Below are 56,137 nucleotides of genomic sequence, written 5' to 3' on the forward strand. Positions count from 1 at the left end.
ACCGGATCCTTAAGCAAGTGAGCGAGGCCAGTGGAACCCGCAACCTCATGGTTCCTAGTCAGATTCATTTCCGCTGAGCCACGACGGGAACTCTGGTTGGTACCCTTTCAATTGCTATTATCTCACTGAACATCTTTTCTCTTACAGGTGTGCTCCACCTGTACCACCCCAACACTCACTCTGCACCAGAGGCACCAACCTGCTCGCTATCCCTTGAACACGTTAGACACACTCCTGCCTTGGGGTTTTTGCTGTTTCCTCTGCTTGTCATTCCTTCGTGTTCTTGAGGTCTTTGCTCAAATGTCACTTGCCCAGATAGGCCTTCTCTGACTAACCTACTTCAAATTATACGCTCCCTCCCCTCCACCACCATCCTGGCACATTTTCCCACTGGCTTGCCTGATTTTTCTCTACTTATCACCACTTGATATATTATACAATCTCTTCATTGACATGTTTATTGTTTGAGAATGTAAATTCTATAAGAGCAGGCGTTTCTGATTGTTTACTGCTATATTCTCAGTGCCCAGAGAAGGGCCTGGAACATTAAAAGTATTCAATAAATATTTCAATACATATTGTATGAACAGATTCCTTGGAGGCGAATCCTTTCTAGTCCCCTCAATGCCTAGTGTACTGCCTGGTATGCAATGAAACACTCAGTAAATATTTGATGAATGAAATGCGATGGAAGTCTACTAATATTCTGCCTCGTAGTCTACATCCTTCTTCAAGCATTCCTATACACCGGGGCCTATATTAAATTCCTGAACGTGTAAAATTATGACAAAAGGTCAAAAGGAGAAGTCCTCCATGGGCATTGCTGAAAATGGCAGGAAGGGAGAGCTGGGATGATGTTTTACATGTTTTTTCTGCCTTTGCCACTTGGACAAATTCCTTCCCATCTCTGGTCTCAGTTTCACCGTATGTAAAATAAAGCTAGTAGACTAGATGCTTTCTGAAGTCCCTTCTATTTTTACAGCTTGTAGTTAGGAGCATTATGGCACTCATAACTAAAATTGTATGATTCTAAAATTGTATGATTTTTCTCTTCTAACCCATGATTTGGTATGTTTAATGAAAATGTGGTGGGAGAATAAAGGCCCTCTTTGGTCTAATGAGCAGATACCATTATAAAAATAATAAAACAGGAGTTCCCGTCGTGACTCAGCAGTAACAAACCAGACTAGTATCCATGAGGATGTGGGTTCAGTCCCTGGCCTCACTCAGTGGGTTAAGGATGGAACGTTGCTCCTAGCTCTGGTGTAGGTGGCAGACGCGAATGGGATCAGATTTGCTGTGGCTGTGGTGTAGGTTAGCAGCTACAGCCCCGATTCGACCCCTAGCCTGGGAACCTCCATGTGCCACAGTGCAGCTCTAAAAAAATAAGTAAAAATAATAAAACAGTGGTGTAAAAGGACACATTAGCAACACATAGAATATGATGCCGAGGATAATGGGGCAGGACCAAAAAACAGGTTTTCTGATTCCTTCGAGGCTCTTTATCTGAAGTCCTGTAAGCATATTTTCTCTCCTTTCCCTGGGTCAGGTAAGTCAGACCTTTATTGTTCAGACGTTTCGAAAAATTCATAATTTTCTACTCCTCTGCTTGTCTGAACATGCTTGGTCCCAATGCTAAAAACAAAATGCATCCATCTCTTGCAGTGCCTCTGGATGATTCACAGTCACTTTCCCCTTGGTATTTGTCTTCCAGGCAAAGGCGACACTGAAATTGCTTGTTTGCCCTTTGGATGAGCCTGTGCTATGGGCGTCTGTCAGTGATGCAAACGTGCTTTAATTCAGCCTCTTCCTCACAAAAAGATAAAAATCACGTTCAGAAACATGCAAACTCATGTTCAGAAATCTTTCCTTCATTCTAACGAACCGGGGCTGCCCTCCTAATAAATAGATATTCTTAAGAGAAACTGTAAACCAAAGCCAAACTTACTTTCATGTGCTGAAAGAAAAATTAAAAAAAAAAAAAAAAAAAGCGTGGCTGATTTCCCGCTTGCGGGAGAAGTCTGGCCTTATGCGTCACCAGCATCCCTCCACCCCCAGCCAAGCGCGGGTGTCTCGGCTCTCTTCGGAATTGACAGAATTGCTACAGGGGGCGGGGCTATTCCTTAGCCTCGCCCCCTTCATTGGCTTCCAGTCAGTACCTGAGACAGCCGGAGGCAGGCGGAACTACGGCAAGGATCCGCCCCCTCGCTCGCGCTCAGCTAATCGGGGTGGGCGGGGTGTAAACTTCCCTGCTGACCCCGCCTCCCCGGCTCCGGGCAATTTAGAGTCGCGCGCCGGGCGGGAATGTAAGATGGCGGAGTAGCGACGCGAAGTGCTTAGTACTGAGTCTCCGGGCCGACTCAATTCGGATCTAGGCGGCAGCAGCAGGGATCGCTCAACAAAGAGAGCCTAGGGTAGTTGGCCAAGATGCCGAATATCAAAATCTTCAGCGGCAGCTCCCACCAGGACCTATCCCAGAAAATTGCCGACCGCCTCGGCCTGGAACTGGGCAAGGTGGTGACTAAGAAATTCAGCAACCAGGAGACTTGGTGAGGATGAAGTTGGGACCCGACCGGCCTCACCTGCCGGGGCGGACAGGGTCACACTTGGGCAGCAGAGGGTAGGGGGATGGGGCCACCGCGTGAGTTCCGCAGGGCCGAGGTGGTGGGGGGGAAGGGGCAGATCGGTAGCGAGCGTGCCCCACGGGCTGTTTCCGTTATTTTACCTCTCGCGGGAGGGTCACGCTAGTTCTCACCGTGCGGTGGGGTGGAGTCAAGATGGAGCAGGAGGCGAAGCTGCTGGGTTTAGACGGCAGGGGCTGGAGGACCCAACGCGGGGATGGAGGCTGCCCTAGAGCGACGAGAGGGGAAACACGTCTAGGCTCGGCAGTGGGGACACGTGGCTTTGTCGCTTCGCTGTTGAGCCATCCAGACCGGACTGGGTTCTCTTCAGAGCTTAGGCCGGCTTGCATGGGAGATCCTACTGCGTACTGAGTCCTCCTAGGCTTTCTCCTAGAGTCTAAGAAGCAGCTTTTCAATTCGAAACGGTGTCGGTCGGATTTTGTGTTGAGGGAGATTGATATTGTGTACTGAGGGCGCCAAAATTACTACCAAGGACTTCCCTCAGATTGGCAGGCGTTGGCTCTTCACATCTTTAGAATCGGAGCCATACTTAACTCAAATCTAGTCGAACGGATAAAATGATGCATTAACTGCATCCTGATTGCCAGCATCTCAGTTGGAGCGATCCAGAAAATCTTAGGGAACCTTAATTCTGAAATCCTCGACTTTTCCAAGTGTAGCTATTGATACAGACAATGCAGAAGCCTATTTTCAGTACCAGAGGCTATCCTGAACTTGCCCACTTCTTTTGACGCTGTGTGGGGAATTTAGGAAACAGTTTTATCCCTGAATGTTATTAAGATAATCAAGGAAAGATGGAGAGGAAGGCCAGGAAGGCATAGTGCATTGCAATGAATTTTTTTCATTGCTAATTAAATTTGCTCCCTCCGAGTTCCACCCTGCTCCCCCATCTTGGGGCCCTCTTATAAGATAACTTGGTCACCTGATCCTTTATACTCTTTCCCTCTAACCAGAGCATCTTCTGGTTCTGATAGGTGTTTTGTGTTTTGTTGTTACCCCATTGATCGAATCAGAGCAGTGCCCACTGTCTTATAGATTCAGCCAGTCATCTGTTAAGGGGGAAGTTCACCCCAGACCCAATGATCAGTTAAATTAGTGAAGATTGCTTTGAACATTTTTCCCTCTATGCTTTTGTTTCCTTTTTTCTTTCTTTAAACTCATTACCAAATTGTAGCTCCCCCCATCCTTTTTAGACCCTGCAGATAAAAGCATTCATCTGTAGTGGACAGCTTCCTGCTGGATGCTTGATCATCCGTGCCATTGGTTGTGATGCAAATGATAGTGCAAACACTGATGCCATCTGTAACCAGGCAATACCTTAGTCGAAAGAAACTAGCCAAACTGCCGCCTTTAACTTTAACCACACCATTATGACTCATGGGCTGTAATAAAGACAAAACAGGACCAGCCTTTGCAAGTGGCCGTATAGCTAGGGGACAAAAATGATTTTCACTCAGAGGTGTTTTTTGGTCCCCTTAGAGAACTGTGGTGATTAAGTCCTTTTCCTGGGTTTCTAAGAAAACTACAAAGACTTTATTTTTCCTTGTGCACCCTTTGCCTGGTGCAACACATCAGAACCCGAGGCGGTATTGGGAGAGCAGAGGGGGAGAACAATTTAGTGTTCTACTGATTGATTTATTGAAATTAGCAGCAGTCCCAATCTACTTCTCTGAGATAAAGGGCTGATTTCATTTTTAAACAACCAGACATGCTTAGAAACAGCCCAGTGTGGAAAATTGCTGACTGGTTAGGTTGCCTTGTTTCTGGCTTAATGATTAGCTTTTTAGTTCCATAGATGTTCTGAAATCTTCATTGAACATAATCGAATATGTTGCCTATGGAGCTCCCCCCACCCCCCAACCTTTGGCTTTTCTGCACTGTAGAAGTGGTAACTGCTGCCCTGTCTGACTCTTTGGGCTCTAAAGGTCATGGACAGGGCAGCTCAGTGGGTGCTGTGGGTCACCAGATGCGGAACTGCAGAGCCCATCCTCAGATGAGACTGTTTTGCTCTTTTGCTACAATTTGGCAGAAGCTCAGGGGTTGATGCTCTCTTGAGTAGAGTGGCTTCTCTTCTGAAGTCAGGCTCACTCTTTTGCTGTCCAGCGTTGGAGGAAACACACGTGTATGTGTGTGTGTGTGGATGTGGATGTATGACACACAACAGATAGAGGTTAAAAGCTCAGGCTCTGGAATTGGAGAAGGTGGATTTGAATCCCTAGTCTTTCTTTGTCTCAGTAATCTCATCTGTAAAGTAGTACCTACCCAGAGTTAGTGTGAGGATTAGATGAAGTAGAAGTAACGTTCTTATAATATTGTCCAACACAGTAAATGCACACTGTTGGTAAGGGGTGGTGGTGGTATTGCAGAAAATGTGGAAAATGTAGACAGGACAAGGGGGAAGAAAGACAGCCCAAGCAATTCCACCACCCAAGATAAGTTGTTCATATTTTGATTTATGACCTTCTAGATGGTTGTGTGTTTATGTGCTTTGTTAAACAATGTAAAACAGGCTGTAGCTTTCTTCACTTAGCAATATATATTTTGAATAGTTTCTCCCCTTAATTTTTAGTCTACCTTGTTTTAAATGGTTCTATAGTCTTGTCATGGTTTTGCTATAATTTTAGATAATCAAGTCCCTGTTTATGGCCACACCTCTGGCATATAGAAGTCCTCAGGCCACGAAATGAATCTGAGCTGCAGCTGCAGCCTATGCAGCAGCTGTGCAATACCGGATCCTTTAACCCACTGCACTGGGCTGGGGGTGGAACCTGCACCTCCTCAGCGACCCGAGCCAATGCAGTCGGATTCTTCACACACTGCACCATAGCAGAAACTCCAGATAGTTACAATTTTTGTTCTAATTCTTTTATATAAAACGCTTGAATATCAATCTTTTGACCATTTCTGATTATTTCCTTAGGGTAAATCTTTAGAAGGGGAATTACTAGGTATGCACCACTTTTCAGGCTTTTTGATACCCATTGCCCAATTCCTTTCCAAAAAAGTTGAACAAGTCTCTCCATATCAGCAATAACAGTAATATTAATATTCATTAATATATGGTAAATGCTTAAAATGTGCTAATTCCTGTGCTAAGCACTTTATACATATCTTTTATTTAATCCCCTCAGTACTACTGTGAGGGATTACTTTCACTATCCCTATTTTATGGTCGAAGGAACTAAGATTCAGTGGTTAAGTAACTTCCCCAGCTCTGGGTATTGTTCTTTAATTTTTTTGCTGATAGAGTATTTCATCTGGCTTTTGAAACTTTTGGGGTTTTTTGGGCCACACGCACGGCATATGGAAGTCCCCAGGCCAGGAATCAAATCTGAGCAGGAGCTGCAACCTACGCCACAACTGTGGCAATGCCGGATCCGTTACCCACTGCGCTGGGCTGAGGATTGAACCTGTCCCTCAGCAGCGACCCAAGCCAGATCCTTAAGCTGCTGTGCCACAGCAGAAACTCTGGCCTTTGAAACCTTTGAATGTACTAAATTTTTAAATTGAGGTATGGTTGATGTACAATATTATATATACGTTTCAGATATACAATATAGTGATTCACAATTTTTAAAGATTATATTCCATTTGTAGTTATTATAAAATATTGTCTGTATTCCCTGTGTGTTGTATAATATAGCCGTGTCATTTATTTATTTCATACGTAGAAGTTGGTGTATCTTTTGTTTTTGTTTTTTGTCTTTTTAGGGCTATACCCACAGAATATAGAGGTTCCCAGGCTAGGGGTCTAATCGGCGCTATAGCCGCTGGCCTACACCACAGCCACAGCCACAGCAGATCCGAGCCACATCTGCGACCTACACCACAGCTCACAGCAATGCCAGATCCTTGACCCACTGAGCGAGGCCAGGGCTCGAACCCGCAACCTCATGGTTCCTAGTTGAATTCATTTCTGCTTCGCCACGACGGGAAGTCCTAAGTTTGTATATCTTAATCCCCTACTCCTGCTTTGCCTCTCCCCTCTTCTTTTCCCCCACTGGTAACCACTAGTTTGTTCTCTATATCTGTGCATCTGTTTCCTTTTTTTTGTTATATTCACTAGTTTGTTATATTTTTTAGTAATATATAATACCATATATTACTTTTTATGTGTAAGTAATATATAGTATTTGTCTTTCTCTGACTTATTTTACTTAGCATAATACCCTCCAAGTCCATCCATGTTGTTGCAAATGGCATGATTTCATTCTTTTCTATGGCTGAGTAGTATTCCATTGCATATATATATACCATTATCTTCTTTATGGTATATATTTGTCTGTGTCGATGGACATATAGGCTGCTTCCATATCTTGGCCATTGTAAATAATGCTGCTGTCAACATTGGGGCGCGTATATCTTTTTGAATTGATATCTTCATTTCCTTCAGATATATACCCAGGAATAGAATTGCTGGATCATGTGGTAGTTCTATTTTTAGTTTTTAGAGGAACCTCCATACTGTTTTCCACAATGGTTGCACCAGTTTACATTCATACCCACAGTGTACAAGGGAACAGTGTACAAGCATTCCCTAAAAAAAGGGCTAGTAGTTGTAGTTTCTTTAATTTTCTTTTTTTTTTTTGCTTTTTTTTTTTGCTTTTTAGGGCCGCACACGTGGCATATGGAAGTTCCCAGGAGGCTAGGGGTCGAATCAGAGCTATAGCTCCTCATGAACCCACATCCTTATGGATCCTGGTCCAGTTCGTTAGCTGTGGAGCCACAAAGGGAATTCCTGGTGTAGTAGTTTCTTAAACAACTAACATACACCTCTCTTATGACCCAACAATTCTCTTGGTATTTACTCAAGCAAAACGAAAACACATGTCTATTTGAAAAATGAAAACACATATCCACTTGAAAAAACTTATAAAAGAATGTTCTTAACAGCTTCACTCAATAGCCAAAAACTTGACACAGTCCAGGTGTCTTTTTTGTTAATATATACTAAATGTTTTGCTATATGTACTAATTCTTCAATTCTCTTCAGTATTGTTAAATAACTTTAATTGGTTACTCTGGATAGGTTGAGAGGGGGATGACTTTAACCGTGGTTGTCTTGGATTTTCCTAGGAACTATATCCTTTATTAGTTAATCCCATGTATTTTGCATGTGCCAATATCTCCCTCTAAATTCTTGAGATTTTTCTTAAGAATACTTCCAATCAAAAGGCGCTTTTATTCTTTTCAAAAGTACCAGTGATATGAAACACCAAGTTAAGAACTTTTTTTTTTTTTGGAATGAAAGATTCTTTAGATTTTGTAGTGCTTTACAATTTTGAAACGCTCCATACATGTGATTTCATATAATCCCATAATAACCCCCCTCTTCTTTTTTCTTTTTTTGTCTTTTTGCCTCTTCTAGGGCCGCTCCCACGGCACATGGAGGTTCCCAGGCTAGGAGTCTAATCAGAGCTGTAGCCGCTGGCCTACACCACAGCTCACGGCCACGCCGGATCCTGAACCCACTGAGCAAGGCCAGGGATCGAACCTGAAACCTCATGGTTCCTAGTCGGAATCGTTAACCACTGAGCCGCAACGGGAACTCCAGAACTTTTTTTTTTTAAGGCACTTTTTTTTGGTCATTTTAGGGCCTCACCTGTGGCATATGGACGTTCCTAGGCTAGGGATCGGAGCTGTAGCCACTGGCCTATGCCACAGCCACAGTCACGCAGGATCCAAGCCATGTCTGCGACCTGCACCACAGCTCACAGCAATGCCAGATCCTTAACCCACTGAGCGAGGCCAGGGATCAAACCTACGTCTTCGTGGATGCTAGTCAGATTCGTTTCTGCTGAGCCACGATGGGAACTCCTCCTTAAGACACTTTTAAATTCACTTTATTTTCTTTCTGTGTTAAACATCCCATGCTAGTCAGTTGCACTTATGTCTGATGCTAAAGGTAAAGGAGAAACTGGTTTTTCTCACTGAATGGACGTAGCCAGTTGTCTGGCCTCCCCAGAACATCTGGGAGAATCAATGGCCCAGAACCACGTGGAGAACATGCCATTAGCTAGAGGGAAAGAACTAGGAGTATTACCCTTTAAATTGCTAAGCCAGATCTTTCCACCTGGTAGATTATATTAAGAGCAGACAGGTTTTAGGCACACCATCAATTGTTCTGCCATCCATCACTGCTAACTTATCTCTTAGACTTAGAGGAAACCATAGGAGTAACATTAAGGTTTTTTTGAGGATTTCATTGAATAGTCTATTGACCAAGCTATGTAGTCTGAGTGTAGTTGATGGGCTTTTTGCCGGCGGGGGGGGGGGGGGTGGGGTGCCAGTAGGCTTTATGAAACTCCACACATTATAGTACTAACTGGAGGGAAGCATGGGTCTTCATTTGTGAGACTAGAATTACATACAGTAAAATAAGAAGTTTCCGGGTCAGGGATTGAACCCGTACCACAGCATGACAACACTGGATCCATAATCTACTAATCCGGTGAGAACTCCTTTTTCTTCTTCCTTTTTTTTTTCTTTTTCAGCTGTACCTGTGGCATATGGAAGTTCCTGGGCCCGGGATCAAATCTGAGCTGCAACTGTGACCTACGCTACAGCTGCAGTAATGCCAGATCTTTAGCCCACTGCGCCAGGCTGGGGACCAAACCCCGAGCTGCCATGGAGACAGTGCCAGATCATTAACACACATTGCCACAGCGGGAACTCCCTTTTCTTTTCTTTTTAAAAGTATTTACTTATTTATTTATTTAGGCCAGGCCTGCAGCATGTGGAAGTTCTTAGCCTAGGGATTGAACCTGAGCCGCAGTAGCCCAAGCCACAGCAGTGACGGTTCTAGGCCACTAGGGAACTCATAGAATATGTGTGTGTGTGTGTGTGTGTGTGACTTCTACTAAAGCTATGTGTTTAGCAAATGCTCTCTGATGTTTAAGTTGGCAGTGAAAATTTAGTTTTATAAAATTTAATTTCCTGCTTTCAAGAAAGGATTTAAAAGTGTTTTTTATGGTAGTCACAGGTACAGAAAGTTTAAGTATATAGATCAGAAAGAAGCCTATTAGAACAAAGGACTATAGTAATTGTGCCAAGAATTTGGCATAAAGTGATTACTGAAGTTTATTTAGTGTTACTTTAAACTGTATCCCTTGGCTTCCTGGCAGCCAAAGGGATAAAGGGATAAAGGCATATGCAATGGATTATGTGGTTTTCATTTTCATAACTCTTGAGATACTTCCAGGCACAAAATTCTATGAATTTGATGGATGGGATCCGTAAATAAAGTGATAATGAGTAACGTAATGAACAATTAGGCAATTCTGTGGATTTTTTTTAATATTGACTTTGATAGTTGAGGCATTGGTAAAGGGAGATAAGCCACTCTGGTCTAAGTTTGTTGTTTTCTCGTCTAATTTGATAATAAGCCAGCTTTAGAAGAGATAATTAACCCGTCCCTCATACTGTCTTGGATCAGTTGTCAGACTGCAATTCCCTTGCTCCTAATCAAACAGCCTGAATGTTGAATGAATGTCTGGAGCACAGATGATAGTCTGTGTTCTTGACTGCAACAAGAGCCATAGGCTTCGGAGGCCCAATGGAAAGGACACGATTGGCTTTTTATTGGCAATCAGCGTGCCTAACTTCCATCCTCCAAAGAAGTGGAGGTCTTCGTTGAGGAGGTGAGGTGGAGGGGGTGACTGTGGGCAGGGCTTAAATTCTCTTGGGTTTTGAAGTCACTCAGATATTTGACGTCCTCGGTCAGGACCCTAGAGTTGTGCACCATTAAAACACAGAAGGGCCTCGTAGCCTGGAACCTCTCGGAGGGCAGGCAGTGTCAGTAAAGGAGATCTGGAAGCCCCTCTAAACTCCCTTGGCCTTTGACTTGGGCCTATCGCAATGAGGAACTTGCAGAATAGGTTCGCCTCCACAAGGTGCCATTCAGTCCTGTCCACTTGAGTAAATTTAACATGTTGTCAGTATAAACATATTTTTTTTTATTTATACTGCCTTCACAATAAGGTATGTATTTCACACTTACTGTGCCTCTCAGTTCAGTTACTCAGTCATGTTAGCCACATTGCAGGTGCTCGGTAACCACCCCCGGCCAGTGACTCCCATATTGGACAGTGATGTTATTTGGGGGGGGGGGGCAGTGGCATGCCTTGGGAAGTTCAGGCCTGTGGAAGTTCCTGAGCCAGGGATCGAACCCTCCCCACAGGATAACACTGGATCCTTAACCCACTGAGCCACCAGGAAACTCCACCTAGGCCTACACTTTGGAAAACATCAGATTGCTCTTCCAGGAAGCCCTCCCTGGCTCCCTCCTGCCTGTGCATTTGAACTTTGAAGAATATCTCCAGAAAGCAGTTTTGGCATTAGCGTAGTTGACATTGCCGACAGATTTAGTTGTTTCTGAAGGCCGATCTTGCCGATTAATAGATGTCTGTTCAGCTGTGTCCACAGAATTGCTGTATGGCTCATTATGTTGCTTGGCATCACTGCTTCAGGATCCCGCCAGAAAATTCTTTGTGGGCCCATCAGGTTGTAGTTCCACTCAAAATTAAATCTCTGTCCGCTGGGTATCTGTAAAAGGGCATGAGCAGATTTGTCAAAACATTTTGAAGAGGAGTTTCCATCGTGGCTCAGTGGTTAACAAATCTGACTAGGAACCATGAGGTTGTGGGTTCAATCCCTCGCCTTGCTCAGTGGGTTGAGGATCCGGCGTTGCCGTGAGCTGTAGTGTAGGTTGCAGACGCGGCTCGGATTCTGCGTTGCTGTGGCTCTGGCGTAGGCCGGTGGCCACAGCTCCAATTCGACCCCTAGCTTGGGAACCTCCATATGCCGCAGGAGCGGCCCAAGAAATGGCAAAAAGACAAAAAAAGAAAAAAAAAACCATTTTGAAGAAACACACTAGACCTACTTACCTCTAGTGTAAGGTGAGTTACCTTGTGGAGGATGAGAAACAGTCTTTGAAATTTTCACAATAGCAGGCCCACAGGAGGATCATACTCTAAGGTGAGCAGATGCATGAGGCAGTCTAATCTGCACTCATTCATTCATTTGTCGTGTCATTGGCACTGGCTGGCTGTGGTGCTTGACAGACTTGTCCCTGCTTTCATGGAGCTTGCATTCTAGTGGAGGAGACAAACGAGTGCATAAAAAATAAGATGATGAGAAGTTGCTGTTGTGGCTCAGTGGTGACAAACCTGGCTAGTATCCATGAGGACGCAGGTTTGATCCCTGGCCTCGCTCAGTGGGTTAGGGATCTGGCATTACCCTGAGCTGTGGTGTAGGTCGAAGATGTGGCTCGGATCTGGGGTGGCTGTGGCTGTGGTGTAGGTCAGCAACTGTAGCTCCGATTTGATCCCTAGCCTGGGGCAGGTGCACCCGCCCAAAAAAAAAAAAGGTGATGAGAAATCGTAATAAGTGTTCCGAAGGGAATAACTGGGATCAAGAAAGAATAACTGGAGAGGTCGTTTTATTTATTTGATTTAGTTATGAAACATTTAAACATATACAGAAGTAGACTAGTACAATGATCTCCCTGCCATGGCACCCATCACCCAGTTTAGCAGGTCTAATCTTGTTTCATCTTTTATTCCCCCTCCCCCCATCCCCCACAATTAGATTATTTTGAAGCCAACTGATATTATATCACCCTTATATATTTCATTAGTCACAATGGCATTTTCTTGCCTAAAAAAACTAACCGTAATCTCATAAAAATCAAATAATTAGCCAGTATTCAAATTTACTTGCCTCACAAAAGTGCTTTTTTTTTTTTAACAATTTGCTTGAATCGTTATGCAAATAAGGTTCCTACAGTGCAATTAGTTGATACTTTTCGGTTTTTGGGTTTTTTTTTTTTTTTTTGGCTTTTTAGGGCTGCACCCTCAGCATATGGAAGTTCTCAAGCTAGGGGTTGAATCAGAGCTACAGCTGCTGGCCTACACCAGAGCTAACAGCAATGCTGGATTCTTAGCCCACTGAGTGAGGCCAGGGATCGAATCCACATCCTCATGGATACTAGTCGGATTCTTTTCATAACAGGAACTCCCCTGGTTGATATTTTTCAAGTCATTTTTGATTTTACAGGTTCTTAATGAATGGAGGTTTTTTTTAACCCATTGCACCAGGCTGGGGATGGAACATGCACCTGCGGTTGGATTCTTAACCCACTGCAGTTGGATTCTTAATCCACTGCACCACAGTGGGAACTCTGTGACTTTTTTCTTCTTTTTTTGCCCAATCTGCGGCATACGGAATTTCCCTGGCCAGGGATCAAACCTGTGCCACAGCAGTAACCTGGGCAGCTATAATGACAATGCCAGATCCTTAACCTACTGCACCGCAAGAGAACTATTTTGATTGGAGACCTGAGAAATGAACGAGTTACTTGTAGGAAGAACATTCCAGGCAGTGGGAAGATGGTGCAAAGGCTTGGAGGTGGGAAAAGGTGTATTCAAGGGCTGGAAAGGAAGACAGTTTGACAGATGCCTGGTAAAAACTAGAGAGAACATATTTTGAGATGAGCCATTTCTCAAATTAACTTAAAACCAGAGTTCTCCAGATTCCCTTACAGCATTACTCAGTTTCTCATAAAATAGGCCTGGACTAGTTTCTTTTGACTTACTACAGAAGTGCCTTTGTTTTTAGTTATACTTTTATGACCTCAGCTTTTACCGAGGGCTGTACTAATGGTGTACTCAGTATACACAGGTATAATGATACACTTTTTGTTAAAATTGAATTTTGAAGTAATTGTAGATGAGCATGCAATTGTAAGAAAGAAGACGGAGGAGTTCCCGTTGTGGTTCAGCAGTTAACAAACCCAACTAGGATCCATGAGGATGCAGGTTTGATCCCTGCGTCACTCAGTGGATTAAGGATCCAGTGTTGCTGTGGCTCTGGTGTAGGCCAGCGGCTATAGTTCTTATTTGACCCCTAGCTTGGGAACCTCCATATATCTCGGGTGTGGCCCTAAAAAGACAAAAAAAGATAATTTCTAAAAAAAAAAAGAAAGAAACACGATGGAGAGAGCCTGTGTACCCACTATCCTGTCCTCCCAAGGTTCCCAGCCATAATTTTTCCAAGTACAGTTTTCTCGTAAAGCTGTAGTATAATGCAACAACGAAGTGACTGACATTGCTGGAGTCAAGATACAAAACCATTCTATCACCACAAGCACACCCAGGTTTTTCTTCCTCCTCCTCTGTAGTTTTTTTTTTTTTTTTTTAATATTGCCTTTGTCTGGCTTTGGTGTCTGGGTAGTACTGGCCTCACAAAATGAGTTGGAAAGTTTTCTCTCATCTATTTTCTGGAAAAGATTATGCAAAATTCATGTTAATTCTTTAAACGTTTGGTGGACTTCTCAGGCTAGGTTAGTAGTTTAGTTAGTTTGGTAGACATTTCTGTTTTAGGTTAATCTTCCAAGTGGTTTATCCATTTTATTGATTCCCCTCCCCCCACGAGCTAGCTTTTTGATTTCAGTGTTTTTTCTCTATTGTTTCATCTTTTTATTTATCTATTTTTTTTTCTTTTTAGGGCCGCATCTGAGGCATATGGAAGTTCCTAGGCTAGGGGTTGAATCAGAGCCACAGCTGCCAGCCTATGCCATAGCCACAGCTACGCCAGATTCGAGCTGTGTCTGTGACCTATGCCATAGCTTGTGGCAACACTGGATCCTTGACCCACTGATTGAGGCCAGGGATTGAACCCACTTCCTCATGGATACTAGTTGGGTTCTTAACCTACTGAGCCACAATGGGAACTCCTCTCTAATGTTTTACTGTTTTTAACCTCACTGGTTTCTGCTCTTATGTTTATTTCCTTCCTTCTGTTTATTTATTTACTTTTTTGCCCATTTTTCAGTGCCTGAAAGTTTATCTCCAGATAGCCCAAACTAATGTGTTTTCTTCTTTGTTCTGGCCACAAGGAATCTCAACTTCCCTGTTCTAATTGGTTTCTGGTTTGACTTTTACCATTTGCTTTTATTTTTCTTGCTTTACAATAGAAGCTGGCTCCCCCCCCCCTTTTTTTTTTACTCTTTTGGCCACCCTGTGGCATATGGAGTTCCTGGGCCAGGGATCAGATCCAAGCCACAGTTTCTGCCTATGCCACAGCTCTGGCAACACTGGATCCTTTAACACACAGTCCTGCGTCCAGGTGCTACTGAGATGCTGCTGATCCCATTGCACCACAGTGAGAACTCCGCTAGCCCCATTTTAAAAAATTCTTTTCTTTTTCTCTTTTTAGGGCCGCACCTGCAGCATATGGAAGTTCCTGGGGCTAGGGGTTGAATTGGAGCTGCTGCTGCTGGCCCACGCCACAGCCACAACCACACTAGATCTGAGCCACATCTGTGACCTGCACTGTCCCTTGTGGCAACACCAGATCCTTAACCCACTCTCAGTGGGCCAGGGATCAAACCACATCCTCACAGACACCACGTCAGGCTCTTCACCTGCTGAGCCACAAGGGGAACTCCTAATTCTTTTCTTAAAATTGTAGTTGACTTATAATGTTGTGTTATAACCCTATTTTTTTTTAAGTAGGATCCTTTCAGTTATTACTTGGATTGGAAAGGAATAAATATTAAATAACAATTATCTCTTATATCAGCTTCTGGCAATGGAATTATCTCGTTGAAGATTTTCCCTTCATCCACATTTCTTTTCATCTACACACTCTACATACACATGTGCCCACACACATTGCCACCTCACCTAGAGAATTAATTGGGGAAGTGGTGTTGCTTTGAGGTGTCACTGAGGTTATTATTTTTTTATTATTTTTAATAAGTTATTCTTGGTAAGGATCCAAGTATGAATCGTAAAACTTTCATTTTATCGTAAAATATAGCCTTACTCCATAATTAGAGTAACTTGCTATGGACTTTTTTTAAAAGAAGAGTTGCTAATTGGACCAGACTACAGTTAGCACAGAATGAGGGCAAGGACCACATCTGTTATCCACCATGTCCCTGGCACCTAGTACAGCGACGGGCATATAAACATTTAATATTTGTTCAGTTGGGAGTTCCCATTGTGGCACAGTGGAAACGAATCTGACTAGTATCCGTCAGGATGGCAGCTTCGATCCCTGGCCTCGTTCAGTAGGTTAAGGATCTGGCATTGCCCCAAGCTTTGGCATGCAGCCAAGTTGCTGTGGCCGTGGCATAGGCCAGCAGCTGCAGCTCCAGTTCGACCCCTAGCCTGGGAACTCCCATGTGCTACAGATGCGGCCCTAAAAAAAAACAACAACAACAACAGCAACCAAATTTGTTCAGTGAACTGCCAGTATGGCAGATGTGGTACCGTCTGCTGTAGAAAGCATCATTATGGAACGGTAGTGATTCACTCCATAATATGAGCTCTACTTCTTTGGTTATATATGGATTGTGACAGTCCTAGATACCATACCAAATTTGCTTTCACACATAGGAAATGAGATAGCCTGCCTGCTGAAATTAGAGTCCACTTACTTCTAAGTACCTTAGCCAGTCTTTTTCATGTCATGTCACTTATAAAGATAGGTGATAGGTGTATAGTACACTGAAGTGAACTGAGGCAGTAAACTGGTTCTGGTATAGGGGCTGTTCCAGGGGAATCTGCTGGAGTCTCAGGGGATCAAGTTCACATGCACCTGTAACCCCTTCATAGCATACTAGTGGGGAAGCCGTGTTTTTTTAGACCTGCCTGTCTACAGTGCTTTAAAATCTATTGTTGTGATGCTTTCCTGTAGTGTGGAAATCGGCGAAAGTGTGCGTGGAGAGGATGTCTACATTGTTCAGAGTGGCTGTGGCGAAATCAATGACAATCTCATGGAACTTTTGATCATGATTAATGCCTGCAAGATTGCTTCAGCCAGTCGGGTTACTGCAGTCATCCCGTGCTTCCCTTATGCCCGGCAAGATAAGAAGGATAAGGTAGGATCGGAATCTCCTTTTTGTCAATTCTTTTCTTTTTTTTTTTTTAATCAGGGGAAGCAGGGGTACTTGCCCAAAGTCAAAAAAAAAAAAAAAAACTTCCTTAATTATCAAATGTATATTTAGAGGCTCTTATTTTTTATTTTTTATTTTTATTTATTTGTTTATTTTTTGTCTTTTTGCTATTTCTTGGGCCGCTCCCGCGGCATATGGAGGTTCCCAGGCTAGGGGTCGAATAGGAGCTGTAGCCACCGGCCAACGCCAGAGCCACAGCAACGCGGGATCCGAGCCGCGTCTGCAACCTACACCACAGCTCACGGCAACGCCGGATCGTTAACCCACTGAGCAAGGGCAGGGACTGAACCCGCAACCTCATGGTTCCTAGTCGGATTAGTTAACCACTGCTCCACGACGGGAACTCCTTATTTTTTATTTTTTGCTTTTTAGGGCCACACCCGAGGCATACGGAGGTTCCCAGGCTAGGGGTCGAATCAGAGCTACAGCTGCCGGCCTACACCACAGCCACAGCAACTTGGGATCCAAGCCACATCTTCGACCTGCACCACAGCTCACGGCCACGCAGGATCCTTAACCCACTTAGCAAGGCCAGGGATCAGACCTGTGTCCTCACGGATACTAGTCAGATTGGTTTCTGCTGAGCCACGATGAGAACTCCCTTAAAAGAGATTTTAATAAAATTCTTTCAAAAATGACTTTTAGAGTCTGCCTAATTTAAGTGATTGAGCATTGGAAACACTTGAATATTCAAGGCTGAAAATATGTATATGAAGAAAATGGAAGGTAGGAAGGTATTTTCTGAAATATGTGTCCTGATTTGGAAAAACGATATTCCACTTCATATTTGTGCTAGGCTGTGATCTATTCAGAGTCAGTGGCCGTGTCACGTTCTGTGAGTTTCCCGGCAGCGCAGTGCCTTAAACACAGTAGGTGCATAATAAATAGCTGCTTCTTGAGCAAAATGAATTGCTTCTCATATTGGCTTTTTCTTTCTTTCTGTCCTCCCCTGCATTTAGAGCCGGGCTCCAATCTCAGCCAAACTTGTTGCAAATATGCTCTCAGTAGCAGGCGCAGATCACATTATCACGATGGACCTGCATGCTTCTCAAATTCAGGTATCGGTGGAAGCTAAATGTTGGCTTAGGAATTATTAGGGATTAGGAAAAGGGGGGAGAAGAGGATTGATAATGCTGAAGAGCACAGCAAAGCAAAAACTGCCCAAGTATAGCTCAAATAAACTAGACATTTTCAACATCCTCACCTTAAGCATGGTTCATGATCTTAGGCATGAACTGAGGTGGTTGGATAGGAAGGCAGTCTGTGACTCTGGGAAGAGGGTAGGCTTTGGCATCAGACTTAGTTTGAATGCTGGCTCTAACACTTAACTAGCTTTGTAAGCTTGGGCAGGTTATTCAACTTCTCTGAACATATACTGCTTTGTTATTGAAGTATCAAGTAAGATATTAAATACTTGGTAAAATGCCTGGCTGATTAAAGGTACCAAATAAGTGGGAACGGTTATTGTCATCGTTAAATATATTTTTTGTTTATTTAATTTATTTTCTTCTTTCTACGGCCCCACCTGCAGCATATGGAAACTCCCAGGCTAGGGACCGAATCGGAGCTGTAGCTGCCAGCCAGCCGACACCACAGCTATAGCAACGCGGGATCTGAGCCGAGTCTGAGACCTACACCACAGCTCGTGGCAATGCTGGATCCCCCACCCACTGCGCAAGGCCAGGGATCAAACCCGAATCCTCACGAACACTATGTCAGGTTCTTAACCTGCTGAGCCACAGTGGGAACGCCATCATCATTAAATTTAGAGCCATAGACAATGGAACCTACTTTCTAGGATAAACACAGAGTTAGGGGAGCAGAATACCACCTTATATTTCATACTTTATACAGACTTTGAAATCATTATCATTGGAGGTTTTTGGGAATCCACTGAGATATAGGACAGGTGATTATACTCATTTTATAGAAGAGGAACCAATGAGTTGTAAAATACAACTAATCTCTAGCAACTAGTGTTAGAACACAGCTCCCCTGACTTCTAGTTACTCTGGTTACTCTCTCTCTGTGACCATTTATGATAGATGCCTTCCACTAAGTTTATATACCATAGCATCTCTAACTGGCTTACCAGTTCGCTTTTGCTCCTTAACAAACCAGCCCAACATTTAATGGCATAAGGTAGTAAATATTTATTTCCTCATGGGTCTGCCTGTTGGCTGGGTACTTCTGGTCTTGGCTGGACTTGGCCATTTTCCCGAGAGCTCGCTCATGTGCCTATGGTTCATTGTAGGATAGCCCAGGGCTGGCTTTGCCCGTCATGGCCAGGCTCTCTTGCACAGCCCAGATTCCAGGAGCCTCTTTTCACAGTCGGCCCCACTGGGCATGCCTTCTGGTCTGTTTGTTACAGGAAAGTATCCTTTGGGCAAGTTGCTGTTCTCTTTGTGTTCAACATTTATAAAAGGAAGAGAAGGAAAAACGAGGCAAAACTGACCCAGCTTCTTTCAACAGGGCTTTTTTGATATCCCAGTGGACAATTTGTATGCAGAGCCAGCTGTCCTCAAGTGGATAAGAGAGAACATCTCTGAGTGGAGGAACTGCACCATTGTCTCACCCGATGCTGGAGGAGCTAAGAGGTATGGTTGCAAGTTGTATTATTCTCAACTTTGAATTGGAAAAAGCTTTCAGTTGTGTCAGAAAGTAATTTTTTTTTCTGTCAAAGTGACAGTCTTTTTTCATGCAAATTTAAAAAAATTTTTTTATTTTTATTTATTTACTTTCTATTTTTCTTTTTTGCTTTTTAGGGCCACACCCTCGACATATAGAAGTTCCCAGGCTAGGGGTTGAATTGGAGCTGCAGCTGCCGGCCTATGCCACAGCCACAGCCACACGGAATCTGAGCCCCATCTGTGACCTGCACCACAGCTCACGGCAACGCCAGATCCTTAACCCACTGAGCGAGGCCAGGGATCGAACCTGCATCCTCGTGGATCCTAGCTGGGATCGTTAGCCACTGAGCCACGAAGGGATCTCCCTATTTTTATTTTTTTTGTTATAGTTGATTTATAGTATTTTGTCAATTTCTGCCGTACAGTAAAGTGACCCAGTTTTACATATATATACATTCTTTTTCTCACATTATTCTCTGTCATGTTCCATCACAATTTTTTTTTTCTTTTCTTAAAGTTGATTTACAATGTTGTGTTAGTTTCAGGTGCACAGCAGAGTAATTCAGTTATTTATACATAGGTATTCTTTTTCAGACTCTTTTCCATTATAGGTTATTACAAGATATTGAGAAGTGATAGCCTTGTACTTCAGAGTCGATGTGCTGATAACCGGACATGGGCTGGATATGGGTTTTTTTTGTTTTGCTTTTGGGTTTTTTTGTTTGCTTTGCCACACCCAGGGCATGCAAAAGTTCCCGGCCCGCTGCAGCGACCTGAGCCATGGCAGTGGCCACACCAGATCCTTAACCCACTGAGCTACCGGGGAGGTCCTAGATATGGTTTTCCCCACTCCTGTTTGACTTGCCTGAGTTACTACCGAAAAGCTAAGATAGCAGCGGGGGCGGGGGGCACTGAATAGTCTGCTGTCAGGGGCTTGACCATAACCCATCAGTGCAGGGTCAGCAACGCTGTTGACCAGCAGGAGGGGTTTCCTAATGCATGGCACCTGCAATCAAAGCCCATGGTAATTGCGAACAAGTTAAGCTTTCACGTACCTCTTCATGCATCAGATCGTTTTGATCCTTTGGATTAAAATATTAAGCAGGAAGGCAAAGAAAGTGTGGTGATTATATTTAAAGGCAAGCTCTGAACATTCTAAACAAACTGATTGCCAGGGCCTGCCAGTCTCGGTGCTTCAGCTCACGTGGCGCAGACTAAGTGCTTTTCATTTCCTCGGCGGCTCACTCGTTAGTAAGGCATTCAAGAGCGCGCCACGTGTCCTTCTTGTTGTGGAAATAGAATGAAGAGCTGCAGAACACAGACGATTAGGAAACTCGAATGCAGATCTTCCCAAAAGCCATTCAGATCTTGAATAACGGTTTCTCAACAACCTCTTTATTTCAGGAACTTCAACAGAACTGATAAGCTGAGAGCCTTCGTTCTGTTCCTTCTCCAGCCAGATGTATGGCTGTGTGAGTCCCATGTCACCGTACCATCTGTAATACTAGAGACAGAGCCTAGAAAACCTCCCCCGCCCCCATGGTGGTTGTCATCCTTGTCTTGGGCATTCTTTTCACGTCTTCCACGGGGGCTTAGAAAACAGTCACATTCGAAATAAGTAATCCAGCAGGATTTTCCTTCCAAAATTGGGTACAGAAAAACTTTCAGTGGATGATTTATTGCTACATGATTTTGTTTCTTTGTTGACAGTTTTCTTTTAGCGATGCAATATTCTCAGTGAGTGGCTATCATTTCTGTCTTGGCAGGGTTTGGAGACTAGACAGAGAGAGATTCTGGTGTGATTGTGACTTGCACTGTAGTTCTCCTCTCGAGGATATAGGGACTTTTTTTACTTTTTTTTTTTTTTTTTGCTTTTTAGGGCCATGCCCGTGGCATATGGAAGTTCCCAGGCTAGGAGTCAAATCGGAGCTACAGTTGCCAGCCTACACCACGGCCACAGCAATGCCAGATCCAAGCTGCGTCTATGACCCACACCACAGCTCACGGCCATCCGGGATCCTTAACCCACTGAGTGAGGCCAGAGATCGAACCCTCATCCACATGGCCACTAGCAAGATTCATTTCCGCTGAGCCACAATGGGGATTCCCAGAATATAGTGACTTTTTCTAGCTCTTTATCAGTCACTGAGCTTGTCAGCCATTGAGTTGATGGTTTGGGATGCTTGTGATCATGGCATCTGTTTCATCTGAGTAATCATTCCAAGCAGATTGGTAATTCTGAGCCCACACAGGAGGAATGGAGAGCACAGGATATGTATGGGTCCTTTAGATCAGGGTACAAATGTTGCCTAGTTGTAGTTCAAATCTTGTTTGTTCTCTCTTACAAGGGCACAGGTTCTCCCTTATTTAGCACAAACTCAGATAGGTGACCATCGTCAGAAGGGAAACAGGACATAATGCTCTGGCTGGATCAGTACTACATTAAAAAACAAAACCAAAGCACAGGCCTCTTCACACATCATAAGAATGGCACAGTGGAGCGTGACCGTGCATGTCACAGGGGCAGCCCAGTCATATACACCGAATGCACTGCCATTAGAGTGAATTACATGGTATTTTGTCTCCAGATTTGTCTTCTTTCCCACCTTTTAGTCTGGTTTGTGTTACCTTGAAATTAAAAAAAAAAAGAATTCTGTTTTGATTTGAAGATACTTGTGGGCCATACAGCAAGATGCTCGGTTTGCCCAGTTCATTGGTCTGACTCTCTTTCTAGCAGTCATTAAAGGAACTCCCAGGCTTGGTGTCCAGGTACAGTTGACATGGACAGTGGGTGGGTCACTGAGGGGACTGTGATGAGGGCACAGGCATTGGAGCAGGCTGGGTACTACTCCTCTTCCCACCAAGGTCAGGTTCACCTTGGCACGTCAGACTGGGATGATCTGTACTCCTGGCATTAACCAAGTCTCCTCTCTCCCCTTCTGCTGCCAGTCCAGGACACAAACACACCCTAGCATTAGACCGCTTCCTGGGATGGCTGAGCGTGTCTGTCTATCCCCTACTGTGACTCAGAACGAATTATAATCTAAGCTTGACTAATACATTCATAAACTGTTCTCAGGAAATGGATGCATTTTTAGTCTATAAACCCCGGTTTGTGATGCCAATCAATCATGGTTGCTTTCCTCCAACCCCAGGAACTGTTGGGTTTCCAGGAGTATTCTCCCCCAGAAAATAAGCCCATTCTTCAGTTCCTTTCTTTTGTCTTAAGATACACACACACACACACACACACACACACAGGTTTTAACCGTGCACACTCTGTTTTGCAGAGTGACTTCCATCGCAGACCGGCTGAATGTGGACTTCGCCTTGATTCACAAAGAACGGAAGAAGGCCAATGAAGTTGACCGCATGGTGCTGGTGGGGGATGTGAAGGACCGGGTGGCCATCCTTGTGGATGACATGGCTGACACTTGTGGGACAATCTGCCATGCAGCTGACAAGTGAGTGCCTAGTGGTGAGGCTGAGCGTTAGAAGTTGAAAAGCTGCTATCTGGAGTTCCATTGTGGCTTAGCGGGTTAAGAACCCGACACAGGGTCCATGAGGATGCAGGTTCTGTCCTTGGCCTCGCTCAGTGGGATAAGGATCCAGCATTGCCGTGAGCTGTGGTGTAGGTTGGAGACACAGCTCGGATCCCGTGTTGCTATGGCTGTGGCATCAGCCAGCAGCTGCAGCTGCAATTCAACCCCTAGCCCGGAAACATCCATATTCTGCAGGTGAGACCATAAAAAGAAAAAAAAAAAGCTGTCATCTGAATGCCTTAAGCTTGCTGATTCTTTTTGGAATTGAGTTGAAGGGATGTTAACTAGCTCTCTTTTGTCACCCTAGACGCAAATCACAATGCATGTAAATTGATGAGTTTTCCAGATTTCTTTGTTATTGTGCTAAACTATGAAATTTGCCACTTCGAAGTGTACAATTCAGTAGCTTTAGTTGCATTCACCATGTTGTGCAATTCTCACCACTTTACTTCCAAAATTGTCTCATCACTCTGAGTACTCTATTTTTTTTTTTTTCGTCTTTTTTGGGCCACACCCACAGCATATGGAGGTTCCCAGGCTAGGGGTGTCATTGGAGCTGTAACCACTTGCCTACACCACAGCATACCAACTCGGGATCTGAGCCGCATCTGCAACCTACATCACAACTCACCGCAGTGCCAGATCCTTAACCAAGGGATCGAACCAGCAACCTCATGGTTCCTAGTTGGATTCGTTTCTGCCGCACCATGACAGGAACTCCTGAGTACTCTATCTTTGATAGTTTTTTCAAAACAAGTTAAAATGAAAAATCCATAGGTAGACAGAAATATATTCCCATATTTATATTTTACCTAAGCTGGAAACCCTGGCCTTACCTCTTGACTATCCATTTGTTTTTCAGGGTTTTTTTTTTTTGTCTTTTGTCTTTGTCTTTTCAGGGCCGCACCTGCGGCATATGGAGGTTCCCAGGCTAGGGGTATAATTGGAGCTACAGCTGCCAGCCTACGCCACAGCTACAGCAACGCCAGATCTGAGCGGCATCTGTGACCTACGCCACAGCTCCTGGCAACGCTGGATCCTTAACCCACTGAGCAAGGCCAGGGATCGATCCTGCAACCTCATAGTTCCTGTCGGATTTGTTTCCACTGCGCCATGATGGGAACTCCTTGACTATCCATCTTAGCTGCTGCTGCCTTCATTCGTATTCCTTCTCATCGCTTGCCTGCACTGTTTCGAATTGCTTTCCCTCTGTTCTCTGCAGCCAGTCACGCATCACACTCCATCTTTCACATGGCTGCCCTGCTTATCTTCCTAAAAAACTAAGGCTAGATCCCCTGACTCCTCCTTTAAAACCTTAAGGGGCTCCCTGTTGCTTACAATTCAAGCCACGATAGACAGCATTGTTTCATAATTTCTTATTTTGGCCATGCTGGTGGTATGTGGAAATTCCTGGCCCAGGGATTGAACCTGTGCCACAGCAGTGACCCAAGCCACAGCTTGACAATGCCGGATCCTTAACCCACTAAGCCACCAGGGAATTCCTGTCATAATTTTTTTAAACTTTCAAGTGTCCAGACTTTGCACAGCACCTAGTGTATAGATGTAAACAATTGCTGAATGATTTCCTGGTTTGGATCCTGGAGTTTATATCCTTATAAACCCCCTTTTATCCTCTTAGTAAGGTAATGTTAATTGCTCTCTGAACATGATAGTGTTTCTTTCTTGTTCATGGTGTGCTCCAATGCCAGTCCCCTTTCGTGTCGGAGGCCAGCTCCGGTGGCCAGGGAGCATGCACTTCCCGATCGGAGAGGGACGCGCGTCGGCGAATGTACATATGGAGACAGCCTCTTTGTCCCTTCTTTCAGGGCGCTGGACTGCTCAAGCTTTATTGGCAACAGTGGTTGACTCTATAGACAGTTTTTCACTACAGATTACATTACAGTGTTGAAAGTACACTGGTTAACTCTTAGATGGTATAGCAGCTATGCATCCTGTTTTAAGATCTCTATCTTAACTAAACTTAGTGAGTACTTTGAAGAGGCCATAAAACACAAGAATTTAGCATTCACAAACCTTGTTTGTAGACTGGTGCTTATCTTCAAAGTGTTATGGCAGGGAGATAGTGTAAGTAAATATAAACCAACTTAATTAAACTGGCTACCACTAAAAAGCTTTTAAAATCAAAGACAAAACTCACAGCTAGGTTTTTTTGGATAAGATATGGCTAACTTCTATGGACCTCATTAAGATCCTAACTCTAAAGTTTACTATATAACTAGTTAATAGATAAACACTATGTTTTAACTAAGTTGGATTTAAATAGGGGAAAAGTCCTTCAGGATGAAATTTTTATTATACTATTGTTGTAATTTTGTTAAGTCACAAATCACCACAGGACAATAAGAATGGGAAATAAGAATAATAAGTAAATAATCAGGAAAGACTGAGAAAAACTGAATAACAAATAAAACAGCAGGAAAGACTAGGTCACCCGAGAAACAATCCATGTTCTCCAGTGCAAACACGGAAATTGCTTTCCCAGGAAAGCCCCAATTCTTCCCCATCAACATCAAAATGAGAGCTGTGTAACCTGAGGCCTACCCTCAGCTTGCACCGTGCAGGCAGGCTTTCATCCTGACCAGAGGCCCACCTTCGGCATGGCACTGTTCAGGTGAGCTTTTATCCTGACCAGAAGCCCACCTTCGGCTTGTACCGTTCAGGTGAGCTCCCTTTCTTGGTTAGGAACCTGCCTTCAGGTTTTTCTGCCATCAGGCAAGGTCTTTTTTTTGAGTCCCTGCATCTTCTCGGCTCCCCGCACTTTCGGTCCTGTAGCGCTGCATCTTTGACTATGGCTTCCAAGATTACCTTGGAAGACATTTCCGTTTTGGCCAGCCAGAAAGGGAAGAGAGCATGGAGGACCCCCCAGTATCTGTCCACATTTAGTTAGCCAGAATTAAGTCACATGGCCACACCTAACTGCAAGGGAGGCTGGGAAATGCAGTCCAGCTGTGTGCTAGGACAAAGAAGAGACAGATTTTATTGCGCATAGCAGTCTGCCACAGCCCTTTGATACCAACCCAAACCTGTTCATATCAACTCTTGGTCCATTTCTCTCTCCTTGCTATCTGAAGACTGAATTGCATCCCCCTAAAATTCAGCCCTAATGGAATTTTGGTGTTTGGAGATGGCACCTTTGGGAGGTAATTAGGTTTAGGTGGGGTCATGAGGGTGCAGCCCTCATGATGATATTGGTCCTCCTTATAAGATGAGACACCAGGAGTTCCCGTCGTGGCGCAGTGGAAACGAATCTGACTAGGAACCATGAGGTTGCCGGTTCTATCCCTGGCCTCACTCAGTGGGTGGTATTGCCGTGAGCTGTGGTGTAGGTTGCAGACATGGCTCGGATCCTGTGTTGCCGTGGCTGTGGTGTACGCCAGCGGCTGTAGCTCCGATTAGACCCCTAGCCTGGGAATCTCCATGTGCCGTGGGCGCGGCCCTAAAAAAGAAAAAAAAGAGGAATGAAGAGACATCAGAATCTCCCTCCCAACCTCTATCCCCACCTTGCGGTGTATGCACACAAAGAGGTCATACGAGCACACAGCAAGATGATGGCCCCCATAAACCAACAGAAGAGGTCTGAAAACAAAACCTACCTTGCTGACACCTTGATCCTAGACTCTCCGACCTCCAGAAACAAGTGAGAAAGAAATTCTGTTTAAAACCATCCTGTCTGTGGCATGTTGTTATGGCAGCCCAATCTAAGACGCTCCTCTTCCCTAACTCGGATTTTATAGTGACAAGGAAGATTACTCCTAATCAGCTCTTGCTTTTTCCTGTAGACTCCTCTCAGCTGGAGCCACCAGAGTTTACGCAATCCTGACTCACGGAATCTTTTCGGGCCCAGCCATTTCTCGCATTAACAATGCGTGTTTTGAAGCCGTAGTCGTCACCAATACCATACCTCAGGAGGATAAGATGAAGCATTGCTCCAAAATACAGGTGAGGATGACATCGTTAGAAAACAAGATTCCCCTGAGTCTTTAGGAGGTGGTTCCATGTGTTGAATTAGGTGTTTGGATTCTGGAGATTTTCCCCTTTGCTCTCAAGCTTTGGTCATCTGGATCTGGGACCCAAAAGGAAAAAAAGAGATCATGTGTCTAAAAAATTCAAACAGGAGTTCCCATCGTGGCTCGGTGGAAACGAATCTGACTAGCATCCATGAGGATGCAGGTTCGATCCCTGGCCTCGCTCAGTGGGTTAAGGATCTGGCATTGCCATGAGCTGTGGTGTAGGTTGCAGACGCGGCTCTCGGATCCCATGTTGCTGTGGCTGTGGTGCAGGCCAGCAGCTATAGCTCCGATTCAACCCCTAGCCTGGGAACTTCCATATGCTGCGGGTACGACCCTAAAAAATAAAAAAAGACGAAAAAAAATTTAAACAGCTGGACCTCAGAATCTCTGGAGGATGGAGCCCAAGATTCTACATTTGAACAGGCTCTCCCAGTGATTGTGATATACATTCAAGTTTTCAGGTCCATGCTTTGCATTGTGTGTGTGTCACTCGTAACTCTTGGCCCCTGCAAACATAATATGAAACCTTTAAACTGATGGTATGCTCCTTAGAACCTCGGTGTTTCTCCAAGTGTGCTCTGGAAACCACCTAATTATCCTGGGTTCTTGTTAAAATAGAGATGGCTTTGCTCCATCCAGGGCCTGCAAAACCAGAGGTCATGGGACCGGTATTTTAATTTTCTCAGGTCATTGTTAGACAATAAGGTTTGCTATTGCACTAAGAGAACAAGGCCTTGCTTAATTTAAAAAATATGTACAGTAATCCATTAGCTTTCTGAAATATGTGGAAATCAAGGGTTGCTGTCTTTTTTTTTTTTGTCTTTTAAGGGCCGCACCCACAGCATGTGGAAGTTCCCAGGCTAAGGGTCCAATCGGAGCTGTAGCTGCTGGTCTACACCACAGCCACAGCAATGCCAGATCCGAGCCGCGTCTGTGGCCTACACCACAGCTCATGGCAATGCCGGATCCTTAACCCACTGAGCAAGGGCAGGGATCAAACCCACATCCTCATAGATACTAGTCGGGTTCGTTACTGCTGAGTCACAACAGGAACTCCAGTGTCATTCTTAAGGATTTTTTTTTTCCACTTAAATATTCATTCTTTCATTCCTAAGAATTTTAAAATGCCAACCCACCACCATCTCGGTGAGCCTGAGTCAGAGTTTTTCCTCCATTAGCATTTTGACTCTCTCCCAAGTGGTTGGTTCTATTTAAAATGTGCTTACGAAGAACAGCTGGGTGTGGGCTCACTTGGGGAAACAGCACAGTGCAGCAGGCTTAAGGAGAAGGACCCTCTTTTGGCTGCTCAGCAGTGTCTGCAAACTGGCCAGTCCCCTGGGTCTATAGGAGGCTAACCTGATGCTTTTCTCGGCTTCCTAGGTGATCGACATCTCCATGATCCTTGCAGAAGCCATCAGGAGAACTCACAATGGGGAATCTGTCTCCTACCTGTTCAGCCATGTCCCTTTATAATAGAATAACTTCTGAGGCATGGAAAAAATAAAGTGAGCCCCGCCCGTTATCTTCCCTTGGTATTTGATGAAAACCCCAGCAGAAGACCCAGCTTGTTGCAGTGTAGCTTTCTACATCCCATGTTGGGTATAGGAGCGTTTCTCCTAAATTACAGAATGTTTGAGATTAACTGCTGGGATCTCCTACCTGTATTGTCTTGTCCCAGCTTCTCTGCTCTTGTGAGCCTCCTAGCTTTAACTGCAGACAGCTCAGCTGCAGACACAAGTGCAGACTTTGGAAAGCGTTGTGTAGGGTGTCTGAATGTCTCTGGGGAAGCTCAGACTACTTTGCATGTGAAGGCTTCAGTCCCCACCCCACCCCCACCCCCGCCAGACCCCTCCACACACAACGTGTGACAAGTTCTCTAAAGTCTCTACTAAATTACAGCAAGAGCCAGGCAGCCCCAACCCAGCTCTGGTCCCCTGAGGCCCTGTAGGTAAGGCTGGAGCAGCTCTAGGGCGGGAGCCTGAAGGAAGGCCACCCACCGTGCAGCAAATGCTTCTTGGGAGGAAAAAGCCTGATGCTTCACCCTGTGCTTGGATTCTGTCGCTTGGATCCTGCTTTGTCCCCATTCCTTTCCATTCGGCCTGACCTTCTTTTCCTGACCAAATGTCCTCTTGGTCCCAAATGATCGTTGTGCCATAGTCTTCTGGAAGGCTTTCCTGCTCTAGAACCTGTAGCATTTCCATGAGATTATTTCGCTGTAGCTTAATCTTCCTTTGCCCACGGCCACCGTGGTAGTGGGGGTTAGGTGGTGGTGTAGTGCCTTTTGATTAATTTAACTATTTAACGATCATCTTCCTTCTCTTGGATCTGTTTGGCCTCTCTAATGACCTGAGATTTCTGTTAAAAGGTTGATGTTACTGTCTCCTGTAGAAGAAACTAATAAAGTGTCCGTGTGAACGCGGGTCTGTATCTGTACTGGTCTCTCTGCCAAAGCTTTGGTTTAGGTGCCTGGCCGCCCAATGACACCGCTTCGCTTCTTTTTTTCTGAGCTATTAACTGCACTGTTAAGCCTCGAGTAGACACAGCAGCAGTTTTCTTCAGCTTGTAAGACCTTACAATGCCTGGGGTTAACTGCGAACCAGATATGGTGTAATTTTGGGCATTACACTTGAATGACAGGCTGAATAATGCTAATGCCCCCGGGATCTCTGGTTCTTAACTGCTGGATGAGACTTAGGTGTTTTCTTAGGGGAAGAGAGTAGTTTCTATAACGTATTCACTTTGAGCCAGTTTTGCCCAACTCCATCCGTAGTTGACACACATTTAGCATTTACTTTCAGCCCTTCTAATTATAGTGCATTCCAAAATGTTAAGTGAGTTTCTTTGTGCATCATCAAGTAAGGGCACCCTGACTTTTGGGGACGTTAAATGCTTCTGGAGCTCTGTGAAGGGCGTTCCCTGGTTTTTGAAGCCTGATCCTGCTTTTGTTTTCACCTTATGTTGAATATTGGGGTATTTACTTTACTTTTGACAAAAGTGATTTCAAAAGGGACCGAAGTGACGGAAGTTCCCATTGTGGCCCAGTGGTAACGAGCCGGACTAGTATCCACGAGGATGTGGGTTCGATCCCTGGGCTCGCTTAATGGGTTAAGGATCCCGAGTTGCTGTGACTGTGGCATAGGCCAGCAGCTGTAGCTCCAGTTTGACCCCCTAGCCGGAGAACTGCCATACGCCAAGGATGAGGCCTAAAAAGCAAAAGGCCAAAAAAAAGGGGGGGAGGACCAAAGTGAGCTGTGAAATGTGTTCCTCTGACCCTCTAGCCCGCTTTCACTTCAAGTCTTTGCTCTGGGAGAAGCTGACATGGAGCACTGATGCCATAACTTGCTGTTGCTGCTGCTGCTATTATTTCTTGAAGTATTGGGTCAGTTGATCAGAGCTTGCCGAGTCAGAGTATTCTGATGTCTGACTTACACTGTGGGCCCCCTTGGATAATCCAGGGTGAGGTTTTGAGGCCCTCGAGAAAGGCCTGCCGTCCCCGACTTTGTTCCCTATGCCTGGAGGAGGGTCAGGATTCAGTGTCCCGTGACACTCAGCAAAGTGCCTGAAGTACCACCAAGGCCATTCTTCTTTCCTCCAGTGGGAGACACCCAAGTGTCCTGAATGGCAAGCGATTCTTGCCTGGGGAGCAGTATGGGAAAGAGCCCTGGAGGGGCAGGAGGAGGAGGAGGCACAAAAGCCGAATGGAGTTGCAGTGAGACCCAGCTGGGAAGAAGCCGCCCCCCTAATATCTACGTGAGTGCTTCTGAGCCAGAGGCATCACCAGGTTCCATTTCCCCTCTTCTCCCCTCCCCTCACCCTCAACCAGAGTAAATGAGCACCTCCCAAATCTAATGCCTTTATCAAAGATTTATTTCATCTCAGGTTGGGGCTTTCCAGATGTGGAATAAAGTGTTTTCTGTTCAAGAGTTTATTTAACTGGGAGTTCCCGTCGTGGCTCAGTGGTTTACGAACCTGACCAGTATCCGTGAGGATTGGGTTCGATCCTTGGCCTTGCTCAGTGGGTTGGGGATCCAGTGTTGCTGTGAGTTGTGGTGCAGGTCACAGATGTGGCTCAGATCTGGCGTTGCTGATGCTGTGGCCGTGGGCCGGCAGCTGTAGCTCCGATTTGACCCCTACCATGGGAACCTCCATATGCCTCGGGTGTGGCCCTAAAAAGACCAAAAAGTTTATTTAACTTGCTCACTTATAGTATGTAGCCCTTAACCTGAAGGTTATTAGAATCATGTAAAACTTGAAATTTTAAAGAAAAACTCTCTCCTATTGACTTGCCCTCCTGCCTAGGTTGTGGAGGAGGGAAAGAGGCCTTCAGAAAAGGGTCCTATGGAGTTCCCGTCGTGGCACAGCGGAAACGAATCGGACTAGGAGCCATGAGGTTGTGGGTTCGATCCCTGGCCTTGCTTGGTGGGTTAGGGATCCGGCGTTGCCGTGCACTGTGGTGCAGGTCACAGACAAGGCTCGGATCTGGCATGGCTGTGGCTGTGGTGCAGGCCGGCAGCTGTAGCTCTAATGTGACCCCTAGCCTGGGAACCTCCATAAGCCATGGGTATGGCCCTAAAAAGACCAAAAGAGAAAAAGAAAGGAGTCATGTTATTGGTGACATCTCCCTAGTAACTTTGCAAGTTTCGACTGGAGACCACTGAGAGTAAACATCTTATTTGCAAAAGTAGCCATTACCGTAGTTGCCATTGTGGCTCAGTGGTAATGAACCCCACTAGTATCCAGGAGGACCTGGGTTTGACCCCTGGCCCTGCTCGGTGGGTTAAGGATTCGGCGTTGCCGTGAGCTGTGGTGTAGGTCACAGACACAGTTTGGATCTGGCCTTGCTGTGGCTGTGACGTAGGCCGGTAGCAGCAGCTCTGATTTGACCCCTAGCCTGGGAACTTCCGTATGCTGAGGGTGCGGCCCTAAAAAGACAGAAAAAAAAAGCAGCCATTACCTTTGGTCAGGAATGGAGCCAACCTCCTGCCCTTGCTTTAGTCTGCACCTCCAGTCTTTAGAGGTAGGGATACCAAGCCCCACTTCACCCCCATCATGGGGTAACTGGGGTCACCAGGGCCCTCTGTGCTGCCTCCTCTCAGAGCTGCAAATGGGAGAGGAATGCATACAGCCGTGGGGGTGGGAACACACCTCGTTTCCAGGCTGCAGCTTGACCAATCGTGTGCCTATTAGTCATTTGCTGCCTTTTGCCACAGCTGGCAACAATAAGGCTCTTCTAAAAGGCTTAGCCTTTTCTTTTCACAGGCATACCTGTGGCATATGGAGGTTCCCAGGCTAGGGGGCAGATCAGAGCTTCAGCTGGGACCTAGACCACAGCTCACGGCAACACCAGATCCTTAACCCACTGAGCGAGGCCAGGGATGGAACCCGCATTCTCATGGATACTAGTCAGATTCTTAACCCACTGAGCCACAACGGGAACTCCAAGGCTCAGCCTTTTGCACGTGATTATTCAAAAGCACACTCAGCCTTTTGCACACATTATTCAAAAGCAGTGGTGTCCCTGCCCTCAGAACCAGGCATTGGCACCTGGACACCACTGCTTGAAAGAGGTCTTGACGGTAATGATTGAAAGGCAAATGGTGCTGCAGCTGAAGACTCCCCTTCCTGCTTTATTCTTTCACCCGGCTTTTTGTTGACTTTTTAGGGCCACACCTGCGGCATATGGAGGGTCCCAGGCTAAGGATCCAATCAGAGCTGTAGCCAATGGCCTATGCCACAGCCACAGCAACACCAGATCTGAGCTGCATCTGCAACCTACACCACAGCTCACAGCAACGCTGGATCCTTAACCCAGTGAGCGAGGCCAGGGATCGAACCTGCATCCTCATGGATGCCAGTCGGGTTCGTTAACCTCTGAGCCATGATGGGAATTCCTTTCACTAGGTTTTGAGGCCCGTTTTCTCTTGTAGATCTCTTTCTGCAAGTCTCAGACTCCTTGTTTAAGAATAAAGCAAATTCTCCAAATTTTATGATGGATAAGTCTTGATGTTCTGTAGAATATTTTTTCTTTCTTTCTTTCTTTCTCTCGCTTTGCTTTTTAGGGCTGCATGTGTGTGGCATGTGGAGGTTCCCAGGTCAGGGGCCTAACTGGAGCTGTAGCTGCTGGCCTATGTCAGAGCCATAACAACGCAGGATCCGAGCCACGTCTGCGACCTATATACCACAGCTCATGGCAATGCTGGATCCTTAACCCACTGAGCGAGGCCAGGGATTGAACCCACGTCCTCATGGATCTAGTCGGGTTCTTAAACCACTGAGCCACGACCAGAACTCCCTCTGTAGAATCTTGGTTCAAGCATTTCTTCTCGATCACCTATTCCAAAGTCTAGGTCTTAGCAGAACAACTGCAGAGGAGCTAAGATGTTAACGGGCATATTCAGATCCCTTGTACTAAAGGCACGTGCAGGTTAGGATCCATCAGGCTACTCTTCTGGGATGTTTCTACCAGGGCTGGTGATGTTAGCTGCCTCAGAAGACCCTTATGCTGTTAAGAAAAAACCTGCGTCATTATGACACGGCGAAGATTGAATGTTCAGGAGCTCTCTGGTGGCTCAGCAGGTTAAGGATCTGGCATTGTCACTGCAGTTGGCTCAGGTCACTGCTGTGGCGCAAGTTTGATCCCTTGGCCCAGGAACTTCCACATGCTGTGGGGAAAAAAAAAAAAAGAAAGAGAAAGATTGAACGTATGGTCAGATGTTAAATCTGAAGTAAGGCCAGATGTTAGTTGTCAAATCTGAAGGAAATTCCAGTGTAAAATCTCTTTCGGAGAGTTTCCCTTAAATCTGATTACCGGGAAGCTGACTTGATGTCACCTTTGGCGCACTTGGATGGGGAGGGAGGGGGTCACTGTTTCTTTTGAGTGTTTGTTCATGAGAAATGGAGGGCGAGGGATGTAGAGGGTAATATTGAAGAAGCGACGGATCTTTTCCTTAAAGCTTTCAGGAAGCTCAAGTGGCCCCAGAAGATCTGTGCTAATGATTGCTGCTCGGCCTGTAAGATTGCAAAGATCCAAGGCCTTGCAGGGGGCTGGACAGGCTGGACAGGCCTGGCCACCACTGCCCATTCCCCCAGCGCCCATTCTCGTGCCTGGATGCCCTTGGCCTGTGATATTCCTAAGGACATCGATCTTGCTAGGAAGCACCTTAGGCCCCCTCTTCTGGAGCATGTTCCCTTGGTTTTCAGCTTGCAGAGTGAAAGGGAAGGAGACACAGAAGGGCAGGGTAACCTTTTCCATCCCAGCCTTTGGTAACCTTACCCACCCCCGAGCCTCAGAAACCCAGCTGGCTCCTTGCTCCGGCTGAGTCCATGGGGCATGGTCCTCTTTGCTGCTGGCCTATGGCATGCCCCTGGGGACAGCCTGCTGTCCCCCCCGCCCCATGATTCCAGGGAGACCAAAGGCAGCCACCAGAGTTGAACTCTTCTCCAGCTCTCCTTTCCTGCGCCCTTTGCCCCAGTTTTCCCAATAGCTCAGCGGCCAACTGTAAAATTAAAAACAGAAGGAGGAAAAGTATTTGAAGCCCTGCAGAGTGACGAGAGGCCTCTCTTCCATTCTCTGTCACGCTTTATTTTTCCAACTGGCTCAATTCTATATTCTTCAAGTTCAACTCAGCGTATCCACTTGCCACAGCAGTCGTATTGCTTCACCCATACAGTTGCCATGAGCTCATGCAGGTCTTGAGTTTTTTTTTCCCCCACATCTTGGGGTTTTGATTCAGGGTTTGAAGAGAAAACAAAACAGGACAGCCAGGCTTGACCAATCCATTTCACCCGGACAATACATGGAACAGAGGTTTTCTACCTCCAACACGTAAGTCAGCCTGGAGCCACTCTGCCCAACTGTAGTCCCTGTCCTCTAAGTTCTTGGGGTAGAGCCGCCGATGACACAGTGGGTGGGGACTTAGTGGTGCCCAAGGGGCTGCGGCGAGGGCAGGGGAGAAGCACGATGAGGGCAGGGCTGCCCAGCGCCTGAAGCCTGGCTGACCACCCTTCCCCCTCCCAACCTTTTTCTGCACCACCCCCAGCCCCCCTGGGTCCTGTCAATACTGCCGAGCTGCCACCAGGGGGAGCCAAGCAGAGGCTGGAGGGAAGGGACCCCTGGGGAAACCAGCTGGAGGCTCTAAGCGCCTGTCGGTCCTCCGGGTGCCCTCTTCCCCTTTAGGCTCCCAGCCGCCAGGGTGACCACACGGTGCCCAATTCCCATTCATTCAGCAGCCAGGAAAGTGCACGCAGTAGGAGCGCGCTCTAAGCGCTGTGCTAGATGCCGGCAACACAGAAACAATCCCACTAGGTTCTCCACCCCAGGCGCTCTCTCCCGCCTAGAGGGCCAAACAGGACATTACAACTTTGTGGGATGGGAAGCAAGATAAGGGAAGAGCAAAGTGTTGTGGAAGTAGACTAAGATGGCTATTGTCCCAGGGTAGTTATTAATAGCACCCAAGTTACACATTGCCCTGGTTTGGATAATTGAGGACCCTATCATATGTTACCCTACATGTAACATATACTAAGGAGTGTGAATTTATCCTAGCAGCAGAGAGGAGCAACCGAAGGCTTTAAGCAAGGTACTGACAGGATCAGATCCACACAATTAAAATAGACTGGTAGTATGTGAAGAGTGGACCTGGGCTGGGGGATCAATTTCGGAGCCATGCAGTTGTCCAATGGAAAGATGAGGGCAGCCCAGGTGAGAGAAGAGCTGGTAGAGAGAACCCCAATTTGCAAAATTTGGCCAGGAAATATATTCTGCAATGTATTTGCAGAACTTAGTGATATTTTTATTTTTTATTTTTTGCTTTTTTTTGGGGGGGGAAGGCACCCGTGGCATATGGAAGTTCCCAGACTAGGGGTTGAATTGGAGCTGCAGCTGCCAGCCTACACCACAGCCAGAGCAACTCAGGATCTGAGCCACGGCTGCAAGCTACACCACAGCTCACGGCAACACCAGATCCTAACCCACTGAGCGAGGCCAGGGATTGAATCCGAATACGCATGGATACTAGTTGGGTTCTTAACCCACTGAGCCACAGCGGGAACTCCCATGAACTTGATGATGTTTTGATGCATGGATTGAGGGAGAAGGAGGGTGTCCAGGACAACTTACATTTTTTTGGCCTGAGTGCCTGTGGATGCTGGTACTGAGGAGGATAGGGCATGCCACTGAATTTCAGCTGAGGAACTGCCAAGTTTAAGGTGCCCGGAGGACCTCACCAGGAGGACCCAACAGGCAGCCAGTGCTGCCAGCAGAGAGGTTGCGGTCACCAATACATTTTTGCCCAAATGCCCTCCGCAGACAGTCATGAATCCACGGGACTGTAAACCAGGCCAGCCTTAAGCATCCTAGGTGTTTGAATCCAAAGAATAAGGAAAAGTGTGTGTGTAGGGGTTATGGGATGGGAGGAAAGCTAGGGAACAATGAAGGTAAAGAGTTTTAAATGCACAAGATAAAAATCTGGATTATAGGTTATCTAAAGGAAAATTATAAATAGAAGCCAACAAAGAAGGCTCTAAAAGAAAGACCTACGGATATTTGAAAAATTATAGGAGTTCCCTGATGGTGCAGCAGGTTAAGGACCCAGCGTTGTCACTGCTGTGGCTTGGGTCACAGCTGTGGCACAATTTTGATCTCTGGCCCTGGAAGTTCCCCATGCTGTGGGCACGGCCAAAAAGAAAAAAAAAAGAGAAAAATTATAGGCAGTTTACATCAGCATTATAGATACTTAGGGAGACGTGTGTAAAAAGCCTGACCTTGTAAGCTGCCGCCCCATGACAATGATTATTTGGGTTTATTGGGGAGGTCTACTTGAGTGAAGCAAGAGCAGAAGCAAGAGCAGCAACAGCAGGTTAAGAAAATCTATGGTAACAGTTTAACAGGGTCCAAGGCCAGCTTTAGAAGGCTACATCAGCAAACCCGCTAGGGAATGGTGATCAGAGATTCATTGAAAAGGCGGGCAAGGTCTTCAGAGCCTTTGCTTCACGTGGAACAGAATCCTTATGTTTTTCGTCTTAATTAAAATGTCTGAGATAATTATAGCTTCACAGGCAGTTGTGAAAAAATAATTCAGAGATTCCCATATACCCTTTATGTATACGCGTTCTCCCAACTGTCACATCTTGCAGAACTATAGTGTAATATACAACCAGAATCAATATATTGATGCAGACAAGATACAGACAGTGCCATCACCACAAGGAGCCCTTCCTTGCCCTAAAAGGAAACACTCACTAAAAACAGCCACACCCACTTCCCTCCCACCTCTGCCCCCTCCTTAATCCCTGACAACTACTAATCTGTTCATCATTTCCATAACTTTGTCATTTCAAGAATGTTGTATAAACAGAATCATATAGCATGTAACCTTTTGGGATTGGCTTTTTTTGGGGGGGGGACTGTGCCTGTGGCATGAGGAAATTCTGGGGCCAGGGATTGAACCCACGCCATAGCAGTGACAGTGCTGGATCCTTAACCTGCTGAGCCACCAGCAAACTCCTGGCTTTTTTTTTTCTTAGGGCCACACCCGTGGCATATGGAGGTTCCCAGGCTAGGGGTCCAATCGGAGCTATAGCTGCCAGCCTATGCCAGAGCCACAGCAACGCCAGATCTGAGCCACGTCTGGTCTGCAACCTACACCACAGCTCACGGCAACGCCAGATCCCTAACCCACTGAGCAACGCCAAGGATAGAACCAGGAACCTCATGGTTCCTAGTCAGATTCATTTCCGCTACACCACGACGGGAGTGCCCTTCTTTTTTTTTAACTCAGCCTAATTCTTTGAGGATTCACCCAAGTCACATGTATCATTAATTTGTTCCATGATATATTCCACTGTTTAACCATTCACCCATTGAAAGATATACTCTCCAGTTTGGGACTATTCAGACTAAAACTGTTAGGAACAGTCACGTACAGGTTTTTTTTGCACGACTGTAAGTTTTTAGTTCTCTGGGATAAATGCCCAGAAACACACTTGCTGAGTCATATGGTGGTTGCCTGTTTTTTGTTTTGTTTTGTTTTGTTCTTCGAAACTGCCAAACGGGTTGCCACAGTGGCTACATCATTTTGCATTCCCAGCAGCAGTGTGCAAATGATCCAGTTTCTCTGCATCCTCACCAGCATTTGGTGGCGTCACTTTTGGGTTTGCAGCTTTTGCTCAGCTGTTCCAAGAGGTACATAGTAAGGTCCCATTGTGGCTTTCATTTGCATTTCCCTAATGGCTGATGGCGGGGAACATCCTTTCGTGTGCTTTTTTGCCATCCTCATAGCCTCTTTGCTGTAGTGTCTGATCAACTCTTTCTGGATCTTTTCTTTTTCTTTTTCTTTTTTTTTTTTTTTTTTTTTTTTTTTTTTGTCTTTTTGCCTTTTCTAGGGCCGCTCCGCGGCATATGGAGGTTCCCAGGCTAGGGGTTGAATTGGAGCTGTAGCCACCAGCCTACGCCAGAGCCACAGCAACGCGGGATCCGAGCCGCGTCTGCAACCTACACCACAGCTCACGGCAACGCCGGATCATTAACCCACTGAGCAAGGCCAGGGACCGAACCCGCAACCTCATGGTTCCTAGTTGGATTCGTTAGCCACTGCGCCACGATGGGAACTCCCTCTGGATCTTTTCTGAGCCTTCTCTTTCAACCGGCTCCCTCTGACACTGCTCCGGCTCAGGAAGGGGGCATGGGGCACCATTGCAGGACTGCCAGCTGGGGGTCCAGTACAGTCCCCACTCAGCCTCCACTGACAACCGAATTGGGACCCCCCCCCCCGTTACTGGTGGGCAGGATTAGGAGTTCTGGCCTCCACCAGGCCTCCATGGATACATCCTGGCTGGGAAGGCTGTGGTCCCCGTTACTTCTGGGCAACACGGAAAGTCTTAGGTCTTCACTAGAGCTTCTGACACCACCCGGCCAGGAATGGAAGGGTAGTCTCCTTACCACGTTTGTGGGCGTGGAAGTCCTGGCTCCTCACGGGGTCTCCTCATTACCAACCAGTGAGGATGAAAGACCCAGCTCCCTCCTCTGCCTCCTCAGGTGGGACCTTGGGGGCCTGAGTTGAAGTCTCTGCTCCCCTCAGCCTTTGCTAGGGGTAGGGTGAGGGACAGGGCCACAGTTTTTGCTGTGGTGTTTCGCCACAACGGAGAGATACATATCTAAAACTTTCTGCCTTCCCATGGAGACAACCTCAATGTCCATTGACAGATGAATGGCCTAAGCAGATACAGTACATATACACAATGGAATACTACTCAGCCATTAAAAAGAACAAAATAATGCCATGTGCAGCAACATGGATGGAACTAGAGACTCTCATGCTAAGTGAAGTAAGTCAGAAAGAGAAAGACAAATACCATATGATATCACTCATACCTGGAATCTAATATACAGCACAAAGGAACCTATCCACAGAAAAGAAACTCATGGACTTGGAGAACAGACTTGTGGTTGCCAAGGGGGAGGGGAAGGGAGTGGGATGGGCTGGGAATCTGGGATTAATAGATGCAAACTATTGCATATGGAGTGGATAAGCAATGAGAACCTGTTGGATGGCACAGGGAACCATATCTAATCACTTGTGATGGAAAGTGATGGAGGATAAGGTGAGAAAAAGAATGTATATATATATATATATGTACGACTGGGTCACTTTGCTATACAGCAGAAGTTAACAGAACATTGGAAATCAACTATAATAAACAAAAATTAAAAAATTTAAAAAGAGATAAAATTTTCTGTCTTCCTAGGCTGCCGCTTTCCTAGCAAGAGAGGACTTTTTGCTGTTTTTTGGTTTGTTGGTTTAATATGCAACAGCTAGCATTTCCAGGTTGTCAAATTCTTCAGCTCAAGGTCTGGAATGTGTGAGGCAAGAAGAAAACCCAGGGAACTCACCAGCATGTTGTTCCTTGAGTCTGAAAACTCCTACCCTGTCTGCCATCTCTACCTTTCAGGCTCTCCTATGATAGTTTTATACACACTATCCGGATTTGTCCGTTGTACTCAGCAGAAGGAATCAGCAAAAGTACATCTAGTCCATCTCCCCAGGCCTTCTTTTTTTCTTTTAAATAAGAATTATTTATTTATTTATTTGGCCACTCCCGAGGCATGCACGAGGTCCCGGGCCAGGGATCGAACCCATGCCATAGCATGCTAGGCCACCAGGGAACTCCCCCAGACCTCCCTTTGCCTTTGAAAACATCCACAACTTCTTTTTTTGTTGTTGTTGTCTTTTTAGGGCCGCACCTGTGGCATACGGAGGTTCCCAGGCTAGGGATTGAATCAGAGCTACAGCTGCCAGCCTACACCACAGCCACAGCAACGCCAGATCTTTAACCCACTGAGCAAGGCCAGGGATGGAACCCGCAACCTCATGGTTCCTAGTTGGATTCGTTTCCACTGCACCATGACGGGAACTCCGCTTCTTCTTCTTGATACTTAACATATCAGAAAGTGCGCAATTCATAAGCTCGATGAATTTTCACATGCCGACCATGTGTCACACCCAGATCAAAACCCAGGACTTGTCAGCACCCCATGAGTCCCCTCTCAGCCCCTTTCAGCCACACCCTCCACGCTAGAGCAGCTATGACCGCTGTGGCTCTTACCTGGCTAGTGTAGCAGAAAGGCAACACTAGCTGGAGAGCCACTCTGACTGGCTTGTACCTCTCTCCAGTGTATGCGAGTGTGTGTGTGTGCGTGTGCGCGTGTGTGAGTGTATGTGTGTACATGCCCCCTCACACATAAGCTAGTGGGGTTTGCACACATAAGCTACTGGGGTTTGCTCACGTAAGCTAGTGGGGTTTGCACACGTAAGCTAGTGGGGTTTGCACACGTAAGCTAGTGGGGTTTTTGCACACCACTTGTATCTAACTGATCTCCTCCCAGATGCACCTTAGGTTTGAAAGTTTTTCCTGAACCTGGGTTCAAATTCGAGTTCCATTATGTACCAAACGTTCAGTGTAGCGACTAAGAACGTGGGCTTTGGAATCAAACCTGAGTTTCGATCCCAGCTCTCTGGCTTCTCGGCTGCATGGTCTAGAAAAGGGTCAAAACAGTAGGACCTGAGGGGGCACTGTGAGGATTCAGTTAAACAGCTCGAGGGAAGGGCTTCGAAAGGCACTTGACTCATAAGCCAACCCTCAATCAATGCAGGCAGTTCCATGATTCGTATCAGGATGGTTGTGACCCTCGAAGGACATAAATTATGTCAAGGACCTGATACAGTTCCCGACACTTGGTACGTGTTAGCTCTCTTCCTTCCTGCCTGCAGGGGAACGCTAAGCTGTCAGTACCAATTCTAATTGTGTCATCACGGGTCGGAAGAAGAGAGGGAAAGGCTTTAGTGGGGAGAGTAGCTGTGCTGTGCTGTCCTTCCCAGGGCCTCCTGGGAATAGGCGACAGGCGCCCTTTTTCCTTCCCCTGCTCAGGAGCAAGTTCAGCTCCCAACCACCGGCCCAGAGGACTCTTCTCAGTGAGAAGAAGGCAAAGCCGATGGGAACGCCAGCCCCCCTCTCTCCATAGGTTGAGGTCTCTCCGGCCCTCTGACACTATTCGACATGCCTCTTGATATGGCCGAGTGAAGGCCCTGGAGGGTTCTGGGCGAGCACAAATCCATGTCCTAGCTTGGCCCCTGGGTGTCCTTTCCTTTTCCTGGCAAATGGTACAGGCCACCATGCCCAGGCCTGCTGCAAGAACCCCAAGGTGTCTCCCAGTATTCCAGTTTGCGGGTAAGGAGAGAGCTTCACTAAGTATGCAAAATGTACTTTTTTTTTTTTCTTTTTAGGGCCACATCCGCAGCCTATAGAAGTTCCTGGGCTAGGGGGCAAATCGGAGCTGCAGCTCCTGGTCTACGCCACAGCCACAGCCACACCAGATCTGAGCCACCGACCTATGCCACAGCTTGGGCAATGCTTGATCCTTAACCCACTGATCGAGGCCCAGGATTGAACTCTCATCCTCAAGGATACCAGTCAGGTTCTTAACCTGCTGAGCCACAACAGGAACTCCTAAACTTCGTTTTCAAACTATGTCACTACATATTTCTGTGAGGAGAGAAGGAGAGAGTATTTTTTTTTTTTTTTTGGTCTTTTCTAGGGCCGCTTTCCTGCAGCATATGGAAGTTCCCAGACTAGGGGTCAAATCAGAGCTGTAGCTGCTGGCCTACACCACAGCCACAGCAATGCCACATTCAAGCCGTGTCTGCAGCCTACAACACAGCTCATAGCAACACCAGATCCTTAACCCACTGAGCAAGGCCAGGGATCAAACCTGCATGAATCCTAGTCTGGTTCGTAACCCACTGGGCCACAACAGGAACTCCAGGAAAGAGTATCTTGAAGTTGAACAGAGCTATGACACTACAGCTCCCGAAAGTTTGGGGGAACAGCTACTGTAATAACTGAGTGTAATTTATGAACTCCTGCTTCTTGTTCCACAGCAGAGAAATTGGCTGCAGCCTTTAGATTTATGGCGTTGCCCTTCTCTCTGCAGACAGCAGAGGGCCTCATTAGCACAAACTCAATGTCACTGACAAATATATGGGAAGGGATGTTTGCCAAGGATCTAGAAGCACAGTAAAACTTTGATTAACAAAAATGTGCAAGAAAATAGTGTGCTCAGCTTAATTCCCTTAAAAAAAAAAAGGAGAAAAGGATTTTCTGAGTTAAAAGGGATTAAGCAGGAGTTCCCGTTGTGGCGCAGTGGTTAATGAATCTAACTAGGAACCGTGAGGTTTCGGGTTTGATCCCTGCCCTTGCTCCGTGGGTTAAGGATCCAGCGTTGCCATGAGCTGTGGTGTAGGTCGCAGATGCGGCTCGGATCTGGTGTTGCTGTGGATGTGGTGTAGGCCGGCAGCTATAGCTCTGATTCGACCCCTAGCCTGGGAACCTCCATATGCCACGGGAGCGGCCCAAGAAAAGGCAAAAAGACAAAAAAAAAAAAAAAAAGTATATATATACATATATATATAGGGGTTAAGCAGAACCTCTTTATTGTTTCACTCCCTATGGTTGAAAATTCATCCAAAATTCATTAAGTTGTCTTCACTTCCTCAATAGGGATCCTGGGCAGTCTTGCCAGATTTGTGAAATAAAAGTACAGGATGTAAAATAACAACCCTTGGCATTACATTTTTTTTGGCTGTGACCAGAACATGAGGAAGTTTGGGGGCCAAGGATTGAACCCTAACCACAGCAGGGACAACACAAGATTCTTAACCTACTGAGCCACCAGGGAACTCTACCATCACAGGTGTTTGGGGTTTTTTTTGTTTTGTTTTTGGCTGAGCCAGTGGCATATGGAAGTTCCCGGGCCAGGGTTTAAATCTGAGCTGCAGGAAGTTCCTGTTGTGGCTCAGCCCGTTAAGAACCCAACTAATATCCATGAGGATGAAGATTCAATCCCTGGCCTCAGTCAGTGGGTTAAGGATCTGGCGTTGCCGTGAGCTGTGGTATAGGTTGCAGATGGGGTTCAGATCTGGGGTTGCTGTGGCTATGGTGTAGGCCGGCAGCTGTATCTCCGATTGGACCCCTAGCCTGGGAACTTCTATATGCTGCAGGTTCAGCCCTAAAAAAAGGGAAAAAAAAATCTGAGCCACAGCTGCAACCTGCAGCATAGCTGTAGCAATGCCGGAACCTTAACCCACCGTGCTGGGCAAACGAGAGTTGCCACAGAAACAATGTTGGGTCCTTAACCCTTAACCCCGTGTCACAGTGGGAACTCCTTTTTTTTTTTTTTAAATAAGACTCTGAATGATGGAGAGAGAAAGGCAGAGCAGCTAGAGAGCCCAGGACCTGAAGAAAAGCATAGCGGTGAGTTCCTTGGGTTTCCTTTTTTGCCTTATATATCCTGGACTTAGTGCTGGAGAGGCAGGCAATCTAGAAGTGCCAATGGGCACAGACCAAAGAAACAAAACAAAACAAAAAAAAAACTTACAAAATCCAGCTCTTTCTAGGCAAAGGAAGAAGAAAGAGGTAGCCTGAAACAGAAAACTTATAGACAAAAACTGCTCTATAGAAACCAAATATCACAAATAAAACTGGCCCTGTCTATCCCATACCACCGAAAATCTAGTCACAATTGCGGGCTGTAAAGAAGTGTCCCAACACTGCCCTGGGTGTTTTCAGAAAAGGCTTAGCATAGGGCCAGGGCTTTCATTGCCACCAGGCTGTAACAAAGTCCTTCACTCCATAGTGTCAATGGAGTCCTAGTGGGGAGCTGGACCTCCCACTCCTCCTGGCCTCTGGATGTGAGTGAAGCCTAACTGGGGGCCCTGTACTTCCATCTCACATGGTTGTTATGAGACCATGTATTCCTTATCCTAGCAACATGCTGTCTGAGGAGGTTGGCTCAAACAGAAGATTTAAGTAAGATCCAGAATCTCATTATATCCCAAATGTCCAAACTGCAACTAAGAATGACACATCTTTCCAAGAGCCAGGAAAATTTCAAACTGATTGAAAAGTGACCATCAACAGATGCCAACACCAGGATGAGGGAGATGTTAGAATTATCTGACAAGGATTTTAAAGCATTCATCATAAAAAAGCTTCCAGGAGCAAATATGAACACACTTGAAACAAATGAAAAATCAGAAAGTTTCAGCAAAAAAAAAATAGAGACATAAAGAGATAATTGGAAATTTTAGAGCTGAAAATTACCCCAAACTCAAAAGATGAGTTCAAAAGCAGAGTGGAAGGGCTAGAGGAAAGTGTCAGCGAACTCAAAGACAGAACAAGAGACATGACCCATTATGAACATCAGAACGTAGATGGAAGGGGAAAAAAGAACAGAAACTTGGGGACTTGTGTGATTATAACAACAACAACAACAAAAATCTAACATTCATGACATCAGAATTCTGGAAGGAAAGGAGAGAGAATGGGGTTAAAAGAAGAAATAATGGCTGAAAACTTCCTAAATTTGGCAGAAAACACAAACAAATAGATTCAAGAAGCAGAGTGAATCCCAAACAGGATAAACCCAAATCTAATGTACATTCAAACAAATCATAGTCACGTTTCTAAAAACATAGTCTTAAAAAGAGGAAGGCAGAAGTGACACCTTACCGATAGGGGGAAACAATTCAGACGACAGCAGATTTCTCATCAGATACCATGGAGGCCAGAGGAAGTGTTGAAAGAAATGTCAATCCTGAATCCAGTGCAAATATCCTTCAGGAATCAAGGTGAAGAATCCAGACTTTTTTTTTTTTTTTTTTTTTTTTTTTTTTTTGGCCACACTCACAGCATATGCATCTTCCCAGGCTATGGGTCTAATCGGAGCTGCAGCCGCCGGCCTACACCACAGCCACAGCAACACCAGATCCTCACCCCACTGAGTGAGGCCAGAGATCGAACCTGCAACCTCATGGTTGCTAGTTGGATTCATCTCCACTGTGCCACGACGGGAACTCCCTCAAGACATTCTTAGATGAAGGAAAATTAAGGCCAATTTGTCACCAGCAGACCTGCTCCGAAAGAATGAATAACTAAAGGAAGTTCTCTAAATAGAAAGGAATTGATCAAAGAAGAAATTGAATCTTAGAACATCAGGAAAAAGGGAAGAACCCACTAAGCAAAAGCATGGGTAAATACAACGGGCTTGCTTTCTCTTCGAGTTTTCTAAATAATGTTTGATGGTTGAAGCAAAACTTATAACCCTGTCCAATGTGATTCTCAATGTATGTATAAGTAATATTTAAGATGATTGTACAGTTATAAATTATACTTCAATAAAGCTAGAAAAAATGTAAGAAAATAAAAGACCATTATATTATAAATGAAGGACCATAAAGAAATATAAAGGGCGATAAGTATACCTATATTTCACTCAATCTGGGAAAATGTCAACACCAGTAGGCTGTGATAACTTCTGTGCATATTAGAGCAACGACTAGAAAAATTATGCAAAGACACACACCCCAAAGCACTATAGATAATTAAAACAGAATTCTAAAAATGGTACAGGTAACCCACAGGAAGTTAGGAAAGGGAAAACAGAGAAACAAACAAATAGAAAGAACAAACAGGAAAAAAGAACAATAAAATGGTGGTTTAGATCTCCAGAATATATAGCAAATGATTCTATTTGATGTATGGTTTAAATACACCAGTTAGGAGTTCCCTGGCGGCCTAGCAGTTTAAGGACCTAGTGTTGTCACTGCTGTGGCAGGAGTTCAATCCCTAGCCTGGGAACTTCCACATGCCATAGGTGTGGCCAAAAAAAAAAAAAAAAAAATATATATATATATATATATATACACACACACACACATCAATTAAACGTCTTAGATTTACACAGTAGATGTAAAAAAAATGAAAAAATACTGGATGGACATTAACTAGATTTATTGTGGTGATCATTTTGAAATATATACATATAGCAAATCATACTACACACCTGCAACTAATATAATTATATCTGTCGATTATATCTCCATTTTAAAAAAGTTTTTAAAAATACTGGATGCCCAGCTAAATTTGAATTTCAGATCAAAAATGAATAATTTTTTAGTATACGTTGCAACTTGTAACTGCAATCTTCAACTCCCCATAGTTGCTTTTCTTCCCAATTTGCTCACTTCTCCAAAAAAAAAAAAAAAAAAATCAATAGTCCGAAGAAAAATAAGCAGTTTAACTCAGGTCTCTTCTCCAAGGAAACCGAGTTGATTGTCTATGAGGTAGATTTCTCTCACAGGATTATTGTGTGGCTTAGATGAGCTAATGGAAATGAAAGCCCTTCCCGCCCAGGAGTTGCTCAAGAAATATTAACTTTCTTTCTTTCCTTAAACATCAAGGAGAACTTCCCAACATCCCCAGCCTGTCTGTGGCTCAGAGATAAAACCCGGCTGACCCTCTGAACTCTGCATGTCATTATTATTTTAGTAACGAGTGCTTTCATTGAAAAGATAAGACATGGTTAACAAAAATCCAGGCGGCACAAAATGGTACATGATGAAAAGGAAGTCTCTCCTATCCCAGCCACCGGCCTGCATTTTCTCCCTAGAGGCAACCACTGTTACCAATTTATTCTTCCAGAGCAGCTCTATGCATATGTATGCCTATATATAACTCTCTCTTTTCCCACCAGTGTGAACAGACTACACGCACTGTTCTGCACCTTCACACGCTATTTTTAGCATCTAATTGCCTGGCTGCAGTGGGATACGGGAGGCCGATCCTGAGGGTCCTTATGAAAAACAGCCCTTTGAAACTTGTTGCTACCGCTGCTGTAAGGATGTCGTCAAGGATGTCGCTCATTGTATCCCACAGCATCCTCTCGGAGGACCCCCGGGAGGAATTCCTGTCTGATCTGAGTACTGGGAACAGTTGCCCTTCTGAGCAACGAGTTTGTTTTTATCTCCTGGACATTGTGAATTGTGTAACCACAAGGTTTCCCCTTTCCTGTTGGCTGCTAGAAAGCTTAGCGCCAACTTTCAGGCCCACCCTTCGTGGGAGCACATGCATGTGTTTTGATGGTATGCATTCCTGCTCTTATGCTTGGCTCCGAGTGCTGCCCACTCTCGTTTTTTCTAGCTTTAACGTTATGCTGCCGTGACTTATCTTCTGTGCCCTCATAAGCGCCTGCAAATCTTTTTTTTTTTCTTTCTGAGAAATGGAGAAGCTGGAATAACTAAACAGCCTGGCTTTATTCACTCCCTCTCCACCCTCCCCACCCCCGCCGCCTGAACCCCCTTCATAGCCTTTCAGCGGCTTCCGGTGCTCCCCTCTGGCCTATTTGGCAATTAGTCTCCCCTTCAACCTTTTATCTCAGCCGGCTTTCATTGCTCTTGGCCTTGGGCGAGGAGGGGCGGCTTTCTTTCTTGTCCTGGTAACCCCCCCGCCCGACCCCCAGCCCTCGCCATCGTCCTCACCTCCACATGTGTTGTAGGCAGCCTTTCCAAGCATGATTTGATCATTCAAAGACTGAAGCCTCTGACTCATGGCCACACATCAGGACTATTCTCCATCTCCCCCAGGGTCCAGCTTGTACCCCTGAAGCCCGGCCTGCATTGGATAAGGTCAGTGGTGTGCGTGCGCTCCAAGGACAGAGCTGTCACAGGCTCAGGTTACGTCTCTGGACTGACTTGGTCAAAGTTTCAAGGGATGGCTATTTATTTATTTATTTATTTATTTATTTGCTTTATTAGGGCTGCACCCACAGCATATGGAGGTTCCCAGGCTAGGGGTCCAATTGGAGCTACAGCTGCCAGCCTACACCACAGTCCCAGCAACGCCAGATCCGAGCCGCGTCTGCCATCTACACCACAGCTCACGGCAACAGTGGATCCTTAACCCACTGAGCGAGGCCAGGGATGGACCCTGAACCCTCATGGTTCCTAGTCAGATCTGTTTCCACTGCGCCACGACGGGAGCTCCCAGGGGATGGTTCTACAGAAGAGATGAATTCTTTGTTGTTTTTGTTTTGTGTTTGGCCACAATGTGCAGCGGCTTGATATGGAATCCCAGTTCCCAGACCAGGGACTGAACCCGGGCCACGTCAGTGAAAGCCCCAAATCCTAACCCCTGGACCACCAGGGACCTCCCAAGATGAATTCTTTTTGAAGGGAGCTGCATCCTAGAGCAACTAACCTTATTTCCCACCTAAAGAGTTTGAAGGGCCATAAAGACAGAGTAGAGTCTGGAAAAGGCCCCAAAGACCCTCTGGAAAAATTAGGAGTCCCGCGTTCTGTCCCCAGACCTGCCACTGAGTGGCTAGGTAACGTCGGACAAGTTCCCATCCCTTCCCTGGATCCTGGTTTTTGAATCTATAAAGATAAAAGATGAGATGATCTCTAAGAGCCTTTGCAGCTTAAACAGTTCTTGGTTAAATGCTTGGTACTGATCTTTCTATGCCCTCGAGGCACTCCCCCTGTCCTAGTGCATTTCCAGCCTCTGTTAGCCAGTTCACAGACCTAAGAAGGTGGGCTGGTTCTGTTTCCACTGGATGATGTGGTTCTCATCGTCTGCAGGTCTGCCTGGCCTGGCCTTCCGACTAAGACATTTCTACTTCTCAGCCATAGAAGAGCAGTTCTGGCAATTGCCCATCTTTTTTTTTTTTTTTTTTTTTGTCTTTTTGCCTTTTCTAGGGCTGCACCTGCGGCATGTGGAAGTTCCCAGGCGAGGGGTCGAATCGATGCTGTAGCTGCCAGCCCACGCCAGAGCCACAGCAACGCAGGATCCGAGCCGCGTCTGCAACCTACACCACAGCTCATGGCAACGCCAGATCCTTAACCCACTGAGCAAGGGCAAGGATCGAACCCGCAACCTCATGGTTCCTAGTTGGATTCGTTAACCACTGTGCCACGACGGGAACTCTGTTTCAAAAATTGCCAATCTTTGAAACTGGCAGAGATGCCCCTATAGACTGTAATAATTCTGAATTTAAACGGAACGGCCTAATAAGTCCGGGGAAAACGCAGCTGGAGGGTCTGATGTGTCCACTGCTTAACTAGTTGTGCTTTCCTTTCTATGTGTCTGCAGCATTGTCGATTTCACACTGCAGCGCTGCAGTGGTCGATGGTCTGGATCGTAATGAATGGGATTACGTAGCACCGTGATCCTTCCCATTGCAGCTGGTAAAGCTCAGAAGTGAATGGCCGCTTTTTTTCATGGAGTGGAAATTAAACTTATTAAATTTAGAAACCCCCTTCAAACACCCAGAAAAATACCAAAGCAATAAATAGCTGATTTTAATAGTTCGTTCCATGTGCCAGTCCTGGTCCAAGTACTTGTGGTGGATTAACCCCTTCTTCACAGCAGCCCAGTGAAAGTGGTCCGTTTATAATGACCACCTATGTAGCCACCACTCGGATTTAACAAGTGGCCACTTTGGGCCATATTTTCCTTAGATCCTTTAAACAAGCAAACAAAAAATGAAATAGAACAAACCAGAAAGTTAACGTTCTCCTTATCCCACTCCTCTTCTACCCTCCCCATTGGCAACTACTACTCCTTATTTATTTATTTATTTATTTTTTGTCTTTTTAGGGCCGCACCCATAGCATATGGAGGTTCCCAGTCTAGGGGTCGAATCAGAGCGGTAGCTGTCAGCCTACACCACAGTCACAGCAACGCAAGATCCAAGCTGCGTCTGTGACCTACACCACAGCTCACGGCAATGCCGGATCCTTAACCCACTGAGAGAGGCCAAGGATTGAACCTGCATCCTCATGGATACTGGTCGGATTTGTTTCCACTGCAGCACAATGGGAACTTCCTCTAGTTTTTTAATTTTACATAAATGATGTCATGATGTACATTTCCGTTTGAAACTTGAGTGGTGAATTCTGTATCTTGCTGTAGTGGATGGCTTCATTCATGCAGTTTCCAGATCATAAAATGTCAAGTTAAGGCCCATCTAGACTCACCAGATTGCTCCTAATTCCCTCCCAGCCTTGGGCTTCAAGAAGTCTGTCCCTTGGCCTTCATGGACCAGCGCGATGTCCCTTATAAGAGAGCAAAGCTAACTAGCTCCTATTAGACCACCAGCCAGGAATTTCCTCAACTTTCAAGCTGCCCCCCTACCAAATCATCTGTATTTTTGTTTGACACCGTAACTTCCTTCTTTCCAGTTTCATCAATCCCCAGAGCTTCCGTGATTATCTGCTGAAAGACTGGCTCACAATATACAGCCCAGACTTTTCTCCCAGTCTCCAGGCCTGTACCTCCATCTGCTGAACTGGACACTCTGTCTGGATGTCTTAAAGGCACCTCAGATCAACTTGCCTCACATGAACTTACTTCCACTCTCCTCTCTAAAACAAAACACAACTCTTGAAAAAAATTGTCTGAACACATGGTTTCAACGTCTCACTAGCCATTTGGTCTACTTTAAAAAAAAAAAAAAACCTTATATGTATAGTGGCTTGATGTGGAATCTCAGTTCCCAGATTAGGTCTTGAAACTTGGCCACAGCTGTGAAAGTGCCAAATCCTAACCACTAGACCACCAGGGAACTCTCTTCCTCTTATTTTTAAATCCATTCATTCTTCAACCCATTTTCATCTAGCCCCACCACGTCACCAAAACCATTCTTGTGTGTGTGTGTCTTTTGTCCTTTTAGGGCCATACCTGCAGCATATGGAGGTTCCTAGGCTAGGGGTCTAATCGGAGCTACAGCTGCCAGCCTACTCCAGAGTCTCAGCAATGCCAGATCCGAGCCGCGTCTGCGACCTATACCATAGCTCACGGCAATGCTGGATCCTTAACCCAAGGAGTGAGGCCAGGGATCGAACCTGCAACCTCATGGTTCCTAGTCGGATTCATTTCTGCTGCGCCACGACGGGAACTCCCCAAAACCATTCTTGTCCCTTGTTCTCTCCAAGTTACCAACTCCTGTGATCCATTGTCTGTCCTCAACTTAGTGGGCCTCTCAGCCACAGTTGTCCCACTGATCACTCACCTCTCCCCCCCTTTTTCGGCTGCACCCCCAGCATGTGGAAATTCCAGGGCCAGGGATCGAACCTGCACCACAGCAGGGACAACTCTGGATACTTAACCTGCTGTACTTCTTGAACTTCTTTCTTCACTTCGTTTTCAGGGCTCAGTCCTCAGTGCACTTGCTCCCTGCACTCAGTCTGATGGGGGGGCTCCTTCTGTCTCCTTGCTGATGAACCCCGAATCTGCAGCCGCTCTCTACACCTCCTTTCTGAACTCCAGACTCACATACCAAGCACTGACAGGGTGTTCCCACTGGATGTCTCACGGCCCCAATTGATGCAGACAAAACTGAGCTCAAGTCATTGACTAACTCAGACCTCCCCACTTCAGGAAGCAGAAACCCAGAAGTCACACTTGACATCTTCTTCCCGACCTCCCACACTCTATCCTTTGCCATGTCCTGCCTATTGCACTTCCTGATCCAAGCCCTACACCACCACATCTCATCTCACCACCTCTGCAACTTTCACTCCAGTCTGAGCCACCACATTCTCTTTCCTGGACTTCTCATTGTCCACTCTGCCTCCATGCCAGTCCTCCTATAATCCATTCTCCATATGTGCAGCAGATAGATCTGTACCCGCCCCCCAACTTTGATATTTGAAAACTTGCTGTGCTCAGTGGGCAGGTATTAAAAGATTTGTAGGGGAGAGCCCATCGTGGCTCAGCGGAAATGAATCTGACTAGGATTCATGAGGATGCGGGTTCGATCCCTGGCCTCGCTCAGTGGGTTAAGAATCCAGTGTTGCCGTGAGCTGCGGTGTAGGTCTCAGACACGGCTCAGATCCTGCATTGCTGTGGCTGTGGTGTAGGCCAGCAGCTGTAGCTCTGATTCGACCCCTAGCCTGGGAACTTCCATATGCCGCAGGTGAGGCCCTAAAAAGCAAAAAAAAAAAAAAAAAAAAAAAAAGATTTGCAGAAGGCAAGTTGATATATTTATCATATATCTTTGATTTTTCATATATATATGTATGAGAAAGCACACATATCAACTCCCTTACTCCAAATCCTTTGATATCTGCACATTGTCCCCAACGACAGTTTGCAAACTTGTGTGTTGGTGGAGTTTTATTTTTTATTTTAACTGGAACTTTTTTTAGAAAAGGGTTTTATGAAAACACACGAATGAAACATTTTTGGGGGTGGCCACACTTGCAGCATGGAGGAGTTCCTAGCCGAAGGATTGAACCCACACTACAGCAGTGACAACATGGCATCCTTAACCTACTGAGCCACCAGGGAACTCCAAATGGAACTTTTTAACACAGATCAAAGTGGAGCTATTGTAGTTGGGGAGGGGCAAAGATCCTATATTCCCACTCAGTGTCCTCCTCGTCCTTTCCTCCCCTCTCACCCCTCAGAAGCTACTAGGGTAGCTCCGGGAGGCCACTCTGCGGACGTTTAGCACTCCAGGAAATGCACTTGGAAAATCTGCAGGATGAGGTCCAAACTCTAATTAAACAAAGAAAACAGCAACAATAAGAAAGGAGTTCTCACTCAGAGTTCCCTGGTGGCTCAGCAGGTTAAAGATCCAGCGTTGTCACTGCCGTGACTCGGGTTTGATCCCTGGCCCAAAAAACTTCCTCATGGTGCAGGTGCAACAGAAAGACAGCAAGAGGGAGAGAGAAAGTACTTCTCCCTATTCTGAGTCCTGCTCCCCTACCCTACTGCCAACCTACTGCACTTTTTTTTTTTTGCTTTTTAGGGCCATACCTGCAGCATATGGAAGTTCCCAGGTTAGGGGTGAAATTGGAGCTGCAGCTGCTGGCCTACACCACAGCTCATGGAAACATGGGATCCGAGCTGTGTCTACGACCTGCACCACAGCTCACCACAATGCTGGATCCTCAACCCACTGAGCGAGGCCAGGGATGGAACTTGCATCCTCGGGGATACTAATCAGGTTCTTAACCCACTGAGACACAACGGGAACTCCATGTACGTCTTATGCATCAGTCGCAGCCAATTGCTGCCATGGCCCCTGGCAACCCCAGCATTTTCGGCCCTCCGTGCACAAACATCCTGACCCCCCACCCCCCACCCGGAGAGACTGTCCCGCCCTCGCTGCCTTGCCGCGGTCTGCCAAACTCCCCCTTTCAAGCGTCAACACAAAAGTCCGCACTGCCTCTGGGACATCCCGCCTCACTTTTCCAGGAGGACGCGGGTGGGGGAGGGGCTGCTCCGTCCCAACTCCGCGCTCCGGAGCCTGGCACTTTCTTGGCCCGGGTCCCTCGAGGGCAGGCATCTTCCTCTGCTTATCTGTGTCTGTCGCGGCGCCTGGTTTGTAACAGGTGCCCCATCAGTGTTTGGAGGACGGCGGAGGAGACAGAAGTGATGGTCTTGACCCTATTAATAGACTCTATTAATAAGTCGCTTTACCCAACAGGACCAACTAGATAGGGCTAGCGTTGCTGATAAGAATGAACGCCTCTGAGCCTCCTTTCTCCTCTCGCCGCCTGGAAGTCCGAAACAATGTATCCCCACTGTTGCAGGTTCCTGAGGGGGAAGAGAGGTTTCGTCCAGCCAGCTGCTGCTGGCAGCTTTCCTGCGCCTTATTTGGCCCCAGCGGGAGCCCAGCAGCCCCTCCAGGTTCGCCAGCACACAATGGCTACAATGTGCGGGGGCTGCAGGGCTAAAGAGCCGTCTTGCTAGTCTCTATATTGTTTACACTGACTTAACAAAAGCACTGCACGCAAGGGGAGGGGTGCCAGCCTGAAAAGACCATCCACACAGGGATGGGGGCGGGGATAGTGGAGCCGGGAGTCAAATTCAAGACCAACCCTCCCCAGAAAACCGACTGAGGTGGCTCCTGCTATCTCCTGATTTTTTTTTTTTCTTTCTTCCCCAGTCAAGGAGGCACTGAGTAGGAGAAAGGAGACCTAAAGGACGGACTCCCATCTGTTTAGAGTTTACTAAGGAGCAGATGCTGCCCTGAGGGCTCTGTGTCCATTACATCATTTAATCCCTCATAATCCCTTGAGATAGATGCTATACCTATCGTCCCCGCATTACTGATGGAGAAACTGAGGCATGGTGCGGCCAAGTAGCTTGCTCAAAGTTACACTAGAAGCGAGGCAGGATTCAAGCCCCCCCACCCCCCAGCAGTCTGGCCCCAGAGCCCAAGCCCTTCATCGCTGCACCACACTGCTTCCCACTGATTGTACCAAGGCCATGGCAGCTGTGGTCGTGGTCCTGAGGATGCTGATAAAGAGGGCAACTGAGACAGACATGGTCTTCAAAAGGAGAGAATATGATCATAAATACACAGAGCAGAAATAGTCAATGAAACCCAGGGAGGCTCCCCAGTCAGAGTTGGTGCTGCGGATCTTTGGCAATGGGATGGCGGTAGGGTAGGGTGACGTGAAAAGCTTTTCCTAGAGGTGCCGACAGGTGCGCCGAGACAAAACAGAGCCAGGGTGGAAAGTTGTGATGGCAAGCTTCCTCTGAGGAGGGCCAGGCCACTAGCCTGCTGTGGGGAATGGGCTAATACCTCCATATCCACTCTTAGAGAGATGTCTCAAAGAAGTGAAAGCAGAGAGGAGCTCCCTGGTGGCTCAGCAGGTTAAGGATCAGATGTTGCCCCTGCTGTGGCTCTGGTTACTGCTGTGGCCCAGGTTTGACCCCTGGCAGGGGGACTTGAAGTGAAAGCAGAGATTGGAGCAGATCCTTGTACACCCACGTTCACAGCATTATTCAAAATAGCCCAAAGGCGAAAACCCAAACGTCTATCAGCGGACAAATGGGTAAACAAAAATGTAGTCTGTAATACAGTGGGGTATTGCTCAGCCTTAAAAAGAAAGAATAAAATGCTGACCCATGCTTCAAACTGGATGAACGTGGATGACATTAAGTGAAGGAAGCCATTCAAAACAGGACAAACAGTGAATGGGTCCACTTATACGAGGTACCTAGCACTGTCAAATTCATAGGGACAGAAAGTAGCATAGCAGTTGCCAGGACCTGGGGAGAGGAGGGGGTGGGGAGTGACTGCTTAATGGGTACAATTTCAGTTTGGGATGATGGAAAAGTCTGGAGATGGATAGTGGCCATGGTTGCACAACATGGGAATGCACTTAATGCCACTGTGTGGTACACTTAACATGGTTAAAACGGTTAAAAAAAAGATTAAAGAGACAGAAATAAAAACAGGGCCAGCCGCAGCCTGGTCCATCGAGCTTGCCGCCTACAAGGAAGGGTGATGGGTTCTGAGGTCCAAGAACAGAGCCTCAGAGGTCCCAGGCTGGTTATCCAGAGAGAGGAGCGGCAGTGAGCGTGCATTGCCTGAAGAGGGTGCCAGAGAGCTCTGGGAAGATGCCTCCCTTTAGCCACCTCCTCTCCCACCCCACCCCCAGGCTTCGCCTGCACACACACGCGCGCACACACACACACACACACACACACACACAAGCGCGCTCACCTACCGACTCCAGAGCTGACACTGCCGGCCAACCCAGCAGAAGCCGCGCTGGGTGTGGCCTGACTCCCAGGGAGTCCTGGGGAATCCCTGTAACTGGGCAAAGGTCATGCCTGCTTCTCCCAGCTTTTCCAGGCAGTACATCCTTTCCTCCGAGGCCCGAGCTGGCTTATTCTCCAGTGAAAAGATCGCTGGGAGGTGTTACCTGCTCAGTCCTCAGGATCGTCCTGGGCTGGCCGTCCAGTCCCAGTGGAAAGACCATAGACTCAGACTTGGGTTCAAATCCTGCTTCTGCCACTTGATGGTTTATGACCTTGGCCATCGTGTTTAACCTCTCTGGGCCTCCTGTTTGTCTGTAAGATGTGATTGACAAAAGCCCAGGGACGTCTCTCCAGTGGTTGCGAGGATTAAATGAGATATGTCAGGTGCTTTACAACAGTGCCTACCCATAGTGAGGTAAGCTATGGTGTGGGGTCT

General features: G+C 46.2%; 1 protein-coding gene across 1 annotated transcript; it reads left to right on the plus strand.

Moving 5' to 3' along the window:
• Positions 2,177–29,241, plus strand: PRPS1 (phosphoribosyl pyrophosphate synthetase 1). The gene is made up of 7 exons (XM_003135301.4): positions 2,177–2,549; positions 16,347–16,530; positions 17,565–17,663; positions 19,078–19,202; positions 22,526–22,699; positions 26,578–26,737; positions 28,189–29,241. Exons 1-7 carry the CDS (start codon positions 2,428–2,430, stop codon positions 28,279–28,281), a joined length of 957 nt encoding a protein of 318 aa, XP_003135349.1. The 5' UTR covers positions 2,177–2,427; the 3' UTR covers positions 28,282–29,241.

The sequence above is a fragment of the Sus scrofa genome, chromosome X, assembly GCF_000003025.6.
Source record: "Sus scrofa isolate TJ Tabasco breed Duroc chromosome X, Sscrofa11.1, whole genome shotgun sequence".
NCBI classification, from domain to species: Eukaryota; Metazoa; Chordata; class Mammalia; order Artiodactyla; family Suidae; genus Sus; species Sus scrofa.

Bases quoted from the DNA above. Each gene is read 5' to 3' on its own strand.
- PRPS1 (XM_003135301.4), top strand. From the start codon at position 2,428: ATGCCGAATATCAAAATCTTCAGCGGCAGCTCCCACCAGGACCTATCC. The intron at 2,550-16,346 runs GTGAGGATGAAG...GCTTTCCTGTAG, and splicing joins TTCAGCAACCAGGAGACTTG to TGTGGAAATCGGCGAAAGTG. The intron at 16,531-17,564 runs GTAGGATCGGAA...CCCTGCATTTAG, and splicing joins GGCAAGATAAGAAGGATAAG to AGCCGGGCTCCAATCTCAGC.